The 72,089-nt window shown below is 40.3% G+C and overlaps 2 protein-coding genes across 2 annotated transcripts; both read right to left on the reverse strand.

Annotated features, from left to right (window-relative positions):
• Positions 1-2,773: 2,773 nt before the first annotated feature.
• On the reverse strand, positions 2,774-13,146 carry LOC307269620 (unconventional myosin-Vc-like; the record flags this gene model as incomplete). Its single annotated transcript, XM_080052618.1, has 24 exons — positions 13,069-13,146; positions 12,568-12,663; positions 12,302-12,473; positions 12,042-12,180; positions 11,801-11,957; positions 11,567-11,710; positions 11,401-11,482; positions 11,137-11,244; positions 10,915-11,024; positions 10,579-10,797; positions 10,171-10,311; positions 9,918-10,040; positions 8,484-8,581; positions 8,304-8,390; positions 8,099-8,210; positions 7,789-8,000; positions 7,528-7,693; positions 7,283-7,429; positions 7,040-7,204; positions 6,832-6,925; positions 6,690-6,753; positions 6,333-6,590; positions 5,746-5,826; positions 2,774-2,945 (listed from the first exon to the last, which is right to left on the reverse strand). The coding sequence occupies exons 1-24, from the start codon at positions 13,093-13,095 to the stop codon at positions 2,774-2,776; spliced, it is 3,174 nt and encodes a 1,057-aa protein (XP_079908744.1). The 5' UTR covers positions 13,096-13,146.
• A 1,240-nt stretch (positions 13,147-14,386) lies between these two features.
• Positions 14,387-34,934, reverse strand: LOC307269656 (unconventional myosin-Va-like; the record flags this gene model as incomplete). Its single annotated transcript, XM_080052658.1, is given in 41 exon segments — positions 14,387-14,900; positions 15,020-15,100; positions 15,188-15,362; positions 16,721-17,003; positions 17,104-17,254; positions 17,347-17,436; positions 17,520-17,635; positions 17,638-17,661; positions 17,761-17,904; positions 18,006-18,084; positions 18,307-18,505; positions 18,593-18,667; positions 18,755-18,822; positions 18,917-19,144; positions 19,289-19,345; positions 19,498-19,632; positions 21,629-21,742; positions 21,909-22,051; positions 22,136-22,229; positions 22,812-23,060; positions 23,225-23,464; positions 23,849-24,005; positions 25,028-25,239; positions 25,357-25,465; positions 25,581-25,667; positions 25,782-25,879; positions 26,037-26,162; positions 27,811-27,894; positions 28,421-28,546; positions 28,672-28,812; positions 28,897-28,978; positions 29,070-29,335; positions 29,454-29,560; positions 29,688-29,795; positions 29,900-29,981; positions 30,277-30,420; positions 30,504-30,660; positions 30,791-30,935; positions 31,201-31,372; positions 33,505-33,615; positions 34,908-34,934. Coding segments are annotated over 41 exon segments (5,439 nt in total). The 3' UTR covers positions 14,387-14,747.
• Between the last annotated feature and the right edge of the window lie 37,155 nt (positions 34,935-72,089).

Genomic DNA, 72,089 nt, shown 5'->3' on the forward strand with positions numbered 1-72,089 from the left:
CTAGACTACTGGTTGATCATTTCGCCCAACTCAGGAGCAGGCGGTCAGGGACACAGCCACGCTCCTTAGCCAGCCGGGAACAGGCTTGGCCTTACGATCAATCTTACAAAGGGCAACCTTACACCATGTGTTGGGTTGTGATTTATTTGGGGCTGGTGCTCGACTCGGCGGCCATATGAGCCTGCCTTTCTCCAGAGCGCGTAGCTACCATTCGGCAGCTACTACAGCACTTCATGCAGGGGAGGCTGCTGGAATACAGCCTCTTCCTTTGACTGATAAGTATGCTGACCTCGGCATCCAGGAGGGTCCGACTAGGCCAGGGGTGGCCAACCTGCGGCTCGCGAGCCGCATGCGGCTCTTTGCCCAGCTTCGTGCGGCTCTTCAGTTCATATCAAATTATGTGATTATAATTTTTTTTTTTTTCTTATACTTTTTTTTTGTGTGGGCCTATGTGTGTGCATGTTCGCAAACGTTTCATGCGGCTCTTACGTTCGTTTTACATGTTGTCTATTATTTCATTTTTTATTTTATTAATGTGTAGGCCCTATGTGTATGCCTGTTCGCAAATGTTTAATTGAGGACGCAACATAACGTTCACAAACGTTTGGTGCGGACGCAACATAAAACTGCCCGCTCAGCTTGGAGGGAGGTTTTCCGTGAGTAAACTATTTGTGTCAAACAGAGTGGGAGAGTTCATATTTTTTGTTGAACGTTATGGCAGGCCATTCTGCCTTATATGCCAGGTGTCATTTGCGCATTTCAAGGCTTCAAATCTTCGGCGCCTCTTCAGCTCTCTCCATGCTAAAAGTAAGTCCCACAAAGCAACATGCATAGTAAGAGAAAAACGCTATTTTAAATTGTTATATTTTTGTTTGTGGACTTGGTTGAACTGAGAGTTTGTGTGTGAGGCAGTGCACACAATGTTCATTGTTGAAAATGACTGGCCTGTCGTCTTTAGTACTGTAGGAGTCCAGTCCTGTCATTATCACAGGGGCGGCCTTAACGATCTGGGGGCCCGTTTCAAGTCCTAGTGTGGGGCCCCCTGTTTTTTTTTTTTTTTTTAATAAATAATGCTTGTGCATGCATGCCCCCCCCCCCCCCCCCAGTTCAAATGTTATTTTTTATTTTCATTTTATTTTTTTAATTACATTTTTTTCCTGATATGTATCCTAGTTCAGAGATTATATGTATTTTTTTTTCCTTTCTTAACTTTTTTTGATAGGTAGTTGCCAAGTTCATCACACAAACACTCCAATCCACTGATATGAGATCAGTTTGCAATTTTCAATTACTAAATTAATGGTAGGACTGTGGCCACTAGAACTGGTCTCTGGTCAGCAAAGGTCTTGAAAACAGCATAAGTGTGCTTGTGACATGCGTGCCACCCATGCATGTGTATAGGCACGTGTCCCAGCAGATTTTTGAAATCTGAATAAAAAAAATAAAGTTTTAGTTAGCGAGTGTAACATGTTCTTAGCAAGGGCAGACTTTCATAAATAAAGGTTTATTTTTTTAGCAAGATATTTGGTCAAAAGCTAGTGGTCATCCGTCCCTCTGTGCAGTTGTTAGGCATCTGGCTGCTAGCAAGTTATGTTGTCTCGCTAATTTTACTATTCATCTGAGCTGAAATAAATATTGACTTTTTCCTTTATTATCTTCGCCAGAATGCACCTGAATGCTTAGATTACATGTTAAAAACACAAAAAAATCTTCTGGGGGGGGATGCCCCCAGACCCCCCTTCAGGGGTTTAGTTTTCTGACAAACATTACAATGGATACTAACATGATTTGGGCATGTGGGATTATAAATCATCTTTGAATTGGTTGTACAGCATATCACATGCTATTCATTCAGGGGTGCGATGGCCACCCCACTCTAACTCTGTGGCCCACCTTGGCCACCCCCAGTCAAAATTTCCTGGAATCGCCACTGTGTGTACCCGTGTGTACGATGTGGCTCTTTGCAGTAACACAGTAAAAAATGTGGCTCTTTGTCTCTGACTGGTTGGCCACCCCTGGACTAGGCCTTCTCAAGGTGAGTTCTCTTCAGATCTGGGCGAATGGTCTCCACTTGGACCCCAAGTGGCAGAGACGCAAGATGGTCAGGGTGTCTGGGCAGTGCCTTCGGGCCCTCAGACCCTGGAGAGAGAGGGCATCCCTGATTGCAGGGTCGCCCTTAGGGAGGAATCTCCCGGTGTGAGGTTGTAGAGACAGACGCCTCCTTGTCAGACTGGGACGCAGTCTATTAGTGCAGGACTGTTGTAGGCCAGTGAGATGCCCAGCAGAGACTGGAGCACGTTAGGCTGGAACTCCTTGCAGGGTTCTTAGCACTCAGGCTTCAACCACCAGGTGGGCACCAGATCGGAGCAGGGCCTGTGGGTTACGCAAGGGCTCCTTATGGGGGTGCTCTACCATTATCTAAGCTTTCCAGGTGTCTGGTGCGATAGACCTTCTCTCTTGCCAAGGGCCACCCCCCGGGGAGTGGAGACTCCATCCGGAGGTGGTAGGCATGATTGGGACAAGTATGGCAGGGCGGTGGCATATCTCTTTGCTTCCGAAGAGATGACCCACTGTCCCCCTTGGTTCTCCTAGAGTGCAGAGGACCAGCCCCCTAAGGCAGGAGGCTCTGGCTAATGCTTGGCCAGTCAGCCTGCTTTATGCATTTCCTGTAATTCTCTTTTTACTGGTAACACTGGACGGGGTCCAGCATTGCAGTTACAGCCTACGTTTGGTGGCTCCACATGGACCAGGAAGGCCATGGTTCCCAGCTTTACTAAAACTCCTCAAAGGAGTCCCTTGGTGCCTTCCAGAGAGACAGGAACTTCTGTCTCAGGTGGGCATACGACATGTAGGGCACCCGAACTCGGGGCGCCTGCAGCTGGGCGTGTGGCTCCTGATAGCCAGGACCCACTGTTGACGTATTGCGACCAGTCAGAGGTCCAGACCTGTTTTAAGTTCAGGGGCACTCTCCGCTATATGGCTCTATACAGACAGGTGGAAGTTGTTGGCACAGTAGTGCATGGCACATGGCGAAGTCCAAGGGACTTGCTCATTGAGAGTGATACTACACTTTCTGCAGTCTGTGTGGGCAACAGGAGAGCTGCTTCCACCCTGCGCGTTTATGTGGCTGCGATATCGGCCGCACATGCAAGGGTGGATAACCAGACGGTAGGGTCCCACTACCTAGTCAGGCAGTTACTGAAGGGAGGCCAGAGGCTCTGTAAAGAGTTTTATTAAGTTTGAATATCAAATATTCAATGGACTTTAGCTAACAACTGCTGTCTAATTACAGAAAATAAAAAATGTACAGCAGTCTGAATGAAGACAATGTCCCCCGCATTTACCATCAAATAAATATAAGATCCTTGTAAAGGCAACGTGAAAACCCATCATTACCACCTTTTCAACCTATTATAGAGCTGTATCAATTGATTTACATTTTCTGATAAACCAGTCACAAGAACAGTTTAATCAATAAAAAAAATGTATTAGCTGCAGCATGCAGTATTAGAATGAAATACAAAAATCTGGTAATTTATGGGGAAGAATGTCCTTCGAATTTTAATTAGCCTACTCATTCAATAAACAACAAACTTAGACTATTAACTTTATTTTTCAGAACTTGTGGCAGAAACTATTTAAAAATTGGTTCCACAGGTGAATGATTTTGCACTTTCAAAATCGGGAAATAGGTTACTGTAAAGTAGGCATAGCATACTGTATATACAGGTTTGCATGACTGGGGGATGCCCACGGGACCTGCGGTAATTTGCAAAATGTTTTATTTTCTTCATATTGTTGCAGGCGGCCAGGTTAATAAACTGCGGGTATTAGGGTTGTACCGATTGGTGATGGAAATGTAGGCTACTGTCTGCGATTGACGGGACGATTGGCAATAGTTCTTAACTAGCCGTCAGAGAGCGAGGGCAGAGTGGAGAGAAAGAAAGCGACAGACAGAGAAGCAGAGACTCGCGTCTCACTCTGTGAGCTCACTGCAACGTGACCCGAATGACCGTCTGATGAGCAGCTATTAATTAATAAATATAGATAAATAAACATTTTTACTAAACACAATGAATCAGTTTGTTTCTGTGTGATCTGCGTTTGGGTCAGTAGCCTACCTACATCGCCAGCGGGCGGGTGGTTGCACACCTACGGAGTAGCGGCAGTGTGTGGTCGCGGGGTGAATAAAGCCAGCCATGATATTTGTCGTCCACCCTCCACCTCTCACTGAATGTATAATAGCAGGGCATGTATTTCGCTGGGTCGTTCTCCCCTTTCTTGCTTTCACGCGACCGACTTCAAATTCGCAGGCAGGGGACACACATTCTTCTTCTATGCTACGTTTATATGCGGATCACAGCCACACACGGCCGTACTGCCTCTAGCGTAGTGTCGGACTTTTATATGAGCAGTTAGTTAGAAAGTAGCCTCTCTACATCTCCTTCTCGGAAAGTCGCGGAAGAAAAAAAAATATATAACATTGAATAGTCCTGCCCCGACAAATGTAAGACCTTTGAGTAATGGATTTAAGACCAGCATATCAAATTTTTAATGAATTTAAGACTTTTTAAGGCCTTAATTTTAGATACATGAATTTAAGACTTTTTAAGACTTTTAAGACTTCTGCGGACACCCTGTGCAAGTAGTCCTGAGGGCCTTGGGTCTATCCCCATTTGAGCCGCTGAGTCAGGCAGACCTGACGCGGCTGTCTATGAAGACGGCATTTGTCCTTGCCATTGCGACTGCAAACGGTCGGTGAACTCCATGCCTTGTCAGTGAGCCAGGCGCGCTTGCGCTGGCATGTAGAAGGGTCAGGAGTGGTGCTCTCGCCAAATCCATCCTTCCTATCCAAACGATTGTCTCCCCACTATGTAAACCAATCGATCGAGTTGGCTGCTTTTAATCTCCTGGGCTCACCAGGGGGTGCAGGAAGAATGTCAGACCCACTGTGCCCGGTGCGGGCGCTTGGGGCATAGGTTGTGGCAATAACCAGCTTGCGTAAGACAAATAACCTCTTTGTCTGCTATGGGAGCTGCAGGAAGGGGGCTGCCCTGTCCAAACAGAGACACTCCCACTGGCTTGTGGATGTGGTCTGTGAGTGCAAATAGAGCACAGGGGCTCCCCAGGCCTTGGCCGTTGAGTGCCACTCTACCAGGAGCTGCCTTGAAGCGGGTTCAACGTCAGGACATTTGCGCCTCGGCTACATGGTTTTCATCATGTACGTTTGCGCGGCTCTACAGAGTAAATGTTTCTGCTCCTCATCCTGTGGGATGGCGGCTGTCTTGTTGACGGCTGTAAGCCCTTAATTGATGAGTACTCTTCGTGACCTTTCTGGTATAAGTCATCCAGTGCTGAAAGCACCGCCTCTGGCGGTCAGTAGGAACGAAATAGAATGATAGTTACGTATGTAACTACGGTTCTATGAGTTCCGGATGACCGCCAGAGTTCTCTGTCACTCAGACTTCTCAGATACCACGAGAAGATCCAGTTGGAATAGATCCTAGAGTGACTTCCGGAATATATACATATTCTCGGGTCACCCAAGGGTCACGGGTGACTATTTTGGTATAAGATCTCGACCTGCGCATGCGCGCGATGGAACATCCAGTGCTGAAAGCACCGCCTCTCGGTCATCCGGAACTCATAGAACCGTAGTTACATACGTAACTATCGTTTTGTCGCACAGGTTAAAAAAAAATGAACAACAAATGATATTAATTGAATGGAATCGCTATGACAGACCTGGAAGCTTTCTGTAGGCCGTCGAAGGCCACCAGCACATCTTCAACCTCATAGATCTTCTCGTTGCCGTCTGGAGTAAGCCTTCGTGGAGAAACAAATTGTGTGAGATGATCAAATGCCTAAAAACAAGTTTAAAACTAGAATTGGGGAAAGGTTCAAATATTTGGATTTTACCCCAGAAGAACCTCCTCTTCGACAACGCCGCCGAGAAGTTGTCTCGTGATATCTTTCATCTTAGCTGCGGAAAAAAAATCGTGAAGATGCAGTCTTAATTTATATACTAGGGAATATCATTTTCTTAAAGGAATAGTTCAACATTTTTTTATTTTTAGCTTTTTGCCACACTCTCCGGCTCAAGAAAAGGCGACAGAAACCGTTCCTGTAGCTGTGTGTGCATTTTTGATAAAGAAACGGGCAAAGGTCTCTCATCCAGGTTAACTTAGCTCAAACACTGGTAGTCAAGGGGAGCGGTTCAAAAGATTGAGCCGGAGAGAGTGAGGCAAAAAAAGCTAAAAATGTAATATGTTGAACCTTTCCTTTAACTGAAGGTAAATAAGTAGAAGTCTGCACTTCTTGCTCGTTCCGACTGTTCTTTCATATTTCGCTCCATGTTGTTTTTCTGATTTTGCAGGCTGCTGAGGTGTCTGCGTAGCTCGGGGATGGCCTTGACGTGCTTGGTGAGCTGGACGACCTGGTCCTGCAGGTCAGCATTCACCTGTCCCTCCTCCTCTATCTTTCTCTGGAGGCTGACTCTGTTCTCCTTCAGCCTCTTTATTTCATCTTTCAGACTTTCAACCTCCTTCTCGTGGTCCTGCCTCTGGATATCGGTGTTGTTCTCTGCAATTCTGCCAAGGAATTAATCGAGTCAAAATTAGTTTTGACTGAAAACAGTACTTGCCCTGTGCTGTAGACTTGCAACAGACTTGCACATTTCCTTGACTTACTTTCTAAGTCTTTCTTCATACTCTTTCTCTTCTACAAGAGTCCTCTTTATTCGATCAAAGCTCTCTGTAAAAGTGGAAAAACAAATTGTTGACCTGTGTGAAAGGTAGCAAACGGTCTACATGGAATGTTAATTCCTTTTACCTTTGGCCTCTCTGGTCGTAGTTTCAAACTTTTTCTCCAAGTTCTGCTGTTCAAGCTTTAGTGCATCTTTTTCCGATTGAAGCTGTGAAATAGTCTGGAGCAAGAATGAAAATATATCTTTTAAAAGGGCTGGTCAAGTCTGCTCTATGAGTACACAAAGACACAAACAACTTCATTAAATCATCAAGCATCATCTTCAAAAACTGACCAGCTCAGCATCTTCTTTCCCTTTCTTCACTCTGGCCTCCACAGATGCCTTCTGATTGGTGGATTTTTCCAGCTGTGCCTCCACCCCATGAAGCCTGTCCACGGTTTGAGAGTGGGAGGCGGCCAAGCTCGTCAGCCTCTCCATCAACCCGCGGTTCTCTTTGTTCTGTAAGGACACAGGGATTCAGTTACGTTCTCTACACGAAAGCCACTGCCAAGGTAACTCTGGAAGCATCTTTTTTACCTGTTCATCAATTTTTTTCCTGAGCTTCTGCACCCTGAAGGACAGCTGGACATTCATAACCAGCCGACGGGTGGTTCGAAAACGCCGCCGTGCCACCCACGTTCTGGCATACTTCTGTATCACCACGGCTTTGTGCTCCTTCATCATCTAAGAATTGACAAAGAGATTGCAGGGCATCAGGGCATTTTTTTTTCATCTTACAAAATGACTCGAATGAAAAAAAAAAGAACCCAGCAGTTACAGACCATCTTGTAGCGTTCCTGGGCCATCCAGCCTCGTGTGAAGGCCTGGATGGTGATGGTGGCCAGGCGGACCACATGGTAGATCTGCCTCATACGGTAGCCCCTCCAGTGTCTCTGGATGACCATCGCTGCCCAGCCCTGCTTCAGCATCGCAGCACTCACTGTTTTACTGCAGGAATACAAACAGACGTGTGTCAAAATCCTATCAGACACCAAACAAGAGGGATGCAGGACAACAAAACCACAAGTGAACCCCCATCTTACCGAATTGTCCTGGTTCCGCGGATGTACTGCTGGAGGATAATGGCCGCCTCTCTCATGCGCTGGTACTTCCTCCTCACCCTCCATCCCCGGAAGTGTTTCTGGATGGTCACACACGCCCCTCTCAGACGGTCCAGGCGTAGCTTCTCCAGATACGCCACCTGACCGGCTCGGAAGAAGATCTTTGTGCGACCGAACTTGTATTGGTTTGGGTCCTGCAGGGATAAAACACATGAAATGAATGACGCTGTATGGTATATTTGTGTATACTTTTTGTTGTGTTTAAAAGGCAGCAGAAGATCCTAATTCTGACCTGAATCAACCTCTGCAGCACGTTCCTGCAGGTCTGTTTCTTGTCACCGAGGCCGGCCTCCTGATGAGACATGAGGATACAGTACCGGCTGTAAAACTCATTGTATGTCCACCTGCAAACCAAAAAGCCATTACAATATGAGCCTATGATGGACATGAGAATATTGTGATTTTTTTGATGTCCTAAAGAATCAACAGAGCATCACCTGGACGGATAGCTCTGTGCACTGATACGAATAGTTTCAAGGACTCCGCAGGCTCGCAGCTGCTGCACCACCCTCCTTGAGTCATATCTAAAAAGTGAACAAACATGCAAACACTCACTTAAAACCAAACAGTTAATGCAGACTGGATTGTGTTGAAATGCACTTTAAATCGGCATTCACTCAAATGGGAGCTTCTCATCGTTGGGCTTAATGCAGCGTACGTAGTGAGGTATGGTAGCGTTCAGTGTTTCCATCAGTAAAGAGAGGGAGCTGCAAAACTACGTTCAACCACAAAGTTCACAAGAAATGATAAAAAATACAAGATATAAATGTTTGCGCACACTGGTAAATACAGAATATTATGGGGAATGCTGAAGTTCATTCTCCAGTGAGTAAACATTGACACCTTATCTCACACAGAGGTTCTCAGCTGTTTATTGGCTGGTTTCACTCCAGGCCTGGCAGGCCTTACTTGGACACCTCTCCTGTTCACAGTGCTTAGCTCCTCCTCTTGGAAAAAGTTGGCCAGAAAAGGGAACTGATAACAGTTTGAAGCAGGAGAAATGTGATAAAAAAAGAGAGAAAAGGCAATGTTGCAAGGGTTAGGCATTAATAATCCAGACACTTTCAATTGTTATCTTTCATTTCTAGCCACAGTGATACGTGGAAAAATTGAAAAACAAAGATGGAAGGGCTTTTAAATACCTCACTGACTCTAATAACGTCAACCAGTTCTTCATAGAGAGTGTCTGTTCTTTTCAAGGAACCCTCTGCATTGATATTCCACCTGTTAATGAACGCACATAGTTTAAAAAGAGTTGTCTTTCTTTCTTTCTTTCTTTCTTTCTTTCTTTCTTTCTTTCTTTCTTTCTTTCTTTCTTTCTTTCTTTCTTTCTTTCTTTAACCCATTGATGACTATGGCAATCTAGGATGCATGTCCTTAATGCCTGAGGGTTTTCTGAAAAAATAGTACGAATTGTCAAGTCTACCAAAACCTTAATATCTAAGCCTGTGTAGCACATGGAAACATGAAATAAAATACATTTAAAAGTTAAGGTTCACAGGTTTTATTTAAACATGCTCCCTTAGCGCTTACAAATCAACAAATATTTCTAAAAATCGTCAAAATTAGATGAATTAGAAAATTATTAAATATTGTTAATAAATAGATGCAATGTGTTGTGTGATTTTCGTCAGTAGTCTATAGTAGACCTTGATTCTGCGCACCAAACGCCACTAACTGTTCTGTCGCCGACATAGCTGGCGTATTTTTATTATTATTTTGTTTTATTTTTTACTTTTTTGATTGACATGATTTTCGGCAAACCACACAACTTTTGGGTGGTCACGTGGTCTTCAAAAAATCAACAAAACCCACCTCATGTGTATTTGAACCAATGACAGTGCATTCTATGCTGGGAATGCCATGAAAATTAGATAAAGTAATAATGCTGCGCGACGCAGCATCAGGCAGGAGAGCCAATGTGGCATCGCGCAGCAGCCGTCATCAATGGGTTAAGGGGTTCCAAAAGCATTCATGGTCAATAGTAGCAGGAGTCAGTTTTGTGCTACACTACGCTGGACATGTGTTTCTATGGGTCACAGGAACGTCACCTTGTCTGCAAAATGTTGTATCACAAATGCCTCATTGGATAACCGGGGCTTCTCAAACAGAGGATTGGAAGCGAGGTAGTTAAACAGCTTCTGCAGCCAGCTTTGATCAGTGCCCTGAGGAAACTGTGAAGTAGAGAGACATACAGTATGTACTGAACTGTATAGGACATGCAGCAACCATAAAAACACAATGGAGAGTTAATGGAAAACAGAAGAGTAAAGGTTCACGTGAAGTCTAGTCTGTTTAAGTTACCAAACATTCTTCATTCAGCAAGTCCAGGATCCCCAGCTTTGCTTCGATCAGGTCAATGACCGGCTGATTGTCATAAAAATCTATCAACGTCCACGGGATGTCCTCCTTCATGTACTCCTCTTGCTCCAGCTTAAACACATGCTGATTAACGAAATAAGAAAGACAAGAGAATAACCCCTGTGAGCTCATAGACAGGGATGTTGAAGCTTCTCATTTGCATAGTTGATACAAAACTGTTCAAAGCTGTTGACGTCAAACGTTTCGAAGCTGGGGACAAAAGGATATCAAAGACCACATAAAAAAGGGCGGCCGAGAATCAAGAAGCACCTGAAGAAAAAAAAAATCTCTGTATCTGCTTTACCCATAAATGTCCAGAACGCCTATGAAAGCGTGTTTCTTTCCTGGGACCTGTAATGCTGTGTTGATGCTTTTAATAACACAGTCAAAGAGATGGGCGTAGATTTGCTTGGCGAGGGCATCCCTGGAATTGACCGCCCCATCCTTGGGCACCGGTTTCACCACTGTCTCAGCCACCAGAACGATCCTCCTATGGCACAGCCAACGCACCAACTCCTTTGCACTCACGCCCAGCAACTCACAGAAGATTACCAGGTGTGGATCCCTGAGCTGCAAAATGTCAGAAGATAGATATGTAATCATGTTTCGTATTGAACAAAGCAGGTAAAAACTTTTAAGATCAAGCAAGAAAAAAAGCTATTTAAGGTTTGGAGAGTTGAGGCTCACAGGAACTGACGATTTGTCACGTCCAGAGTTATTAACGATTTCCACATTTCCCAGATGCAGAATGGCTGCCAAAACTTTGAACACATCTGACAGAAAGTCTTCCTTCAACCCTGGGGAAGCAGACAGAGAGGGAGAGAGAGAGGGGGGTAAAGCTAACACTTGTAAACTCTGTAAATACTAATCGATGTGTCTGACAGCAGAAGCATTTTCATTTTGTTTTACCCAGCAGTGAGAATGTCCGCCGAGTCTCTTCCATGTCTTTCTTGTCATCTACACCTTCGATTGTGATGTCACCGCCCATGCAGGTGTACCGGAATTTATCTGCACTCACTGCAGATTAAATGAACATGTCACGAGCTGTTAAAAGTTTTGAAAAAAATAATCCCACAATAAACATACGTATGATTGCCAGACCTGGGTGTGTCTTCTACGTGAATCAGAATTAAACACAGCGGCGGGTGAAACACCAGCTGTACAAAAACTCACACAGTCTTAGATTCTTGAACTCCAGCAGGTGAGCGCAGGAACACATCTGGTAGAATATGTGGTAGTTTCGCTCGTTGTCTGTCTGAATAAAACAAGAGTATCATTATTGTTGGCTCGGATACAAGAATCATAGATATATCGCTGTTGTCTTCATCTCATATATTACCTGAGAAATAACTCTGGATTTCTCTAAGAGATAGGTTCTCATGTTTGCTCCGATGATCCAGTGCCTCTTGTCAAAGCTGATCTCCGTGTATTTCCCAAAGCGGCTGCTGTTGTCATTCCTGATGGTCTTTGCATTTCCTATCGCCTATTGACATAAAGTCATAGTTCAACACCGTCACAGTACTGAATCATTTAGCTTTTTTCTTCTCAAGTTAAGTGGAGAGAGAAAACATACCTCCGTTATTGGATTGGAAGCCAGGACTTTGTCTTCAACTCGAGTCTTGCTTCCAGATTTGCTCACTACAGCAAAGTACCTCATAGTGTATCGGGCAGACACTGTTTTGCCGGCTCCGGACTCACCACTGACGATGATGGACTGGTTCTTGTGGTTTCTGTGAAAAAAATGGGAATGTACTGTACAGGTACATAATGTAATTTTTTTTCAACTTCAAGTGGTCATTTCAGGCTTTTTTTACCTGGCCATCTGTTTGTAAGCTTCCTCTGCCACGGCAAATATGTGAGGGTCCATGTCCCCCATGTTCTGGCCTGAGTAAGCATGAATGATTGCATCTCCGTGAAGCTGTTTGTATGGATTTACGGCTACCAGTATAATACCTGAAAATTAAATGGGGAAACAGCACTGGCTGAGCAAAGATCACAAACTGCCAATAACTTTCACCTCAAAGTGCTTAGTTAAAGGCTGACAGAGACAGCCAAAGGTTCGTCTCAACAATACCGCAGTAGGTGTAGATGATTCTGGACTCCACAAATCGCACTTTAAGATTGTGCAGGACGGCGGGTTCATGCAGGTAGCTGAGAGCGGTGAGGTCGTTCTCCCCCACCAAGATGTCCGGGTTACGAAGAGGAGGGAGTTGAGGTTTTGACGGGTCCACAGGATGGGAGTACTCCTGCACAGTGACAGCAGGTCATAATCAAGAGTACAGTAGCATGTACCCAATGCAGTTAAATGTGAAGGGCTTCATTAGTCAAACTTTTACTCACACTGCCATCTTCAAGTAGCAATTCAGGAGCATTGTTCCCAAAATGAAAGTCCTTAATAATCTCGGCTGATTTCCACAATTTTCTGCATCTGGTATACTGAAGTGGAAGATTTCGGTGGTTAGGTTTAAAAAAAAAGTATCAATACTTACTATAGTACAGTACAATATAGTATTACAACATACAGTAGGCCTATAACACTGTGAATGTTATACTATTCCTTGTCAGTATTTAGCCTACATAATTAACTAGGAGGAACCATTCATTTATAATGTAACCCATATCATTGATGTTAATCTATATAAAAGGTGACATTTTAAAAAGTTGAGTTAACAGTTGATCATTTATAGTTTAAAATCATTTGGCCCCAACCCTCTATACATCCATGCAACTTGTCTGAGCCTTGACAACGTTTCCATATGTCTCCATAAAACAACATATAACCTTTAAGTCTCTATACTGTAGTTTAATAAAGACGGAGCTAATAAAGAGCTTTCTTCTTACCTCAGTGTACAGTTCCAACAAAGCCATTTTTGTGCATTATCGTTATAGGCTACCTAACTTCTCCCTTCAGTATATTTGTTTATCACCTGCTGTATCACTGAACTTTCCAAGTTGCCAGCAAAGTTCTTCCCTACCCCTCACAACTATCACTAGTCAAGAGAGAAGAAGTAACATAACTTTTCCGGTTGCAATTTTCAAAATAATACTCAAATTAATAAATTAAATAAATACCCAAAACCAACCACTTAACTACCTAACCTTGTCCTTTAAATGTTTACCAAATAGTGCTTCAGTTTCATTTAAGCCTAGGCCTACTCATAGCTAATATTCACCCCTCGGGGTTAATAAAGTATTTCTGATTCTGATGTTTCACTGTGTAGCAATTTATCACTTTTAGGCCTAGTTTATATTTGTTTTTTACTCCGACTGTTAGACTGACTTGACTCTAGAGTTCAGCTCTGCTCATGTAGTCTAGGTCTATATTAAGTTACACTATAGGACTAAATAAATATATGTAAAGCATGGTAACTATAGATAAACTACTGCTGCTAAGGATCAGCAAATCCCAGTAACACATTTTATTCTGAAAACCCCATCCCTCATAGTCTCGTTTCTTCCTGGTTGAATAGTCGCTCACCTGCTGCAGACTTTGCCAGTGTGACTCCGCCTTCCCCGTCTTGTGACAACGGCTTGACTCGAGTGGGTGTGCTCGTTTGAACCAGGATTGTGACAACAGATGAAACCGGATGCAAACCTCGGGTCAGCTCAGCATGTGTGAAAGCATTTCAGCCACTGTTTTACGATGAGTTCAGTGATTTAAAAAAAAAAAGTAACTATTTCACCAACTTTTACCAATTTGACCCACAACATCACTGCACTTTCAAGATTGAGAAGACAGTGGGAATGCAGAAATACTTCTACAAGGAAACAGATTCCTTGTGTGCACAGCTGAGAAGCTTCAAGGAAACAGGTTAACCAATCTAGGAATTGTTAGGCCATTTTTATATGCAGATCATTTGCATCCACTACATGTAGGCTATGTTTCTAAATCATAAACTATGACCGACAACATTAAGACTGGTTGAATACAATACATTTTAATTATTTTCTGCCCTTTCACCTCGTCCCAACATAAATAACATCACCAATGTTAGTTACAGAAATATAAAGTTACAAGAATAAAACAGTCCTCTTGAAATTTCATCAAAACATTTAAATCATTCATATTTTAACATGTCTCATGGTTATATTAATTTTTCTTTATAAGCTTTGTTCAATAATCAGAAACCTGTCACTTGCAGATGTGTGATGTGACAAGTCACACTTTACTTACGTTTGTTTAAATATTATATTGGGAAAAATCCTCCCCATGAATGCATTAATGAACCCATGAAGTCTTAAAATACTATCAACACCTTTATCAGCATTAGATCAGGTGTGGCAAAAGATGACCTTTAGAAGACTTTTTTTTGCACATTCCCTGTTCATACATATTACTTTGATGCAGCAATGCTGAGAAACTAATACAAAGATGCATGTGAACAACAACATATGCTTATTCTGCTGCACTACTGCAACAGTCAGTGATAGTGACAACATTATGCCTGGCACAAACTTTGGTACAAAAAAAAGTCCTAGGTGTTTTTGATCTGCTGATCAGATTTAAGAGAATAAAGTGTCTAAATGCGGGTGACAAAGCCCAGCTTGAAGCTGGCAGGGATCTGGATTGTGTCCAGAGCCACAGATGAGGGCGTGAAGGGGAGGATGACGGAAAAGATCTTTTTGGAGTCCATCATCAAGGTGGTTGTCTCAATTCTGTCTTTCAAAAGGTTCTAAAATGTAAAAAGAAAAAAAAGGAAGAACATTGATTAATAGCATTACCACACACATGACTAAGTATTAAGGAGGGCTGCATTCTTGGCCACACTTACAAACATTTCCATCTACTCACTTTAATAGTTGCGATGAAACTGGTTGACACGCGCTCTTCAAATTCAATTACCGGGGTGTACAAGGTCAACACTTTCAGAATCTGCCAAGACAAGCAAACAACGATCAAAGCCCTAGCAACATATCATGTTTGCATATTAAGAAGGCTGAACATGAACTGATGATGGACCTGTGACGTGTTGAGGGCGGTACACATGCTGCAAATAGCTTGGGCGTCTGCCTCAGTCTTCTTATTGATCTGCAGAAGCTGTGCAGCCTGAACCAGAGGCTCCAGTGTCTCCTTGGCACCGCAGTCTGCCACCTCTCTCTCCGTCAGCCACTCCTCCAGCTGCCAAACATTGTACCTGCAGCCAGAAGTGTTGGACAAACAATTCAGACAGGACCAACACACTGTCTCGCAATGTCTAACCTGACAATATTTCTGTCAAACCAGAGGATGGTTGATGTTGAATGATGATACTGCTGCTTGTATGACAAAGAACGCAACTAAGTGCACTTATTCAGTTAATAAAATATAAATATGTCAGGTTGTTCTTTCACAATAGCCTCTTTCGACTGGGAGCCGTCTTGCTCAGACCTGCGCAACTATGACGCGCGTCTTGCTGAGCGCACAGCAAAAATGCTGTGTGCTCAGCAAGACGAGCGTCATAATTGCGCAGGTCTTAGCAAGACGGCAACATCTCAAGGCTAGTGAGTGTGTGTTCTCTGCATCTTTATATCCCAGTCAAATTCCCCCATGCATTATCTCCAGAGTGTTCTATTGACGCCTTTTCATATTTATACAATTTAACACACGTAAAGTACGCAGGGAGATGTGAATCCTCGTCTTTTAACTTTGGAAAATAACTTTTATCTAGCTGTCACACACAAAGCATCTTAACCTAGAAACGGACACTTATATCCGCATCAATTCACGCAAAGCATAAAAAAGAAGAAAAGGTGGGCCTACCTTAATGAACATGATTATGTCACCACACAATATTGTATGTTCAATGGAACATATTTGACCTAAATCTGGAGAAAGCTTGATATGTAAACTAAACAATTTTTTTCCCCCTGTTTATCCTTTTGTTAAAGGTGCAGTGTGTAATATGACATCATCAAGAAAGTTCTACAAAGTTCTAGAATGCAACACTCCCTGGGTAACCTCACCACTTTCGAATAATAACAGAAGCTACAGTGGCCGACAAGAACAATTCTAATTTCTAAACAATGCAACTGATGACATTCCAACCATGACACTTTCAAGATGGCAGCACTAGGCCTTGGTCCAAGATATGCAGAAATATGGACATATACGAGACCCTTTCTAAGGGAAAAAATTATAATTAATTTTTTTTTTTTCATCTATTATTAAATCTAAAATTACATCTAAATTAAATGTACTTATGGATATTATAATTAATTTCTACAAAATCTGCTAGGAAATAAAACCCCAAATTCTACACACTGCAGGTTTAAATCTAGTTTGTATTTAGGCCTTAATAACCATTGGCAGATAGCCACACACGCACATATATGAAACATCCCGGCAGGGTGCAAATGTGAATGCTCAAAACAAAAGCCCCGCTGCTATGTCTCAATCCTAGAGGAAACACTGTCTTTGAAAAGATGCAGAATTGTCCAGGTTTTTTCTAACAATCACACAGACACACCCCAATCCTCACACTTCTGCCCCTATAAATACCTTTTTATGCCTTACCTGATCTGCAGGCCTTTACTCCAGGAGCACATGTCCTTCCGCAGCAGCAGGTGGTTGAGTGTGACTGCATTGATGATATAATACTGCTGCTTGACCACCTGTTTAATGACGTCCAGGTCCATCCCATGCTGATTCATGGTGGTGTGGAAGAAGCCAAGACGCTGCAGAAGGACTTCCACTGTCACAGCCCCCTCATCCAGGAAACTGGTGCTTCTCTTCCTCAGGCCGGCCGGTTTGGACCCCAGAACACCCTGGATGGCCTCGTGCTCCAGCATGCTTGCCACTTTACATAGGACACAAGGAAAAGTGTGGTTCTGTTATGATCGAGCTTCGGGAAAAAAAAACACGATGTTAGTTAACATGTTAGCTGAGATTCTTCTCACCGATCAGTGGCTGCAGGATGTTCTCCATGCATTTGATGAGCTGCCAGTAAATCTGGATGGACACCTCACCTAAAAGCTGCTGGTGCTCTGACAGTTCAAAGTTGACCAGGCAGTGCTCATTCTGCTTGGCAGTGTTGTGCACCATGAAAGCCTACGGTGGAAAGAGGTTTAGATACAGATATAAGGGGTTAAATAAGGGACATGTTAAACTGGAAACAAACATCAAAGCCTAATCAAGCGTACCTTGTCTCCACTGTACTGCTTCAGGCAGTGCATCAATTGGCAGGTGTTGGCCAGCCAGAAAGACACCACTTCGAAGTCATGTGCTTTCCTCTATAGAAACAGTGTAGTGTGGGAATTAATTCAAACCAAACGCATCAGACACTACCTTTACACAAATCTTAGTTACACTATACCTTAATGACTCCTTTGATGCTGGTAATGGTGGTATTGAGCAGAGTACTGACTCTCTGTTCGTCATTCAAATTGTCAGCATATCGTAGGCACATGAAGATGACGTAAGCCGGAAGCTGACTGCTACACCACGAGGCTTCAGATCTGAGAAGGTTACCACATTTCAAAGCAAATTCCTCAAATACAGTACCCTCCATCCACGAAGGACTTCTGCAGAAAATGTTTTATTTTTTCGTAACATACCCATGACCACATTCTTCAGCAAACGGCTCTCGTCACTGTTCTTGTACTCCAACATGCCTCGGTACTCCTTCTCCTTGCGGGTGATATTCACCGCTCTGACGGGAGCGTTCATCAAAGAGGCATTGTTCTTCTGCTGAGCACTCGCTAAACAGGTCAGAGACAAATCATGGGAAATCACAGGATTAATGCTGTCCTAGTGACCTAGAAAAAAAACATTTGTGATAATGTGAATTTCATGGAATTACCAATTAAAACATGGAGTTTGAGTTGTTTTCTCAACTTGCGTATAGATTTGTCTCGTTTCTCTTGCAGCTCCATTAGTTCCTAAATTTATGCAAAAAGAATAGATTAGAGTGAGGACTTTCATGAACAGCTTAGAAGTCTTAATTATTATAATAATAATTATAAAAACATGTACTCTGAGATCATGATGTTTTGTCAGAGAGAACAATACATTTATAGTCATAGAGAAAACAGTCATTCTACTTGATAAAAGTCAAGAGTGACAGATCTGACAGTCTGGACAAAGGGATTGAGTGGACCCACCAGGGTCTCATTGCTGAGCCGTGTGATCTCATGGTTCAGGCTGGCGTCAATGCGTGCGTCTTCAGGCAGGAGGAGGCTCTGAGCCAGCAGCTTCTGCTGCTTCTCCTTTTCATCTTTCAGCTTCTTCACCTCCTCAAGCAGCTTCCTGTACTTGTCATTGGCAACACATTCCTGCTCCTGCAGCTGGTAATCCAGAACTCTGAAGGACGGAGGGGAAACTGTTCACTTCCGTATGACCGGGACGTGCTTGAATGCACTAACCAACTACAGAATATGGTTTCCTTACCGGTTGGTCTCTTTCAAGCCTTCATAAGCCAGCCACAGCTCTCCATCTTCATTCAGTGTATGGATTTCAATGGATCTAAGGAACAGCATCGAATAATTTAAACAAAACCTGCCTGTACCACCGGATGGTTATAAAATGGACTGAGAATCCTTATGCTCTTACCTCTCAGAATCTTGAAATGAGGGCATTTCACTAAGATCTAATCTCACACCTTCCCCAAACGCAGAGTCCTATAGAGGTTGGTTTATACGGGATAAATTATAAATTCAAAAAGTACTGAAATTAAAAGATACATGTTTTCAATGTAATTCATTTGTTTCTGACCTTATGTTTAAGAGCCTCTTGTCGGACCATGTGTGACCGCAGAAGCAGTACTTCCTCTTTTTGCATATCAAGCTCCTCATTGGAAGAACTGAGTTGCTCCAGTAGTACATTGTAGGGCGGGGAGCCCTTTACAGGGGGCATCATTTCACCGCTCTCATTGGTCAGGGACTTCCGCAGCTCATTTAGATCCTGCTTCAATCGCTTGTTCTCCGACTCCAGTTCTTGCCGCTGAATTAAGATGTCCAGAGAAACATAAACAAATGATTTATTAGAATTTCTCTTTAAGTTATATGAATTAGAATACTCTGTTGAAATCTGCTTTTTAAGATATCATAGGAGATCCAGCCTGGGCCCCAATACATGAAGTCATACCTTCAGTGTTTCCAAGTCCAGTTCTGCTCGGCGAACAGTTCTCTGCTCCTCCACCTCCTTTTTAGAGAAATATACACAATTTAAAATTAAGCCATTCAACTAAAAATGTGAAGCAAAATAACCATTACATTATTGATACAAATTCTTCTGTTTGTTTAGTGAGTTTTCATTTCACCATTAAGGAAACAGTGTGGTGTTATAGCGCATACCTTTGCCTTTTCCTGTTGGACTTCTTCTCTTGTTTCCAGCTGTTGCCATAGTGACTGTTTTTCCTGCTCCAGGTACTTCACTCTTCTCTGAAACTTCAGAAGTACTGGCAGGTCTGCGGTCGACTGGCTCTCATCCTAACAAAACACAGCAAGCATTGGTTGATGAATCTCTTCACAAACTAACTAGAACGCTGAACTAATAGGATTATAACACAGACAAGGTCAGAAATCTTCCCACAGCTGTTCCAAGGAATGAGAGTTTAGTTCCCAGCACAAAAATGTGAATTTATCACCACAAATATCAACACACATTAAAGCTACAACGAGTAAGTCGGCACGTTGGCGACACCTTTGAACAAAAGCGGTAGTATTTTTACGACGCCAGCTGTCGTGAAGCTCGTGCAGGAGGTGCAAGATTCAAATAATCAGGAAGCAATATAGTGCGTGTCCGTGTGTTGAAAGTGTGAGGGCACCGGACTCTTTTCGGCTCGGTGAGAGTGGTTAGTGACACAGCATCAACTACACCTGATTGCAATGAGGCGATCCATTGTCACCTCTCACGGAGCTGAACGAGTATGTGTCCCCACACAAAGCGAATGAACGAGAGACGGCAGTTAGTTATGGATCACGATGAGGTAATGTGTTTATGTTGTTGTAAATAATGACTATTTCAGATGAATAATGGTCATCTGATGATGCTGGTGAGGCAAAGTAAACTTTGTTTTAGTAGGCTACCGCTCATTCATTTAGGAGTAAACACTGCAGTCTAGGTTCACTCCGTGAAATTGTGTATACGTTGCTTGGCAACGCCCTCCCGCCCGCCTATCACTCTCCCTTTTACCTTTTCTTCATTGCATTTTCTTTTTTTTCTTTGATGGTTCAGCCCATGGTTCAGCCCCGTTAGTCATTATGACGACAAATAACTGTCTCAAACAAGGCTCCCGCGGGACAACGTCTCAATTTGCGGGACGTGTGAAAAGTAATGGAAATGCGATCTGGTCACCCTAGAAGTTAGAAGCATTGTTATTGAAAGTGAGCCCCCCTTTTTAAATGCGTGTTTTATAATCTGACATGTATCCGATAGCTGTGAGGCGACAGCAGTCTCCGTTTGTCTGTGTGTGTATCGGGCTGCTGGGCTCAGTGGCTCTGTGAAGGTGCTGCCTGCAGTGCTTCAGCGTTTGTCTTCCTGTTACTTCAAAATAAACGCCAACTCACGTTTGTCAAGTGAAATGCTAATGTGAAGCCAGTGAAATGCTTTTAATGTGAAGCCGCAGCCTTAATGCTCTATTTGTTTAACAGTAGCTAACTTAACTGCTGCGCGCTGATCTAAAGATAGTGTTTTTTAATATAGAAAGCCGTGTCTCTGGCATTACCGGTGGTGACACGAGTTTATTTTGCTAAAAAAAACAGCACTTTGTCCCGCATTGTCCCGCACAAACGTAGTCTTTGTCCCACATCTGGTGAATTGGGATCTGGTCTCCCTATCCCCTTCCCTCACCTGGAGTGATAGGCTTCTCAAATCACGTTCCTGCGCCACACTGAAATCTGCGACCAATACGGATATGTGACCATAGAGCATGCACGTGTGAACCGAAAATCGGACTGGGTGTACGACCAGATCAAATGCAGTAATAAAAACTATATAAAAACGTCTTTCTTTGCACTGATGGTCTCGTTTGCTGTTAAAGGTAATTTATGATTATGAGAGGAAACATGAGGCTGTTTAAAAGATATTTAAATGTTACTAGTTGCCGCTTTAAGAGATATATTTAGTTTCCTACTTTTTTTTGTGGCAACAAAAAAATATTCCCTGTAGGCTAACATACAGCCTTTTCAATAGCAACCCAACTTTTAAAAGGAATTCTGTGAATCCAAGTCATTAGGAAACTCTTGTGAACACAAAGTAGTTAGTAGAGCTGGTCAGGTTTGAAAAGAACACCACATTTTTCAAAAAAAAAGTCATCACCTTCGGTAAGTTGTCTTTGTAAATAGTTATGTTCACACCAAACAGCTGCTATTCTTTGTGAAAATAAAATCTATCAGAGTTTTACAGCCACCGTTTAAGAAGACAGATGGGCAGAGTATCACTTTCAGACTACAATTCTTATAATGCACCATGATATTGTGTTACCTCTGTTTGTACAGGGCTGTATTCCTCCTCAGTTGAGCCTAAGCTCTGACTGAACTCAGATGAGTTACTGCTGTAGTTGGAGTCTGACCTTTTGAGATCAGATTTGGTTGAACTCTGGTTAGGTGGGAAAAATAAAAACGTGTTACAGAATAAAACAAGAAGCCAGACCTAATTTTCTTTTAATGTTCCATTTCATTTGTACAGAGACACCCAGATAAGAATTAACCAGTAACCTATTGGTAGAGGTAACCGGTTTCTGACCAAATAAAATGTTCCTCACAATGCTGAGCTCCATCTCTTCCTGTAGGTCTTTATGCCGCTCCTCCAGATGCAGGTGTTCACTCAGCAGACTTTGGTAGCGAGAGTGATCCTCAGTCAAGTCCTTTACCAGCCGTTTTGTATCCTTAACGTTGCTTTTAGTCTCTGAAACAAAACATTTTCGATTATTTATGCTAGATGCAGCCATGACTTAATAACTGTGAAAGTGTGAGGCGAACTGCTCAGTACCTGTGAACTGTTGGGCTTGTTCCAGGATTAGTTTGTTCAGTTCTTCTTTCTCCGTGTTCAACAAACCGTTTTTCTTATTAAGCTCCTCTACCACCTGATTGTGAAAAGAGTAAAATTCATGTGTTATTAGTCTTTACTCCTATTCCTTATGGCTTTAAGGGTTGAAGAAAAAAGGTTTCTAAAATTTCCAAAGTTATTTTTTTTGCATTTCATTATTTCCTTTTGTAAAGAAAATGTTTACAAAAAAAATCTATCAATATACTGGGCTTCTCCAACATTTTGGGCAAGCAAACTTTAAGATCATAAAAATAATTAATCTGCAGCTGAGAGAAGCCGAACATAATGAGATTACAAAGCCAGCAGTAGAAGCAAATGCCAATCCAACATAACAAACGTATGTAAACATTGAAACACAATTTGAGCAATTAAAAAAATAAAAGTTATTGGTGACAAACACAGGGGGACTCTATCAAACCTCTGCTGAACAGCTAAGTGTTAAAGGTTAGGGGTGTATAGTAAAATAAGATTTTGACTAAATACCAAGAGGTACTTATGCGAGTCCAACAATGCCTTTTCATTTATCCCTATAGCCATCCAGATAATAAAAAGAAAGAGCACTATGTAGTGAAGATGCAAAGCAGTCAAGGTGTATTTAGCGGATTTGTCGTAGGCCTACCTGTTGTGTCTGCTCCTTGTAGATCTTTGTTTGCTCTTCTAGGTCTCCTTTCTCCCTGCAGGTTTTTTCCAGCTCATGTTGGAGGAAGCTGAGTTGTTCCATCAGTGAGGGAAGTCTCCCTGCTTTGGCCTTAGCTTCCTGCTCCGATCTATGTAGGTTTTGGATTTCTCTGTTGTGTTTCTCTCTCTCCCCAGCATGGCTCTTCTCCACGACAATCAGCCTCTCACTGAGCTCTCTGTTGTCTTTATGCTGCAGGGGGAAACACAAACACATGATGTGCATGTGATCTGAAAACTCCCAATGATCCAATTTTTCTCAAACAATTTAATTTTTTTCTTACGGTAGATTCAAGAGTTAACTATCGAACAAAACACAGACAAAACTAGATACCCAATAATCACACAATAATTAACCTGTTCATTTATCTTGTGCTGCAACTGCATAATCTTGTTCTCCATGCCAAAGTTGAGCTTCTTAAAGTGCTCCACAGAGCGCGCCTCCACTTTCAGCTTCTTCAACTCCCTCTTGGCCCTCATGCGACGTACACAGCTCTGCAGCAGGACGATGGACGCCACAGTGCGTCTGCAGCGCCGTCTAGCCAGGAAGCCCCTTACCCACTTCTGGATGACCACAGCCTTTTGTTCATACATCAACTGTGAAAAAATGAGACGCATATAAAGCGAAGTTTATAGATTAAATTACCAATAAGAATTGCAATGTGTTAGGAGATGATGTAAAAAAAATAATAAAAAATTAATCGCATTTCAACATTAAAAGTGCTTTTATGCTTTTCCTTCAATTTTACCTTTCTTGGCTATATTCATCTTATCATTTCCTCTATGGCTTGAGAAATTCCCTTTTCAACCCTTTTAATTCCAGAAAAAAATTAATAATAATACTCAGGAGGGCAAGCTCAAATCAAAGCTGCTGCTGATTTTTTCTTAATGGAATTGTGTTTAAATCTAATTTTCATTAAAGCAAAAGTTCTCAAGAGTGGAATTATAACTGATTTAATTTTTTATCAAGTATGGCATTACCTTAAAGTACTGCTTTTTAGCCATGTAACCCCTTAAGCAGCACTGAATAGCGATGGCTGCAGAGCGCTGCTGCTGGTAGCGTCTCCTGGTCGCCCACATACGCACGTTCCGCTGAATGACAACGGCTGCACTGGTTCTTCGCAGAAGCTTAACATAACTGTCAGGGGGGAAACAGTTAAGAAATATGCTAGAGCAGATATTCCTATTAAAGCCACTACGAGTAACATGGCACGTTGGCGTCCCCTTTGGACAAAAGCGGTAGTATTTTTACGACGCCCGCTGTCGCAAAGCTGTTTCCTAGCTCGTGCCACGCGCGTGAGTGTGAACTGAGAAGGGAGCAATATAGTGCATGTCCGTGTGTTGAAAGTGTGAGGACTCTTTTCGGCTCTGTGAGAGTGGTTTTGACACTGCATCAACTAATGCCAGTCACTGCCACACACACCTGATTGCAATGAGTTGATGCAGCAGTGTCACCTAACTACTCTCTCTCTCTCTCACGGAGCTGAAAGATTACGTGTCCGACTCCTCACAGAAAGCGAATGAACGAGAGACGGCAGTTAGTATGGATCACGATGAGGTAATGTGTTTATGTTGTTGTAAATAATGACTATTTCAGATAATGGTTATCTGATGATGGTGAAGCAAAGCAAACTTTGTGTTAGTACCAACCGCTCATTCATTTAGGAGTAAACACTGCAGTCTAGTTTCGCTCTCGTGAAATTGTATAAACGTTGCTTGGCAACGCCCTGGTCCCTCCCGTAGCCTATATCACTCTCCCTTTTAGCTTTTCTTCATTGCATTTTTTCTTTAATGGTTCAGCCCCGTTATCAGTCATTATGACGACAAATAACTGTATCAAACAAGGCTCCCGCTCCCCTTCCCTCACCTGGAGGGATAGGCTTCTCAATTCACGTTGCTGCGCCACACTGAAATCTGCAACCAATACGGATATGTGACCATAGAGCCTGCACGAGCGAACCGAAAATTGGACTGGGTGTGCGACCAGACCAAAAGCAGTAATAAAAACTATATAAAAACGTCTTCTTTGCACTGATGGTCTCGTTTGCTGTTAAAGGTAATTTATGATTATCAGAGGAAACATGAAGCTGTTTAAAAGATATTTAAATGTTACTCGTAGCCGCTTTAACTTCTGACCTTCTCTTTAACTTCTCCACTCACCAGCGGGCCTGGTGACCTCGTACATGTCTCTGTATGGTGATAGCCGATTCCCTCATCCTCAGGTACTTTTTGCGGGCCAGCCAGCAGCGGATAGTCTTCTGAATGCAGACACATGCCATACACAGCTTGTCAGAGCGCAGCTTCTCCAGGTAAGCCACCTGACCAGCCCTGAAGAAGATCTTGTTTTTGCCAAACTGATACTTATCCTGGTCCTAGGAGGGAAAAGAAGTACAGTAGCATATCATATGTTATATTTTAGCAGATCTGTGAAAGTAAGTTTTAGTTTGGTACTTACATCATGGGGATGCTTTTGAACAATTCTCACATACCTTTACAAGCTTTTCCAAGAGATTCTTGCAGGTTTGTTTTCCATCAGGAAGTACATCCTTGTGCTTCATGAGGACCCGATAACGGCTGAAGAATTCCTGATAAGTCCATCTAACACATTCAAATGAATAAAGACACGTTTTTATAGGTGTATTTATTAACATAAAGTTGTGTGTACAACTGTCCATGGCCCTGTGCTGTGTACCAGATGCTGCCAATATCCTACCTAGACGGGAAACCTGCCGCTGAGATCCGGATGGTTTCGAGGATGCCACACGCTCGAAGCTGCTGCACAGCCCTCGCAGGGTCCATACTATGAAAAAGATTAACATAGAAACCTATGTTACTAAAATGACTGTACTACTTGTTATTCTGTGCTCGCTGCATATTGTCATATAACACATTAGAGTGAAATCCTGCTCCTCACGTGAATGAAGTCTTGTTGTCATTTGGCTTGATGCACCGTATGTAGTGAGGAGTTGTAGCATTCAGCGTTTCCATCAGCAAATTTAGAGACTGTCGAAACTAAGCAAAAAGACAACAATACATCATTGACTATGTATGGGAATACAATTATTGTGAAAATGTGCTGGGCAATTCAGTTTAAATGTTCGGTTTCTGAAAGTAATTTCATGACCAGTTGAGGATAACTTTAAATTAGATATAACTTTCATTAACTCACCTGCAGACCTACAGTCTTCTTATTATCTTTCTGAGTCGGACCAGCCCTTCCAATGGTACTCGAAGGCTTCTTAGTAGAACTTGTTACCCCGCCATGATCCTTAAACAGCTTCAGCAGGAAATCAAACTGAAAAGATTTTTTTTTTTCAGAGTTCAAGGAAAGAACATTTCTTATCATCGAACAGCAGATGGCAGTCAGTGCGTTTCCATGGCACAACTAGATTGGATTATCACATATATCGAACAAGACACTCGAACGGACCGTGTCACTTGTCTGAGTATACATGGCCTTTAAGAAATCGGATAAATGTCCGATGCATGGCTGTCTCCACTATGCTAGGTGGCGCTGTAGCCCTTTCAACCATGCTTTCAACAAGTGGTTTTAGAGCCACGTCCGGTTCTCTTCCGTCAATAACCCATGGTGTAGCATATCACGCGCAGGCACACAAGCACAGAACGAGAAGTCCGATATGCGATGTCCGATCCCTGTATACATGCAGAGAGAAAGCCGACAATGAACGAGTTATCTAGGTGTTCTTATCCGACTTCTCTTGTCCGTTATTGTGCCGATTTGTGTCCGAAGTAGATCGGATAAAGGTGTTTACATGCAGTTTAAAAGTCCTGTTGAGGTCTTATTCGTTTAGTTATCCGATTATGAGTCTGCATGTAAACGCACTGACTGTTTACAATCGCAGATTTATAAGTGGGTGGATTTCCTCCAATAGTTCATGCGGCAACGAGTAACTTTTAAATATCTTTTAAACATGTTTCCTCTCATAATCATAAATTACCTTTAACAGCAAACGAGACCATCGGTGCAAAGAAAGACGTTTTTATATAGTTTTTATTACTGCATTTGATCTGGTCGTACACCCAGTCCGATTTTCGGTTCACGCGTGCATGCTCTATGGTCACATATCCGTATTGGTCACAGATTTCAGTGTGGCGCAGGAACGCGATTTGAGAAGCCTATCACTCCAGGTGAGGGAAGGGGAGCGGGAGCCTTGTTTGAGACAGTCGTTTGTCGTCATAATGACTGATAACGGGGCTGAACCATCAAAGAAAAAAAAGAAAATGCAATGAAGAAAAGCTAAAAGGCAGAGTGATAGTCGGGCGGGAGGGCGTTGCCAAGCAACGTATACACAATTTCACGCAGCGAACCTAGACTGCAGTGTTTACTCCTAAATGAATGAGCGGTAGCCTACTAAAACAAAGTTTACTTTGCCTCACCAGCATCATCAGATGACCATTATTCATCTGAAATAGTCATTATTTACAACATAAACACATTACCTCATCGTGATACTAACTAACTGCCATCTCTCGTTCATTGGCTTTGTGTGAGGACACGGGGACTCGTTCAGCTCCGCGAGAGGTGACAATGCATCAACTCATTGCAATCAGGTGTGTTTAGCACTTACTGGCATTAGTTGATGCTGTGTCACCCATAGACTCACGGAGCCGAAAAGAGTCCGGTGCCCTCACACTTTCAACACACGGACACGCACCATATTGCTTCCTGATTATTTGAATCTTGCACGCCCGCACGAGATAGAAAACAGCTTCACGACAGCTGGCGTCGTAATAATACTACCGCTTTTGTTCAAAGGTGTCGCCAACGTGCCGACTTACTCGTAGTAGCTTTAAGGTTGAACAGTTCAAGGGTGTGTGCCCAGGGACTTGCAAGAGAAAATATATTTGACCGTTACTTTCACAAAAACAGGGGTAAGACATGGAAGTGGAAATATGATAAAACAATATGTAAACTTTGTCACCTTGCTCTTTTTTACTACATTAATCTGCTCCTCATTGACTGTGTCCTTGTTTTTCTCCAGGAAACCCTCACACTGATATTCCACCTATAGGGCACAAAGGACCAGAATACAGACAGGGTGCTTTTACTAGAAAGAGCAAAGGTCATATCCATCATTCAGAGTCTGAAGTAGACCGATTGATTCGTTCTAATAAAATAATAATCAAACATTTGCTGTGAAGGCATAGCAGTAGAAGTAGACATGGCATACAAAGTTATTTTAATTTCACACTTGACTTTCTTGTTGCTCTTGACTGGACCACATGAGGAATCTATCCATCAACAAATTGTCAACACTGCCTTGTCTGTTCAGGATAGGGGATGGTGGGAGCTTATCCCAGTGAACATTGGGCGAGTGACAGGTTGGCTGTCTACCACAGGCTTACACATATAGAAGAGCTACACATGTGCACCTACAAGCAATTTAATTTTCAATTCACCGAACCTGTAAACCAATGCAAACACACAGAACATCTTTCGATCTGTGTTGAAATCAGGACCTTTTCGCTGTGAGGGGGGGCAGACTACTGTGACGCAAATTCCTCAGTATGAGACAAACAAGTGTGTTTTACCTTGTCTGCAAAGTGGTGGATGATGAAAGCCTCATTTGATAACCTGGGTTTATCAAAGTGAGCATTCTGCGTCAGAAGGGTGTTGTACATTTTCTGGATCCATGTTTCGTCAGAGCCTTTGGGCATCTATGGAAACAGGAAGAGCTGACTCATCAGTTAGTCATGGCCTTACTCATAGCGTCCAAAAGAAATTGTGTAGTGGGGACTCCTGTGGTGTAAAGTAGTTGAACAGACGGTTGCTGGTTTTTTACCCTGCACTCTTCATCCAGAAGGTCTAGGACACCCAGCTTGGCCTCAATCAGATGAATGCACGGCTGGTTGTCATAAAAGTCAATCAATGTCCAGGGGATCTCCTCTTTCATATACTCCTCTTGTTCCAGTTTGAAGACATGCTGGTGGGGGGAGTGAAAGCTTGAAAATTGCTTACATGTGCAATTTGTCTAAAAAATGAACTCTTTAGAGGAAAATACACATACCATGCTGAACTGTTGTTGGAGCTTCTCATTGGCGTAATTGATGCAAATCTGTTCAAAGCTGTTCACGTCAAATGTTTCAAACCTAAAGGAAAAATACATGTTTAAAGTAAAACCACATGGCATCATGGAGGGAATATAAATAGAAAAACCACATCCCAAAGAGGACAACTTACCCGTAGATGTCGAGCACACCAATGAAGGAGCGTTGTTTGGTTGCAGATTTTAAGGAACTGTTAATATTGCCCACAATCTGGCTGAAGAGTTTGGCATAGATGAGTTTGGCAAGGGCATCTCGGCCATTGATCGCACTCACTTTGGACATAGTCTTGACGTATGTTTCTGTGGTCGTCTGGAGTTTCCTGTGACATAACCAGTGGGCCATTTCTTCACAGGTCACCCCCGTCAACTCACAAAACACCACAAGGTGGACATCGTCTGGCTGGGAATGCATTCACAATAATAATCTTCTTACACAGGTACATATCTACAGAGCCTTAATACAACATCTGGACATAAAATAAATCAAATATTCTAGACAAAATACTACGGGTACTCACCAAGATGCTGCTTCTGTCTGCCGACTGAGCTTTCACCTCCACATTGCTGAGATGGAGAATGGCTGCCAGTATTTGGTAAATTGCCATTTGATCTCCTTCACTGATTCCTACAATGAAAACAGAACAAAGAAACAATAAATGTTGATCGGGCAATCCAGTAACAAAATATAAATGTACAGAACTGTCCATTCAACTTGTAAGTGCAATGCTTATTGAAATGAAACCAATACCCACCTAACAGTGAGAAAGCTGTCCTGGTATTGCACATCTCTTTGGCATCATCCACTCCATCAATGACTGGGCTCTGACCCTGGTTAGTACAGTTGAAATCATCTGCGCAACCTGTAAACATTAAATCATAAAGAAATGACATCATGTACAAAATATTTCTAGAATCTTTTAAAATCCAGCTTCAATAGCAAGCGATATTTTAGTGAGTCTCATACCTAGCTTGAAGGCTTTGAACTCTGGCAAATGTGAAGAGGCACACAGCTGGTAGAATATATGGTAGTTTCTTTCACTTCGGGCCTAAAAGTAATGCACAAACATTATGTAGAATTGCTAGCTCTTTTGACAACGGTTGCATAAAACGCAAGCACATTTATAAATCCATTATATAAATAGAATTTTGTCTTGAAAATAAGTTTACAGTTGCTTAACAAAACCCCAGATGTTTCCATCTTTTGTGGATCAAATGCCAGGCAGAGTGTTTTAAATCAATTGACTGCGAGGAGAAAGATGGAAAGATATAAAGGGCCACATTCAGACATTGATGGTAGTCACTTGAAGGAATGCGAGTTAAATCCATACCAATGAAATTTACCTGAAACACAACTCTAGACTTTTCCAGTAAGTAGGTTCTCATGTTAGCGCCGATTATACAATGCTTCTTGTCAAACCCAATCTCGATGTACTTTCCAAAGCGACTGCTGTTGTCATTCCTTGTTGTCTTGGCATTCCCAAGGGCCTGGATGGAAACATATTAAAGGGCTCTCTGTAACTAAGTTGTACTGTCATTTTGTCTTATTTTCATGCAGTGTTAAATGTTACCTCCATGATGGGGTTGGAGGCAAGGACTCTCTCCTCAACATTGGTTTCATCAGAGGAGCAGCTGACGGTGGCAAAGTAACACAAAGCGTACTTAGCAGAGACAGTTTTGCCAGCTCCTGATTCACCACTCACTATGATTGACTGGTTTCTTCCATCTCTGTGTGAAAAGATGGTACATACAGACTAAATAATCAGTTTAAATTAATTTAGAGTATCTGCATAAAAAGGAAATTAACATTTAATTTGCTTTCAAATGAAAAAGGAAATGTATTTGAAAGTTAAAGAACCTGGCCATCTGTTTGTATGCTTCCTCTGCTACTGCAAATACATGGGGGTCCAGGTCCCCCATGTTCTGCCCGCTGTAGGCATTGATGATGTCAGCTTCATAGATGGGCAAGCTCTCGTAAGGATTAATGGCAACCAGGACAATCCCTAAATACCACAAGGAGAACAATTCTCAGTTATACAGCATGAATGTATGTAATCTGACATGGATTCAAATGAAAGAAAATGTTCAAATTAAAAGAAAATTAATAATGAAATTGAATTGTGTGCATTATTTATCAAAAAGTTTTTATGCGTGTCCCTTTAAAAGCCGTCTGTGACACAGTAATCATGATGTACTGTAGATTATGTCAGAGCGTACAGTGAGAAGAGCTCCAAAGTCTACAGTGATATTGTGAAGTGAGATTATTACCACAGTATGTGTAAATCAACTTGGAGTCGATGAAGCGCACTTTAAGGTTGTGTAGCACAGCGGGCTCGTGGAGGTAGCTGAGAGTTGTGAGGTCATTTTCCCCCACCAGGATGTTTGGGTTTCTAAGTGGTGGCAGGTTGTTGCCTCCGGGGTCTATTTTGTGTTCCACCACCTACAGAGACACAGCAAGTTAGCTCAAGTACCAAAAGTATGACCTTAAATTGCTTTCATTTTAGAAGACCTACAAAACTGTTAGGGCAACCAGTGAACTAACTAGCAAACACTGAGCTTGGCTTGTTCATGTTCACTCATGATAATGCTTTGGCCTTATTTCCATAAGTGCAGTGCATGCCACAACTTGACACTAGAGCTGCAGGTAGCAACAGCGCTGAGAGAAGATTATTCAACCACACTGTTAGTGATAACACATTATTTTCATCCATCAGTCCACCTATTTAGAAACCAGGGGCCTCATTTATCAACAGTGCGTAGAAAAGGTTCTAAATTCACTCTTACGAATGAAATTTAGTATGTGCTTAAGTACAAAAAAAAAAAATCGGTATTTATCAAACGTGCGCTGGCCTATCGTACGCACACCAGTAAGTCATCAATCTTGATAAATCCCACATGTTCTTAAGTACCATGCTCGTTCACGCTCAGACCATTTGCATGCAGAAACGCCTCCAATTAACCATATATGGTCACAACACATCCCTTTATCAACCATGTGAATGTGTTTTATGCCTCTCCGCTACAATGGCAAAGAAAAGAAACTTCTCCAACACATAAATGGAAACCCTTGTAAACGAGGTTGAATCAAAGCAAAACATATTTTGTTGGCTCACTTAGTGCAGGCATTAAAACAAAAGAAAGCTTGCTGCATGGGAAAATGTGATATTTTCGAGCAAGTTGTAAGGCAACGGCATTGTTTGGGGTCCGCGATCTGACAACTTTACGTGCAGTCATTCATAAACTCTTTCAATAAATAAGAGATGAAGATAAGTTCCTAACAACATTATAGAGTTACTAAGTGAAATGAGTGATTGGCGAGTCACCGCGGCTCGTCCAGCTCACAGCTGAGTGCTCAGATGAGACGCACAGAGAGCATCGCAGGGATCCTCCGCTTCAAAATATGTAAACGTGACACATTTAATGAATAATCAATTAGAGCTTACCTAAAAATAAGTGAGCCATATAACTATTTATTGCATTTAGGATGTTAGCTCATTTGGACGCTGTTTTGACCGTCTGTTTTCATTGATGTATTGGCGATTTTATATCTACTTCAGTTTCATTACTGAGTCGTGATCAGTGTTCTTAAAGAAACTTAGATTATAAAACAAGAGGTCCAAAACACAGATGATTGAACAAACAAATGTATGACTTTATATTACCCTAGAAATGCACGGGTGGATTTGACGCATGGCGATTATAGATATAGAGAACGCTGGCGGTTCTAGTGTTAATGCAGATGTTGAAACTCTGAAATGCTTTGCTTTGTGCTTGTAATATCGCTATTCTACCACTAGATTATGTTCGTAAGCATGGTCAGAGTTGTGCTTACATTTACACACATTCATAAGGCTAAGTACATTTTGGTAAATTCCATACTTTGCGTGGCAATGTTCTTACGCCCTACTTACGCACAAGTACGGTTGATAAATGAGGCCCCTGGACACTACACTGGTGTCTTGTATCCAAAGCTGTGCAGAGTTGTGCCTACTAGAGAAGCACAAGCTGTTTGTCATGCCTGAGAATTTATTTCCACATTTTTCAAAAAACATTACAACTGCCTCCAATAATCCTACCGCACACAGATATTTATGAGGCTCTGATGCCAGTATTCTTGCAGAGAAATGTGGGCATGGCTCTGACTCAGAACATCACACACCCTTTTCCACCGCAGTGCCTCTTTCACTGTGTGTGTGTGTGTGTGTGTGTGTGTGTGTGTGTGTGTGTGTGTGTGTGTGTGTGTGTGTGTGTGTGTGTGTGTGTGTGTGTGTGTGTGTGTGTGTGTGTGTGTGTGTGTGTGTGTGTGTGTGTGTGTGTGTGTGTGTGTGTGTGTGTGTGTGTGTGTGTGTGTGTGTGTGTGTGTGTGTGTGTGTGTGTGTGTGTGTGTGTGTGTGTGTGTGTGTGTGTGTGTGTGTGTGTGTCTGAAAGTAAGAACAGTTTACTGGGGACGGCTTGTGTAACACTGATTTTTGAGTCACTGATTGAGACTAGGGTAGTCTCCAGGAAATGAATGTAAGTATATGTGAATACCCTCATAAGTAACATGATTCAATGTGTTGTTGTGTTTCTCACCGTGCCATCTTCCAGCTGCAAAATCAGTTTGAGATCGCCAGGAGTATAATCTTTGAGGAGCTCTGCTGACTTCCACACTTCTGCTGCATCTGGAAGCCATACACGGGCATACTGATGGACAAAGGGGGACACAGGGTCACATCCATTCAACCTACTGTATTTACAGCAACACAGTCAAAACAGCAGTGACATGTTTGCCTATCTCGTGAATATGGCAGGACAGCCAACTTGATGCCACATACAGCAGTCATGCGTATAATGTGAATGGATACGAGACATTTACGTGGCATACCAATGTAAAAAAGCGAAACATGAAACCCAGTCAAGCAGTTTGGTAAACATCTCTAAGTGACTAATGGGAGTTAACCACCTTTCTTGCCAGATATAATTAACGATAACTTAAGCAACGCTAGCTAGTTAGAGAAAACCGTTGGATGAGCTGGACAGACACAAACTAAGTGTATCCCCCCATCAGGTCGGCAATACGTCATCTGGACTGAACTCTCGTGACCACGCCCCCTTTGGGGGGGAAAACAATACAGCTTGCTCCATAGACAAAATAAGCCGTTATAGCTAAAATCTGCAATGTCCTGAGCTGTTGTGTGGTTTACATGGTAAAAAACAAACATCATGGTTTTATTCCTTCGCCATGCCCCCAAAAATTCCCCTAAATAAGGTCTGTATGACAGCAGGAAGCTCCCGGCTTCCCCCGTGCTCTGCATTTCAGTGGGAGTTTGCTATCGTAATGAGCCGTTAGAACAGTTGGTACAGTCTAGTCAAGGCATAGCGCTATACTATTAACATAGTAAGCATTATTACAGACAACAAAACTTAAAATAACAATTATTTCAGGTGTAATCAGCTTACATAGAGACTCAGTGAGGTGAAGGTATACATCAGGGCATGATATCTCTGGCCAATGGGTCGGATCATTGCGCCAGCTTGATGCTGAGAGACTAAAAATACATGGTTTTAGATTGACCAAATTAATCATTTATAAGTGTCTTTAACGTTATCCAGTGTTGTAAAGGATTTTGACATTGATTTTGCATTATAGTCAATGGCACGTTCGGTTTGTTTTCCCCCCAAAGGGGGCGTGGCCTGATTGCCGACCTGATGTATGGTAATGGTAAATGGACTTGTATAGCGCTATATCTCCGTTTATCACAGACTCAAAGCGCTTTACATTGTTTTTTTTTTTGTACACATTCACCCAGTCACACACACATTCATACACCGATAGCAGCAGCTACCACGCAGGGTAGCAATTCGGGGTTCAGTGTCTTGCCCAGGGACACTTCGACATGTGGCGGGGAGACGGGGGATCGAACCTCCGACCCTGCACACCAGAGGCGAACTCCCTACCCACTTCGCCACTGCCGCCCCAAATGATGTATGCCTACCTTAGTGTAAAGTTCAGACGCTGCCATGTCTTTACACTTCGCTCCTCGGGCCCTCAGAAACTTTCCGCAGAGAGAAGTTAAATAAACATTTCATGGACTTTCCAGGGCGATAAGCATACAGTGTTCCTGGGCTCCTCCAGGGCAAGGTGCGCTCAGCTGGAGGGAAGATAACTGCTGCTCCTTCAGTTGGCCAGTCAGTCAGCTGCGCGTGCCCCAACACTGTTAAGACAGAAGTAATTTGGGTTTTAGTGGTGCTTAAAACATATCAGTGGTGGCGGGTTTCCTGTGTACAAAACTCTTTTCATTTGTGATCACACCGGGCGGCACTTAGCTTGATTGCAGCACGTGAGGTGAGTGCGCACGGGTGAGTTAATTGCCTCGTTCGACTTGTCGCTGTCTTGCTCAGACCTGCGCAACTATGACGTGCGTCTTGCTGAGCGCACAACAAAAATGCTGCATAAATGCTGTGCGCTCAGCAAGCCGAGCGTCATAATTGCGCAGGTCTTAGCAAGACGCCGACATCTCAAACGAGGCTAGTAATAAGTAGTGATGGCCCGTAATGTGCCGAGGCTTCGGAGCGTGTGTCCCGGAAGTTTTTGGTGAAGCGCGTATCGGTATCGACTCTTGTATCGTTTAGGGCGAATCACGTGACTGATGACGTTCGAAGCCTCGCTGGTTCAGGAAGTGCTTCGGGTATTGGCGCAATTTATGAACACATATAAACCGCAATGGATCCACTCAAAGCTTGTGGGTTAGTGTTGGCGATTTGTTGGTTTGTGATAAACGTGCATTTTCGTATACTACACCTGCTTATTGTGATGGAGCCTGCGAGAAAGAGAAGATTTTCTCCCGTGTGGGAACATTTTGATCTCATCTCTCCCAACAAGGTAGGTACAAATTCAATAACATTATAACATTGGTATTGTATTTTTTATGCAATGTGCTATTTTTTCACTGTCTTTTCTTTTAATCCAAGGTGAAGTGTTTGTTGTGTGCTAAAGAATTAGGATACAACAATAACACCTCATCTATGTTGAGGCATTTTCGTGCTTTGCATGAAAAAAATGAGGGGGATGTAGCTGGACCAAGCCCAGGTATGTAATTTAAAAATATCCAATGTAGGAACAACATTTTCTATTCCTGACTGTAATAGCTTCACGTGTAGCAATGACTGACATAGCTATTACACTGACATAATTTAAAAATCAACTATAATGAAATTTACAAAACTAATACTATATTTAAAATACTTGTTTTTTATATCCAAGTGAGCAGAAAGAAGGAGCTGGATGAGGCCTTGGTGTCAATGATTTATAAAGACACCCAGCCATTCAGCATTGTGGACGACTCAGGATTTAGGGAGTTTGTGGCTAAACTCGATCCAACCTACGTTCTCCCAACAAGAAAGGTGATTTTGGTTACATGGATGAAGCATGACAGTACTATTGAAATTAACATTTTCATTATTGTCTTCTTTTAACATTTATTTTCTTCCTTTCCTTTAGGCTGTCAAGGCCATGGTTGCGGAGAAGTACCTGAGCGAGAAAGAAAAAGCCAAAGCTGCAGTCCAGCAGGTCGCATCTGTCAGCTTAACATCTGATATGTAGACCTCCATCAACATGGATGCCTACCTGGCTGTAACCTGCCATTATATAGATGGCAACACCCGCATGCAGTCAGCTCTTCTTGGCGCTGTTAAATTCCCACAGGCACACACAGCAGTAAATTTATCTTGTGTGATGAAATCCCTCATGGGGGAATGGGGAATAACAAATAGAATAACATGCCTAGTAACTGACGGTGCGGCCAATATGATTGCGTGTGGTAGGCAATTGCAGATACGCCATGCAATCTGCATTGCCCACACACTGAACCTCATTGTAAAAAAGTCTCTCCAGTCCTCCCCAGACCTTGCCTTAATCCGTTCAAAGGCAAGAAAGCTGGTTGGATATTTCCGGAGCAGCACAACGGCAAAAGTTAGTACACTCACGTTTTCTTTCACATCTGTTAATGTATTTGTTTTATATTTCTGCATGTCACAATAACATAATTTTATTTTTTGTCTTTAAAGGAGAAACTTGCTCTTGTTCAGGAGCAGATGGGAAGGCCAAAACTGAAACTGCTTCAGGAGGTTGAAACGAGATGGAACAGCACCTTCCACATGCTCCAGCGACTCGTGGAGCTCAGGGAGCCTGTCGGGGCAGCTCCACCAACGGACATCCCTGGGCTAACTTCAGAAGAGTTAGACAATGTTATTGCTTGCCTGTCAATCCTGTCGCCTTTTAATGATGCCACGGTGGAGTTGTCCGGGGAGAAGCGGGTCTCTGGCTCAAAGGTGATACCCCTAATGAAGATGTTGGAGCAGATGCTGCAGGAGGAGGCAACCACTGCGACACTCCCAGTGGCAAGGGAGCTGGTGGAGCACCTCATCAGGCTCCTTAGGGAGCCTGATGAGGTGCATCTGGAGCATTGATCAACTAGACAAGTTAGGTAGTTCCTAAACAAAATCCTGCAGGGTATGGGTTTATTGTGTCTCTGGTGTGTGGGTATTGTTCTAAATGCTAATGACAGATTCTGTGGATGACTACTTGCACCCATTCAGAAATATTGATGATGCTGAGTTTTTAGACAATGATAATGTTGGGGGAGACTGCGAATATAATCTTTATAGCAAGTATGAACATTTAAATTTTGCAAACTTTGACCACACGGAGCACAAAATGTATGAGGTTTGTAATGAAATTGATCCTGAAAACCACTTTTATAATAACATAAACAACAATTGTGAATACTACTCTGACGAACAATTTAAAAATGTAAGAAGGGGTACTACTTTTTCTATTATACACTTCAACAGTAGAAGTCTCTACATTTTTAACAAAATCAAGGATTACCTGTGCCAATTTAATAAATGTAATGTAATTGCTGTATCTGAGACTTGGCTTGATAATGAGAAAGGTCATAATGTGGAAATGGAGGGATACGAGCTGTTCACATCTAACAGGGCAAACAAAAAAGGAGGAGGAGTTGCACTATATGTTGACACAGCTCTAAGATGTACCATGCTTAAAAGCATGACAATAAACATAGATGATATTCTTGAATCCTTAACTATAGAAATTACAGTAGAAAAATCCAAAAATATAATTATTAGCTGTGTGTATAGAACACCTGGATCCTGTCTAGACACTTTCACTGGTAAATCAGAAGCAATGTTTGCTAACCTAAACCACAATAAGGTCCATATTATATGTGGAGATTTTAATATTGATCTGCTTAATCCCCATGGAAATAATAACACAATTGATTTTATCAACACAATGTATAGTAATAGTCTATTTCCTGTTATTACAAAACCAAGTAGAATAACAAAAGACACAGCCACATTGATAGATAATATTTTCATAAATACAATAGCAAGTCAAGTGACAGCTGGACTCCTTATAAATGACATAAGCGATCATCTTCCTGTTTTTGCAATCTTTCAAAATCTTCTTGAGGTGGAAAATATAAAAAAGAACCACACCCATCAGCTGACTCGATGTAGAACACCAGAAGCCATCGCTGCCCTTAGGATGGACTTAAGTACACAGACTTGGAATCAGGTCTATGCAACTGAAGACCCTAATCAAGCCTATGAGGCCTTTCTGTCGACTATACTTAAGCTATATGATAAACACTGTCCAATAAGAAAGACTGCTACCAGAAGAAAATATAGACATGATAAGCCATGGATTACTAAAGGTATAGAAAATGCCTGTAAAAATAAAAATTTACTTTACAGGATATTCTTAAAACAAAGAACAAAAGATGCTGAAAATAAATATAAGTCATACAAAAATAAATTAATACGAATTATTAGATTTCATAGGAAGGAATATTACCATAGGCTACTGGAACAGCAAAGGAGTAACATCCAAGGGACATGGAACATTTTAAATAGCATAATCAAAAAAGGCACTGGCAAAAATGATTATCTAACGTACTTTACTAAAGAGAATATAACCATGGATAAATCAAAGGAAATTGCAAATGAATTCAATAATTTCTTTGTAAAAGTTGGATCTAACCTAGCCACAGAGATTGTAGAGCAGAGAGACAAGGAAGGATTGGATGTAAACATTATCAGAAGGAATCCAAATTCCATTTTTATCTGCAATGTAAATGAAAATGAAATTCTTGATATTGTAAATAAATTTAAAAACAAAAAGTCTACTGACTTTGCTAATTTAGATATGATGCTAGTAAAAAACATAGTTGATTGCATAGTAACACCATTCACTTATATCTGCAACCAATCTTTCCTCACAGGAATTTTCCCAAATTCAATGAAAACTGCTAAAGTAATTCCAATCTTCAAAAGTGGAGACAGACATCAATTCACAAACTATAGACCAATCTCTCTGCTCTCACAATTCTCAAAAATAATTGAAAAATTGTTTGTTACAAGATTAGATCATTTTATAGAGAAGCATCATCTATTGAGCGACCACCAGTACGGTTTCAGAAGCAATATGTCCACCTCAATGGCAGTGATGGAGCTGGTTGAAGGGATATCTACTGCAATAGACAACAGGGAATATACAGTTGGGGTTTTTATCGACCTAAAGAAGGCTTTCGACACAATTGACCATGGTATACTCTTGGAAAAAATGGAAAGATATGGTGTAAGAGGCATTGCTCATAACTGGCTTAAAAGTTACCTTGATGATAGAGACCAATATGTGCATATGTATAATGTAGACTCTGACTTGCAAAAAGTAACACATGGGGTCCCACAGGGCTCTGTGCTGGGTCCTAAACTTTTTATTATGTACATTAATGATTTATGTGACGTCTCGAAATTACTAAAGTGTGTTTTGTTTGCGGATGACACCAGTTTGCACTGCTCTGGAAAAGACCTTGAGCAGCTCCTGGATGCAGTGGAAAACGAATTAACAATTCTAAAGAAGTGGTTTGACATTAATAAGCTGTCTTTGAACCTAAAAAAAACAAAATTTATTATCTTTGGCAATAAGAAAATTAATGAACAGGCTAAACTTATGATTAATGATGTTGAAATTGAGCGTGTAAATGAAAATATTTTTTTGGGAACCATAATCGATAATAAACTTAACTGGAAACCACAGATAAATAATATAAAATCAAAAATATCAAAAACCATTGCAATATTGTATAAAATGAAAAATATTTTAAATCAGAACTCACTATATATATTGTATTGCTCCCTCATTCTTCCTTACATCACTTACTGTGTTGAGGTATGGGGTAACGCATATAAAACAAACATCAACCAAATTTTTTTACTGCAGAAAAAAGCCATAAGAATTGTAAATCATGCTAACTATTATGCATCAACAAATCCTCTTTTCATTAAACTCCACGCCTTGAAATTAGAAGATCTAGCTGTCCTTAGAACGGCAGTTGTAATGTACAAGGCACATCACAGAACACTTCCGCACTGCATCCAGGAGATGTTTGGGGCTAGAGATGGTCACTACCAATTAAGAGGCGCACATATGTTTAGAAGTGCAGGGGCAAGAACGGACACTAAGAGTAGGTGCATTTCCGTTAAAGGTATCAACCTATGGAACCAATTGGACTGTGAACTAAAAACGTGCAACTCTATTAAAAAATTCAAAAGGAATTTCAAAACCAAGGTAATAGAAAGATATAAAGCGTCATTATGACTTTGTTTTTGCTTTGTTTTAGTTTTTTTTGTTGTTTTTCTTTTTTTCGAATCATTATATTGTATTATGTGTTGTGTTATATTATGTTATCTTATCTTATGTTGTATTCATGGTAAATAATGTTTATAGTATATTATATTCATATTTATGGTATATTTATAATATTGTGTCATCTTATGTTAGATTGTATTATGTTATATTGTATCTTATTATATTATATTATGTTCTGTTATGTTATGCTATGTTGTGTAAGCGTAGAAAATGATATATTTTAGAGGTTAAAATATGAATATATATATTATATTTTTAGTGTATTATATTTATAGTATTATATTATATTATGTTATATTGTATTATGTCATATTGTATCTTGTTGTATTGTATTATATTATATTATGTATTTGCAGAGAGTTATATATTTGTAAACGTTAAAAAAAAATATATATATATAGTATATATACAGTATATGTATTTTTCTTTTATATATATAATTAATAATGGTAAATGAAGGTGTTAATAATGAACTTACTATTATTGTAAAAAGGGTCGGCATAATAAGCCTCGGCTTCAGCCTAGACCTTTTCGGCCATTATTTATTTTTTATTTTTTTATTTTTTTTATTGATCGCATGTGATGTGCTTTGATGGACCGAAATAAATATTTTTACTACTACTACTAACATCCCAAGGACAGAGGACCCTCTTCAATATTGGGAGAAGCAACACAGAATTTATCCCAACCTGTATAAACTTGCTGTCAATTACTTGTGCACCCCAGCATCATCTGTTCCCTGTGAGAGAGTGTTCTCAAAAGCAGGAGAAGTTGTTTCCAAGAGGAGAAACCGTTTGAACCCCAGCACAGTGGAACACATATTATTTCTGAATAAAAATGAATCAAATCCTTAAGTTGCACAAGCATTCACTGCCTTCTTCATGTTCACAAGCACACTGATTGCCTTCTTCATGTTCACAAGCACACTGATTGCCTTCTTCATGTTCACAAGCACATGCACTGCCCCTTACCTTGTTATAACACTGCAACAGTAGAAAACAATTGTTCCTGTCATTATGACTTATTCTAAGTTTGAAAAAAAAGAAAAACGATACATAAAAGGCATTTATTTATTATATTTTAATATTTATTTTACTTCTTTCACACTCCCAAGGCTGCACTGTTGCAAGACTATTGAATGTATTACAAACTGATAGAAAGACCTTTAATATATCTGGGCATTTAACACAGTTTGACCAGCAGAGGGGGGGGGCGCGGACACTCTACCGGGGGGGCGCGAGGGGGATGAAGAAAAAAAAAATAATAAAATCTTAATTTTTTTTTTTTTTTATTTGATTTTTTTTCTTGATATGTAGCCTAGTTCAGAGATGATATGTATTTTTTGTCTTTCTTAACTTTTTTTGATAGGTAGTTGCGAAGTTCATCACACAAACACTCCAATCCACTGATATGAGATCAGTTTGCAATTTTCAACTACTAAATTAATGGTAGGACTGTCGCCACTAGAACTGGTCTCTGTTCAGCAAAGGTCTTGAAAACAGCATAAGTGTGCTTGTGACATGCGTGCCACCCATGCACATGTATAGGCACGTGTCCCAGCAGATTTGAAATCTGAATAAAAAAATTTAAGTTTGTAGTTAGCAAGTGTAACATGTTCTTAGGGCAGAATTTCATGAATAAAGGTTTATTTTTTAGCAAGATATTTGGTCAAAAGCTAGTTGTCATCCGTCCCTCTGTCCAGTTGTTAGGCATCTGGCTGCTAGCAAGTTATGTTGTCTTGCTAATTTTACTATTCATCTGAACTGAAATAATATTTATTATCTTCGCCAAAATGCACCAGAATGCACCAGAATGCTTAGATTACATGTTAAAAACACAAAAAAATCTTCTGGGGGGGATGCCCCCAGACCCCCCTTCAGGGGTTTAGTTTTCTGACAAACATTACAATGGATACTAACATGATTTGGGCATTTGGGATTATAAATCATCTTTGAATTGGCTGTACAGCATATCACATGCTATTCATTCAGGGGTGTGATGGCCACCCCACTCTAGCTCTGTGGCCCACCTTGGCCACCCCCAGTCAAAATTTCCTGGAATCGCCACTGAGACACACACAACTCCGCGTTCAGGCTGCACAGCACATTAATCGCAGGTAGCATTTTGAGCTAAAGATGGCCACTTTCCAAATATTAAAGACAACCTTCTTCCCAAAACGGACAAAAATGAAAGTGTAAGGGCTGGGAAGATTTCTTATCTGAAACTATAGGCTATATTTCCCAACTATTTCAGACTCAAGAGTTTGATGGTAAAAAAAAAAAATCTGTGAGAGGACAGTGCTTAATGTGTTCTCAATGTTAAATGTAAATGGTCCCTTTTTTAAAGTTAATATCTTGATTGACTCAATAGTTGAAACATTCTCTGAACTGGGTTGTCAGACAGCAGTGTTTCCCATTAATCATAGACTTTGTTTTGTGAAGCTTTTTCATAACAGGTATACCTATTGTAGAATTTATTCTGTGTATTTTCTATTTAGGCTACTATTTTCTTCTCTTCTAAGGAGATTTAAAAAAAAAACATTTCCTCAGTGTCTCATTGATACGATCTCATAATTAGCTTTTAAAGTGCACCAGAATGATGCATTTAACGTTAAAATATAAGAAATTTCCGGACCCCAACCCTAAACCCAATGTTCAACTCAAAGGTGCGCCACTGGCCTAGCCCTTGTGATAATAACAATAATAGATTATCTATCTATCTATCTATCTATCTATCTATCTATCTATCTATCTATCTATCTATCTATCTGTGTAGGGTGGTGTGTGTGTGTGTGTGGGGGGGGGGGGGGGGTGTTGTCAGGGGCGGTGGGGGGGCCCAACTGCAATGACCCAGCTTTGGGGGGGCCCAGCTTGCAGAAGGTTGAGAACCCCTGGGCTACACCAAATGATTTATTCTGCTAGGATGGAACAGCTTCACTTTAACACACTGAATTCTACGGAGCCCCTCTGGTGACATCCGAAAAAAGAAAAAAAAAACTGTTTGCCCGACTTAGTGATCCGTTTGCATGACTTAATCATCTGTGGCCACAATTTATTAAATTGTGGTAACGAGATAATTAATTTGTGGCCACAGTTTAATAATTCGTGGGAACGAGTTACTTATGTTGTGGCCACGAATTAACAATTATAAAAGGAGTGTGTGCTGTCTATCGTTGCAGCAGGGGTTAGACCATGTCGGCTATGGACAAGCTAGAAGAAATATCGTTCTATTTTAACCTCGGAATGATTTACAATGATAGCCTATTTAATGCCATTTTATTTCATGACTAAATAAAATGCTGATCTAACATAAAACCGCGCTGAAAAAGGCATGAAATGAGGCAGCCAGTAAGTATGCTTCCTCTGCCTCACTGAAGGGGGCGTATGCGTTAGCCAACAGGGTTTACAGGATAGCCTACTTCCGTTACCTTCAAAACCTGTAGCCCACATAGACTTTGGTTGCGTTCCGAATCGCATACTTTCTACTATATAGTATGTAGAAAGAAGATTTAGGATGTCCCGATTCTTGTGGCCAGATTTAGGATGGTTAGAATACCCGGATGGTCTACTTCATGCGGCCAAGATTGTTAGTGTTGAAAAGTGCATCCTATTTGGGCGATTCTGACCCACAATCCAGTGCGCACGTGAAGTGACGTAACATCGACGAAGCCTATAGAGACAGTGCATGAAATAGGCCACGCCCATGGCCACGCCCATCGTGGGGAAAAACATTGAACAGCGTTCCATTCACTTTGTATTGAAGGAGACCTGTCTTCTGCAAACACACGTAATTAAAACTTAATCAAACATCCATTTAACAAAAAAAACTTTACTTTCTTGAAAGCCACGACTCTTGTCTGTCCATACGAGCTGTTTTTGTGAAAAATAATTGAGTAATTTTCAATATTGAGGTGTTTTTGTCCGGTCGGACCCATCGTGGGGGAAACCGTTGAACACCGTTACATTCACTTTGTATTGAAGGAGACCCGTCTTCTGCAAACAAACTTAATTAAAACTTATTCAAACATCCATTTTACAAAAAACTTTACTTTCTTTAAAGCCACGACTCTTGTCTGTCCATACGAGCTGTTTTGTGAAAAATAATTGAGTAATTTTCAATATTGAGGTGTTTTTTCCCGTCCGTGAGGGTTAGCCGACAGCAGAAGGCTAACATTAGCCTAGCATACAGCATACATTAGTTAAGAGTTTTGTCTCGATATTGAAAATTACTCAATACTTTTTCACAAAAACAGCTCGTATAGACAGACAAGAGTCGTGGCTTTAAAGAAAGTAACGTGTATTTGTGAAAGGCATGTCGTATTACGTTTTTATTAAGTTTGTTTGCCGAATACGGGTGTCATTCAATATAAAGTGGATGGAGCGCTGTGTATTGTTTTCCCCCACGATGGGCGTGGCCTCAGATTATGACGCGTTATGCACTGTCTCTATAGGTCCATGTTATGAAAACAAACGGGGATGCGACGGATATAAAAGCAAGAGGCAAGATCAAGGCGCAATGTTATGATGAAATAAGAGAGAAAAGTATGTCCCAATAGTATGTCTACTGCATCCTAACTAGATTCTTTTTATCGTCGGATGTAGTATGTAGAATAGAAAAAAGAAAGAGTATGCGATTCGGAACGCAACCATTATAAAGGATAGACGCCGCATTGGGCGTTGAGCGCGAGAAATGCGGGCGCCATCTTGGACCGGTCACACGTTCCACTCAGTGTAGTCTGTTTGGCAGGTGGAATGAACTGTCAGCGCATGTAATTAATCATATCTCATTAAATACCAAACTGATTTTCACGCGGTTTTCTTTGCTGCAAAGATCATACATGTAGCTAAGATACAGGGCACAAGTTTCGACGTGTTTTAATATTCATAGTGGGCTTAACAGTCATAGAAGATTCTGATATGATATAAGTAACCAGACGTCCGAGTCACACACTTCGTCCGGGAGGAGATTGAAACGGAGGATGTGTTTCTGCTTGGGGAACATATTGAGGAGACACAGTTTGGCATCGACAACCACCATTCCGACTTGTTGGCTGTGTCTTGATTCAGAGACCACGCACTTGGTAGGACGCAGTCTCGCGGTCTATGAAGGCTATAGCCTATGAAGGCCGATTTTAAGGCCGGTTTTAAGGCCAACGAGCCTTGTTAAACGAGACGGTCTCCGCAGGTCTCCGTTTACGAGCATTTCCGGTTTACGTAACAAGCCGTTACCTTGCGTGACGACTCGCCGCTCCTGTGCTGCCTAGCAACCCTGATTGCTGCCAACGGAGACAGCCCTGTCAGCGGAGGAAAAAAGAAAAATAAGTTGTCTACCAGACGAAAAGAAAAAAAATACAAGAAAAAAAGAAAGGAAGATAAAAGTTAAGAAGATGGAGCAACATGTTGCTGTTTTGTTATTTTTTATTTTATTTTATGCAATCTCTGAAAAAAACGCAATGAATCATGGGATATGTTGGGCCACGAAGGATACATCTGATGCAGCCTTCAAAACTGCTTCAAAACCGTGAAACGAAGGCTGCATTTCACGACCGCATATGAGGAGCCTTGCAAATGGGACAGCCTTTGCGCGCCGCTATGACGCAATCGGTCTTCAAATGCAGCCTACGAGGCCGGTTCCAAGACCGCAACCCCTGAATCAAGACACAGCCATTGTCATTGGTTGTGTCTGTCTTTCACAAATTAAGGCTGCACCACATTGCCAAACTCGCCTCGCTTGAATTTCTCTTCGGAGTAAAATGCGATTGCAAGGATGGTTAACTTTATTTTATGCATTTGAGTATTATTGTTTGCTGTTGTTGTTTGATTTTCCCTTAATTTAATACTTTTGATTGCTGTGGTTTTGTATTGAATGTGTTTTTAAATGTACCGCGCTGCAAGGCACGCATTGATTTCCTGTCTGTGTCAGAGGAACCAACTCGAGACTAGACTGAATTTGGTATTCCCCCCTAGTATAGAACATTGGACAACCAAGAAGACTTTGCTTTTAAATAATCCCGTCCTCTTTTAAGAGGCAATTGCCTAACAAGCTTGTGTTTTAAATTAGAGAAATAAAACATATTTTTACATGAACACTCATGTTGTCCTTCTCTTTTAATGAGATATTAGGCCTATATACACTGGTTTTTATTTATAGGCTATTTAATGCCTTCATGGGAAACATCCACCCTTCATATGTACCATGCTTGACTACTCCTCCTAAATTGCCCCGAGCTAACTCCAGTTTAGGAATAACTTCCTTTTCATGTAGTGCCCCTAATTCATGGAATGCTCTGCAGAGCAACTTAAAAATGACTGCTCTTCCTACTCTTGGTTTATTTGAATCTAGGATTTCTGAATTTTACACATCTGACTGTAACTGTTTTAGCTGAATTCATTGTTCATTTAGTATTTTATTTTTGCTCTTGTTTTGTATAGGCCTACTTTATTTAAATTAATATATTTTATCCTATTTTATTTCTGTTCTCTGTTTATGTTATCCCTGTGATTGTCTTTATTGTGTATGCTCGTCACTGTAAATGAATAAATATATTTATATATAGCCTAATCATATATTGTTAACTTATTAAAATAGCTGACTTTACTGCCCCTATCTGTTTCTGCTTCCCTTTTCGGGGGATGTTCCTCGTTTTGATCTCGGACGTCTGGTTATTATATCATATCAGAATCGTCTATGACTGTTAAGCCCACTATGAATATTAAAACACGTCGAAACTTGTGCCCTGTATCTTAGCTACATGTATGATCTTTGCAGCAAAGAAAACCGCGTGAAAATCAGTTTGGTATTTAATGAGATATGATTAATTACATGCGCTGACAGTTCATTGCACCTGCCAAACAGACTACACTGAGTGGAACGTGTGACCGGTTCAAGATGTCTATGGGCTACCATAGACATTATAAAGGATAGACGCCGCGTTGGCCGCTACTGCCTATTGGCGCTGACGAGAAATGCGGCCGCCATCTTGAACCGGTCAAATGTTCCACTGAGTGTAGTCTGTTTGGCAGGTGCAATGAGCGCATGTAATTAATCATATCTCATTAAATACCAAACTGATTTTCACGCGGTTTTCTTTGCTGCAAAGATCATACATGTAGCTAAGATACAGGGCACAAGTTTCGACGTGTTTTAATATTCATAGTGGGCTTAACAGTCATAGAAGATTCTGATATGATATAAGTAACCAGACGTCCGAGATCAAAACGAGGAACATCCCACGAAAAGGGGGAAAACGGAGACATTTCCAGTTTGACTAGCAATCTGATTGAAAAACCTAATGAGGTGTCAACAAAACGGGAACAGGTAGGCTAGTTGTTTCTGTTTAGCCAGGGACAGGCAACCAACAATGGGGACGTCTGGTCACCTTTATGATATGTGATGTAGGCTATGATAGGTATTTTGCAAATCACACGCTTTAGACTAAATATGATAGAGAAGCAGAAACAGATAGGGGCAGTAAAGTCAGCTATTTTAATAAGTTAACAATACAGTCATATGAAAAAGTTTGGGAACCCCTCTCAGCCGGCATTATAATTGACTCTGCTTTCACAAAAAAAAGATAAAAGTGGTATGTCTTTAATTTACCAGGAACAGCTAACTACTGGGATGTTTTCCAAACAAAGATTTTTTGAAAAGCAGTATTTGGTTGTGTGAAATAAAATAAAATGTGAAAAACTGGCTGTGCAAAAATATGGGTACCCTTGTGGTTTTGTTGATTTTAATGCCTGTAACAGCATGTAAAACTGATGACTTTAAACACAAAGTTGGTTGGATTATGTTGTTAAGCCTTGAACCTCATAGAAATGTCTGTTTAATCATGAGAAAATGTATTTTAGGTGCCTAAATGCAAGTTGCACTTCTCTTTGACTCTCTGCTGAAGTGAGACAGAATGGGACCATCAAAACTGCTCCCAAAATATCTTAAAAACAAAGATTATTCATTATCATGGTTTAGGGGAAGGCTACAAGAAGCTTTCCCAAAGGTTTCAATTGTCAATTTCTACTGTAAGGAACGTTGTCAGGGAATGGAAGGACACAGGCACAGTTGCAGTTAAACCCAGGTCTAGCAGACCAAGAAAAGTACAAGAGCGGCATATGCGGCGGATTGTGAGAATGGTTGCACACAACCCAAAGATCACCTCCAAAGACCTGCAAGAACATCTGGCTGCAGATTGTGTATCTGTACATGGTTCAACAAATCAGTGCAATGTTGCCGGCTGAGAGGGGTTCCCAAACTTTTTCATATGACTGTATATGATTAGGCTATATATAAATATATTTATTCATTTACAGTGACGAGCATACACAATAAAGACAATCACAGGGATAACATAAACAGAGAACAGAAATAAAATAGGATAAAATATATTAATTTAAATAAAGTAGGCCTATACAAAATACAAAACAAGAGCAAAAATAAAATACTAAATGAACAATGAATTCAGCTAAAACAGTTACAGTCAGATGTGTAAAATATTCCTAAACTGGATAGCTCGGGGCAATTTAGGAGGAGTAGTCGAGCATGGTACATATGAAGGGTGGATGTTTCCCATGAAGGCATTAAATATAAATAAAAAGAGAAGGACAACATGAGTGTTCATGTAAAAATATGTTTTATTTCTCTAATTTAAAACACAAGCTTGTTAGGCAATTGCTTCTTAAAAGAGGACGGGATTATTTAAAAGCAAAGTATTCTTGGTTGTCCAATGTTCTATACTAGGGGGGGAATACCAAGTTCAGTCTAGTCTCGAGTTGGTTCCTCAGACACAGACAGGACATCAATGCGTGCCTTGCAGCGCGGTACATTTAAAAACACATTTAATAGGCTACAAAACCACAGCAATCAAAAGTATTAAATTAAGGGAAAATCAAACAACAACAGCAAACAATAATACTCAAATGCATAAAATAAAGTTAACCATCCTTACAATCGCATTTTACTCCGAAGAGAAATTCAAGCGAGGCGAGTTTGGCAATGTGGTGCAGCCTTAATTTGTGAAAGACAGACACAACCAATGACAACAAGTCGGAATGGTGGTTGTCGATGCCAAACTGTGTCTCCTCAATATGTTCCCCAAGCAGAAACACATCCTCCGTTTCAATCTCCTCCCGGACGAAGTGTGTGACTCGGACGTCTGGTTACTTATATCATATCAGAATCTTCTATGACTGTTAAGCCCACTATGAATATTAAAACACGTCGAAACTTGTGCCCTGTATCTTAGCTACATGTATGATCTTTGCAGCAAAGAAAACCGCGTGAAAATCAGTTTGGTATTTAATGAGATTGAGATATGATTAATTACATGCGCTGACAGTTCATTCCACCTGCCAAACAGACTACACTGAGTGGAACGTGTGACCGGTCCAAGATGGCGCCCGCATTTCTCGTGCTCAACGGCCAATGGGGCGTCTACCCTTTATAATGTCTATGCTGTAGCCTACCTAGTTGAGCTGGCTTTATTTATCCATTATTCCGTTTGGCTATTTTTCGTATTTATTTGTGTAGGGTAATGAAAGGCAGATGTTGCAACTGAAATTTGAATTAGCCTTAAAATACGATCAGCTGGTTCAGTAGACAGCTGTCACTTCGGCCGCGGCGCAATGACTGAATACAGATCGTCAACACGTAGGAAGAATAAAAACATTTATTTGGAGAGATATGCCTGAAGTTACTACTTTGCAACCTCGTTGATGACCAACGAATGCGCATGCATCCGGTGCAGGCGGAAGCACACACACTACAACGATAGACAACACAGCACACACTCCTTTTATAATTGTTAATTCGTGGCCACAACATAAGTATCTCGTTCCCACGAATTATTAAACCGTGGCCACAAAATAATTATCTCGTTCCCACGAATTATTAAACTGTGGCCACAGATTATTAAGTCATGCAAACAGATCACTAAGTCGGGCAAACATTTTTTTTTTTTTCGGATGTCACCAGAGGGGCTCCGTAGAATTCACAAGACAGTTTACGTAAGGTGTGGAAACTATTGTTGACATTGTTGGTCTGCTACTGGTTGTATTTGTACTTTATTGTATTCTGTATAGACTGCTTTAGGCTACCTGTACTGATGTTAGGGCAATCCACCTTCAATGTATGCTCTTTTTTGTTGTTTGTGTGTATGTGTCTTGGTTTTATTGTAAAAAAGCTTAAAATAAAATAAACAAAATAAAAAAGATATAAACCAGCCTATGCCTATACCAGTTCACGTTAAAGCTCAGTGTGGGTTTGAAATACGGGAAAGACACTGCAGGTGAAAAGGGAATTTTTTTTAAATTAAAGATATCATCATGACACTTTGCCATTCATTACTTAATTTAAAACAATACATTTTTGTTTTACAATTTGTTCAGAAATTATATGAATAAATATGCAAATCTATAAACACATTTTCATTTAAGTAAATAAATTGATATAATTGGCAACAGTATCCCCTATTTATGTAATGGCACTTCTTACGTTGCTTTTAAGTGAACCGTTTTAGAGTCAATGGGAAATTAATAAATTACATCTTTATAGCTAGTATTATTCCGATTATTTCCCATGTTTATGTTGCACTTTGAATTAATGTTATCAAGTACTTTTAGTCAAATGCTGTTTGTTATAGACTTTGGATTTACTTTTTGGTAAATCAATTTTCGTGGGGTATTTTAGTTGGATGCTATATTCTCAGGTGTATGAGAATTGTATGTGACTGTAGCCTATGTGTTGGTTTCGCTTATTTCTACAATGAATAATAACCAACGAATAATGAAAAACCAGCTATGTCCACATAAAGTGAGACGTAAACTGCATCAATAATTCAAGCTGTGGACAAGCTGAAAATCAAGTGGCAACTTATAGACTAGAATTTTTTTTTCTTTTTTCAAATCAGTTTTAATTATTGATCGAGCAGATAATTAAAACTGTCCCCTGGCAGCATGAAATACAATTAAATCAATCAGTCGATCGTGAGAGGCCAAACCAAGGGTCTGAGCTTCAGTCAGAGAAGAGGTGAAACAGACATGTTTCCTCAGTCAGACACACTTCACATTAGAACAGACCCAAAAGCATTAAACCAACCAATACAAAATATATAAAAACATAATTACTAAAGTAGTCCTTGTATTTTCCCATTAGATTAAGATGACATCAGTTCTTCCAGCAGGTGGTGCAAACACAAAGTAGATATTTGACCCTTTCTATTACTTAAACCAGAGACTGTATATTCACCTAAACTTGATACAAATCACGAGTGTAATAGTCAAGGTCATATCATATGAATGGATGTTCTCATTTAAAATTTTCTTTGCAAAAGCGATGCAGTATTAGTATGAGTTGAAGCAGGTACCTGGATGTTTCCGTCTGAAAAAGCCTCTTCTGGAGAATCATCAGGGGCCTCATTTATAAAGGTGTGCGTAGAAACCTTCCCAAAACATTGCGTTCGCACAAAGCCAAGAATGTGCTGCGCAAAAAAAAAGTTGAGATTTATAAAACTGTGCGGCGCACTGTTGCACGCAATCTTCCCTTTATAATTATCCACCTGCGGTGAATTGTGCGCAGACGATCTCCGCCCGTGTCATCCCACTTCACCTCCCAGTTTCATCCCACTATCTACCATACATGGCGAATGCTAAATAGTTCCTGAATATGATGACGCTCTTAATAAGCACGACATTTTGACTGACATGGGAAAAAAAGGGAGGCAACCAGCCGCTAAGAAAGCGACTGGGAAGGAAGCAAGCCCGTGCCATGCGTCGCTGTAACTGCCACTAAAACACAAACACACGCGCGCGCTGATCACATATCATGATTGGTACAGTCGTTATAGTCTTTGGTAAACTGTTTTGCCCAACTTTGTACTGTATGAAATATCACGTATTAGCGAACCTGTAGGACTATATGTAGGCCTATATCAAATGTGTTGTGAGAAGTGAAATAATGCATTAGCCTATAGTCTATTCCAAAGCATTGTTCCGTGAGATCCACACATTTCCAACAACAACGTCAGATTATAGTTTAAACTTCCAGGGTTAGTTGTTATGGGAAAGAGATGCATAAAATAATTTGCTAAATTCATAACATGATTTTATCTAACGAAATATTTAGTTTTAATATGTTTGGCCTTAACTTTGTACAAAACTACTTTTTACACACAGCCTAAAATATTGACTTTGCTCTCCCGCTGGCCACTCACGGACACACCTCCCGACGTATATGATATTATTATAGAAGAGAACTATAAGATTACATGTAAAAATATAACCAAAACATGTATAGACCTACTTGATAAGTAAACAACCTACATCATTACTGCATGCCATAGACAACAGTAGCCTATATTCGCAACAATAGGTACGCACATGTAATTGATTAAATACATTGGGTGCCACAAGGATATGTGTGTTTTTCCGATGACAGAGCTTTATTTCGTGGTGTTGCCATTGAGTGTCGCTGATTCCCCGAGTCAGGAAAACCTTGCGGTAGCTCTACGCATGGTCAAAAGTTTGCGTGGGGGACTTCCGGTAGCGCTATGGAGGGATAGGACGCACTTTTAGGTTGCTCTGCACTCTTCCGAACAAATAATACCAAAAACTGAACAGAATTCGCTTATAACTACTACAGTAATATACCCGAGAGACCGAAAAATTAACGATACAATCGTTAACGGGAAAGAGTTCACTATGCCAAACAAAAAGAAATCAAAGAAAGACGGAGATGAAGGCCGCGCAGAAGCCCCGAGCTCCCCTGAGCCGGAGAGCCCCGCAGACGAGGAACAAACGGACCAAACGGACCAAACGCCGGTTCTGCAAGCTATTAAAACCCTCCGCCGAGAACTCTCCACAATGAAGCAGGATATATGTGCTAAAATAGACTCTCGCATTGAAGACGTAACCACGACCCTGAGAGGGGAAATATTACGACTGGAGTCGGATTTCAACGGTAAGCTAGGAGCCATTCAAGCTACCTCCCTCTCTAACAGCAAGACGATACAAGAGCTAGAGCTAGCGGCTACTACTAGCTCCGACGCTACAGACAGCTTAAACGCCGAAGTGGAACGCCTTTCTAGATTGGTGTCAAAACTGTCGGAAAAGTGTCTGGACTTAGAGGGACGCTCAAAACGTCTAAAATTTGAGAATAGCCGGGGTAAAGGAGGGAGCGGAACATGGACAAAGTGTGCGTGATTTCACTGCGCAGCTACTCAAAGATACTCTCGCTCTGGACGAAAAGCCCACACTTGACCGAGCGCACAGGGCGCTTAGGACCCGACCGGACGACCACGGACCACCACGCCACCTGATCCTGCGGGTACACCACTGCCATGTACTGGAGGAAATACTGCGTAAAGTGGCGAAGGATAGGAACCTATCATACCAGGGACAGCAGATAAGGATCTTCCAGGATTTCCCCGCCGAGGTCGTCAAACAGAGAGCTCTTTTCTCCAAGACGAGGGCGATCCTAAGAGATGTACAAGGAGTTCGTTTTGGGCTCCTATACCCGGCCAAGCTCCGTGTCACATACGATGGCACTGACACCGTCTTCACCGACCCAAATGAAGCACACCGATATGCTCAGAGAATAGCCTCAGCCGACAGGGGATAGGGGATAAGTATCATAATGCCTGGCTCACTGACTGTGTTTGATCATTTGACTCAATGCCTCATATTGCACAAACACGTTTGACTGAAATACAGCCTAACTGTCATGAGGCCTATGCCTGTTAAATTCACATAGCCTACATTTAACCTCAATGGCCTTGTTGTGACTGGTGCTGAGGGGTTTCTGTCTCATGCCAGGCTTATTTTTATTTATCTTTCTGATCCTGTGTTGTTGGAATCTTAAGAGGATAAGTTTTGAATGATTACTGCTCCTAAATGGAAAAAGTCCTTGGAGCCATAACAAGTGTGGCAAGCTGAACCTGTACATTGCTCATTGTGTGTTCTGTTCAGTTCATGAGTATGTTTAAGCTGCAGGGTTACCTAATTGATATTAGAAGTTAATTGTACATTGTGAGACTAGTAAGGGTCTTTTGGGGTTTGCTGTTCAGAGCAATACATGGGGTGGGTTCTGGGAGGGATGGGTTGGTGTTAACTGGGGGTTTAGCTGTTTTTTGTGTGTTCTCTTCTCCTCTGTATATTTTGCTACTCTTTTTCTTATCGGAGCAACTCTTTTTATTCTCACTACAACTGAGCTAGAGGGCAATCTTAATTTAATTAGTTGGAATGTCAAGGGGCTAAATCACCAAGTGAAAAGGGGTAAGGTCTTAACCCACCTAAAACGGCTCAGGGCTGGAATAGTTTTCCTTCAAGAAACCCATTTACATGACTCTGACCATGGGCGACTAAGTAAATGCTGGCGTGGACAATTTTTTCATTCTAATTTCAGGGCTAAGGCCAGGGGCACAGCTATCCTTATTGATAGTAATATTCCTTTTGAGTCCTCAAACATTATATCAGATAAAAATGGACGTTTTATTATTGTTTCAGGCAAACTTTACAATAAGTCAGTCATCTTGGCCAACGTCTACGCGCCTAACGTTGATGATGTAGAATTCTTTAAGAGATTTTTTTCTCAACTCCCTGATCTCAATTCCCATTCTCTTATTCTTGGTGGGGATTTTAATTGTTATCTAGATCCAGTCTTAGATCGCTCTTCCCCCAAACCTGCCACTCTTAGCAGATCTGCAGGTTATATCAAATAATTTCTTGCTGATTATAGCCTCTCTGATCCATACAGGTTTTTATACCCCACAGGAAGAGAATATTCATTCTTTTCACATGTCCACCACACTTACACCCGAATTGATTATTTTTTTGTCGATAACTCATTGATGCCAGACCTAAAGTCATGCAGTTATGAAAGTATTGTGATCTCAGATCATGCTCCTCTGCTCCTTCAACTGGCTTTCTCTGACGTTGAGTATACAAGAAGGCAGTGGAGACTGGATCCATTGTTGCTCAGAGATGAGAGTTTTCTTTCACACATCTCAACACATATTAAAACTTTTTTGAGTATAAATAAAACACCAGATGTGTCCAATGCAACAATTTGGGAAGCCCTGAAAGCCTATTTGAGAGGTGAAATTATATCTTTTGCAGCATACAAAAATAAGTGTACAAAACAGAAACAAACTGAAATAGCTGATCAGATTCTGAACATAGACAGACAATATGCTAATTCACCTTCACCTGAACTTTACAAAGAACGTTTAAAACTTCAGACAGAATTCAACCTTCTTTCCTCTCGTCAAGTTGCTGACCAGTTGCTTAGGAGCAGAAGTACTTTTTACGAGCATGGTGACAAGATTGGTAAACTCCTGGCCAATCAACTGCGCGGATTTAGAGCGAAGCAACTCATCCCTGGAATACGGACAGACAGTGGGTGTACAACATCAGATCAGAAATTGATAAACGAAAAGTTCAAAACATTCTATTCAAATTTGTATAGTTCTGATTGTACAGTAGACGTAACGGTGATGGAAACCTTTTTCAGTAACCTAAACATGCCTTCCCTCTCTCAAGACCGGAGACATAGCCTTGAGGCACCTATTACTCAGAAGGAAATTATTGCAGCAATAACATCTATGCAATCAGGCAAATCTCCTGGTCCAGACGGACTTCCATCTGACTTTTTTAAGAAATTTTCAGCCGAATTGTCGCCTTTTTTATGTTCAGTATTCTCAGACTCATTTGACTCAGGTAAACTCCCGCCTTCGTTCTACCAGGCCTGTATTTCCCTGTTGTTAAAAAAGGATAAAGATCTTCTAGATTGTGCATCATACCGACCAATTTCACTATTAAATACGGATGTGAAGATACTTGCTAAAATTCTCGCCCACAGATTGGAGGATGCTCTCCCCTCTATCATATCCCCCGACCAAACTGGGTTTATAAAGGGACGCCAATCATTTTATAATATCCGCCGGCTAATGAACATTTTATATTCCCCCAGAAATATTGAATCAGAATGCCTCGCTTCTATGGATGCTGAAAAAGCATTTGATAGAGTAGAATGGAATTATTTGTTTTTCACCCTTGAAAAATTCGGTTTGGGTCCTGTTTTCACTTCTTGGGTTAAATGGGTTCCGGCAAGATGGCGGACTAAGCGGTTGTGACTATTTAGAGCACATGTGGGAAAGTTCCTCAAAGTGAGTTTTTTGATCATATACCCCGGCTAAAAAATCTTAATTGACTGTCTGACCATGTCCAAACAACCGAAGAAGCTAGAAATTAACCGAAAATCGCATGAAGACGATGCAAATAGCGCAGAAGCTACATCTTCTCAGAGAGAACATGACTATGCCATGGATGTGGAGCTAACAGCTAGCGGTGAGAAACGAAGCCTTGACGAGATGAGCGACTCCCCACCACTGACTCCATCCAAAGGTGCTCACACCAGAAAAATCTCTAAACAAAATCCATCTGCCACTGATGTGATGGAGGCAATTCTAGCACTTCATTCTAGATTCGACACCCAAGAAATTAAAATGGCGGAGATTAATACCAAGATGACCCAAAATGCAGTGATGATTGCTAACATAACAAGATCAATCGAGTTCAACGCTGAAGAGGTAAAGGAGTGCAAGGAAAAGGTCGCTGTTTTGGAAACCAAGGTATCCGTCCTACGAAAAGAAGTTGACGAGCTCACGGAACGGTCCAGAGAACAAGACCGATACAAAAGACGATGGAACCTGAGAATAAAGGGAATGCGAGAGAAGATGGAGGAAAACATCAGGCAAGATGTGATTTGTCTGCTCGGAGACATCGCTCCAGAATGGTCCCGGAACATGGACGACTACGTTGACACTGTACACCGCCTGGGGAGGATGGAGGAGAACAGGACGCGCCAGGTGATTGTACAGTTTACCAAGCGCCAGCACAGAGACGGCATTTGGAGAATGACTAAGAAGTCGCAGGTCTGTGAGGCTGCAAAAATACGGTTCACCGAGGATCTGACCAGAGAAGACAAGTTGGAAAGGGAAAAACTTTGGCCGCAGATTCTGCAAGCAAGAAAGGCTGGTGAGAAAGCATATTTCCGCGGTCCATTTGCTTTCATAAATGGTCGCCGCATCTATGCTAAAGAGTAAATAATATGACGTGACATGGACAGGCTTTTGAATATATAATTTAAAAGGTAGGGGTATATATATATTTTTTTGAATGTAAGAGGATTACCCACTTCTTCTTTTTTCTACTTCTAAAGCTAATTTAGAGAGCACTTTAACAGTATATTTGCATACACTGCTGAACTATTATTTACTTTTTTACAGCAGTATTTTACTTTATTTATGGTAAAAACAAGTTTATCTTTTATTTCTTTGAACACAAGGGGTCTAAGGGACAATGTGAAGAGGAAAGCAGTATTTTTATTTTGTAAGGGACAAAAAGCCCACTGCACTTTTTTACAAGAGACTCATGCCTGCAACGATGATGCCACCTTCTGGTCAAACCAGTGGGGTGAAAAAATCCTATTCAGTCACGGTTCTAATCGTTCTGGCGGTGTAGCCATATGTTTCAATAGATGCCCTGGGAAGGTAATCACCTTTAAAGCTGACGAGTTCGGTCATTGGCTAGCTGTTGTGTTAAATGTTGAAGGGGAATTTGTTATTTTGATAAATATCTATGGTTTTAATAACGGTAATCAAAACAAATTGTTGTTATCAGAAGTGACTGATGTTATTATTGAATATAAACAAATGTATCATTCTGAGCTTATTTTGATCGGTGGGGATCTAAACTTGACACCCGATGAATGGCAAGATAGATGGCCTTCTAAATATAGTACTAACCAATGGAACCCTATTTTATTTGATTTTTGTAACTCCAACAGCTTAACGGATATTTGGAGGGATAGAAATCCAGATGTCAGTCAATTTTCATGGAACAAACCAAATGGTAACTGTAAATCTAGGATAGATTTGTGGTTGGCAACTCCTGAAATTACAAAATATGTTTCAAATGTGTCTATTAGTAGTGCTCCTCTAACAGATCACTGTGTGATTCATCTCACATTAAACCCAGAGAATAGGACTAAGTATAAAAAAGATTATTGGAAATTTAATGCTGATCTTTTAAAAGATGAGGAGTTTATTAGAGTTGTTAGAAACTTAATAGGAGAAATAAAAAATGACATGAGTATACAAAGTTGTAGCAGCAGATGGGAGTATTTTAAATTTAAGGTAAGAGAGTTCTCGATACAATATAGTAAAGCAAAAAATAGACAACAAAAACAATATGAAGTTCAATTGGTGCAGGACATAAGTGATTGTTGTAACAAGACTGTAATATCTGATGCTGATAAAAGTAACTTCATAAGCCTACAAAACAAGTTAGATAATTTATATATCAAAAAGGCCCAAGGTGCTTATGTTAGATCTCGTGCTAAATGGGTAGAGGAAGGGGAAAAAAATACTTCTTATTTTAGTGGTTTAGAGAAAAGGAGACAGGAGAGAAAGGTGATAAATACATTAATGGTCAATGATATTGAATGTACAGATCAAAGAAAGATATCTGAAGAAATTTATAAATTCTACTCCAAACTTTATTCTTCAGAGTTTTCCACCTTTGACTCAGATATTTTTCTAGAAAATATAAAGTCACATGTCCCCCAGATAGATTTAGCTTTTAAAGCAATGTGTGAGTCCGAGATCAGAATATCAGAATTAGATGAAGCAGTCAAGAGAATAGCAGTAGGAAAGGCACCAGGTCAAGACGGTTTGACTTCTAATTTTTATAAACATTTTTGGGAGGAAATTAAAAGCTTCTTATTTGATGCCATAAATGACATTTTGAGAAATGGGACACTTACACCTACGATGAAACAGGGACTTATAACTCTCATCCCCAAACCAGGTAAAGATAAGAGATACATTGACAATCTTCGCCCTATCACCTTATTGAATACTGACTATAAATTGTTTACACATGTGATTGCTGAGAGATTAAAGGATGGTTTGACGCATATTATATCTGACACCCAATCTGGTTTTCTCAGGGATAGATCCATACATAATAATATAAGATTGGTATTAGATTTATTGGACTATAGACATCTTATTGAAGATGATGGAGTGATTCTTTTTTTGGACTTTTACAAAGCTTTTGATTCAGTTGAACATTCTTTTATTATAAAAACACTGGAGTATTTTGGTTTTGGAGAAAAGTTCATTAATATAGTTAACCTACTATATAATGGCATTAATAGTTCAGTTTCCCTGCCATTTGGAACAACAGGGCGTTTTGACATAAAAAGAGGTATTCGTCAAGGTTGTCCAACCTCGCCTTTATTGTTTATCCTTGTTGTTGAGTTATTGGCAATTCATGTAAAAAATTGTCAAAATGTCCAACCATTAAATGTAATGGGAAATTCATTGGTTATAAGTCAACTGGCAGATGACACCACTTTATTTTTGAAAAATACCGCACAAATTCCAGCAGCATTAAAAGAAATATCCTTATTTTCCAAAGCATCTGGCTTGAAATTAAATATGAAGAAATGTGAAATGTTAAGCATCCATGATCATCCTTTAAGTACTGTATATAATATCCCATTTAAAAGTGAAGTCAAATATTTAGGTATTATAGTCACAAAAGATAAAAAAGTAAGAGAGACATTGAATATAGAAAGTAATATTAAAAACAATAAAACTATTCTCAACAGTTGGCTTCAGAGAGATTTATCAATTTTTGGACGCATTTTACTTACTAAAATGCAAAGTTTATCCAGATTAATTTACCCTGCATTCTCTTTGGAAATACCTGACAAACTAATCAAGAAAATTAATCAAGATAACTTCAATTTTGTATGGAAGAATAAATATCATTATATAAGAAAAAGCGATATAGTTAAATCTGCTGAAGATGGTGGTCTAAATGTCATTGACTTTGATCCTATGAATGGTACCATCAAATTAAAATGGTTACAAAATTTTATTAGAAAAGGTCATAGTTTTTGGTTTGATTTCCCATCTAAGATCTTCGGGAATTTTGGTAACATTGATTTCTTATTAAGATGCGACTTTGATATTTCCAAATTACCAGTCAAGTTATCAGCTTTTCATCGTCAGGCTCTCCTTTACTGGAAACTCATATACAAGCATAATTTTACTCCACATACTGTCCCAATATGGAATAACAGATGTATTCTAATTAGGAGAAAATCTTTTTTTTACAAGGAATGGATGGAGAAAGGTATCTGGTCAATTTGTCATTTGTTGGATAGTAATGGTGATATCTTAACATATAATTCTTTCATTGTGAAATATAATTTGGTTTGTACTGAAAAGCAATACAAAGTGGTAATTAAGGCAATACCACAAGCTATGATCCTTTTAACCAAAGGCATGCTAACCTACTCTGTGATCATTCCACAAGAGCCTTCATTATTCATAGAGGGAGAAAATTTTCCAGATAAAAAATGTAACAATAAATTTATAAGAACTGCCCTTAACTCAATCTGCTTCCCTTCACCACTTAAGAGAAAACATATATTCCAGAAATTTACTAAAAATGATATAAAAAAGATAAGAACCAATTACCTGTCCTTTCCAGTTCCTCCCAAAGTGAAAGAAGTCCATTTTAAAATGTTGTATGAGATTTATCCATGTAATGACTTCTTGAATCAAAGATTTAATCTTGATTTGAATGTATGTACTTTCTGTAATTCCGATATTGAAACTGTAGAACATCTCTTTTTTCTTTGTAATGCAACCCAAACTTTCTGGAATAGGTTTCAGTACTGGATAAGTTATAATGAGAAAGATATCCCTATTTTGACGTATGAAAAAATAAGATTTGGTCTAAAAATGGAAAACAAAGAAACTCAATTTGGAAATAATAATTTAATTTTATTGGCAAACTATTTTATTCATAAATGTCGATTTCAAAAAACTTCCCCCGTTTTTGTTGCATTTTATAACGAATTAATATTATATAAAAAAACAATTAAACTGTGTAAAATGAAAGGAGCCCAACTTTTTAGTGAATATTTGTGTGCCCTGATTCCTGACTGATCACTTGTGTTGATGTTTTGTTTTGTTTTTTGTTTTATTTTGTTTTGTATGCTATTTTCTTTTATGTAAAGTGTGTTGATCTCGCTTGGTTTGTTTGTATGATAGGAATACGAATGTGATATGCCTTTTTGAATTGTGTAAATGTTGTTCTTTATAATAATAAAGAATTAAAAAAAAAAAAAAAAAAAAAAAAAAAAAAAAAAAACTTCTTGGGTTAAATTATTATATGCATGCCCTTCTGCCTCAGTATTAACAAACAGCCGTTACTCAAGTAGTTTTGATCTGCACCGTGGGACCCGGCAGGGTTGTCCTTTGAGCCCGCTCCTTTTTGCTATTGCAATCGAACCACTTGCGATTGCCATTCGCGGTAACAAACAGATTCAGGGGATATGGAGAGGAGGAAGTGAACATAAGGTATCATTATACGCCGATGACTTACTTTTGTTTGTCGCCAAGCCAGCCACCTCTTTACCGGAGGCACTTTCTGTGTTGGAGGTCTTTAGTCAGTTTTCTGGCTATAAACTTAACTTGAGTAAGAGCGAACTCTTTCCGATTAATAAAGAAGCTCTTAAACTTGATTATACAGCTCTCCCACTCAAAGTGGTGACAGATCATCTGAGTTACCTTGGGGTATGTTTTACCAGAAATTTTAAAAACCTATTTAAATCGAACTTCCTCAAATTATTGGATCAGGCGAAGCAAATATTATCGAAGTGGTCTCCTCTGGCCTTCTCTCTCATAGGTAGAATAAACTCAATTAAAATGACATTACTCCCAAAGTTCCTATATCTATTCCAATGTCTCCCCATCTTTCTCCCCAAATCCTTTTTTCAGGCCCTTGACTCTTTAATGATAAATTATATTTGGAATGGTAAACACCCTCGGTTACGGAAAGCTTTTCTTCAAAGACCCAAACAAACAGGTGGAATGGCCCTCCCTAATTTCCAATACTATTACTGGGCTGCTAATATCCGTTCTTTAGTGTACTGGGTGCATTTTCACCTTGACGACTCAGCCCCAGTCTGGGTAACAATGGAGTCGAGCGCTGTTAGCCCATTGTCTCTATCTGCCCTCTTAAGTGCCGCACTTCCACTCTCTTCGGCTATTCCCAACAGTAGTCCAGTGATTAAGCACTCCCTTCGAATCTGGACCCAATTTAGGAAGAATTTTGGAATGCAGAATTTTTAACTTTTCAGCCCAATTGCAGCTAATCACTTGTTTACTCCCTCGACGGTGGATGGTGCATTCAAGATCTGGCATAAAAAAGGCTTAAAATGCATCAGTGATTTATTTATTAATGATCTATTTGCTAGTTTTTCTCAATTGACAAAAAACTTTGGTATCAAAAAGACTAATTTTTTCCGTTTTCTGCAAATCAGGCATTTTACGCAGAAGTTAATTCCCCAATTCCCTTATAAACCGCCAGCCAATCATGTCGATTTGTTTCTTTCTGTAAACCCCACATTAAAAGGCTCAATTTCTGTGTTTTTCAACCTTATTTCGAAGTTGCATAGCCCCTCATTAGCAGCTATAAGAACCCTGTGGGAGCAAGACCTAGGTTCTGCCTTCACAGATCACATGTGGGATTCAGTCCTGGATCGGATACACTCTACCTCCATGTGCGCCCGACATGCTCTTGTGCAATTTAAAGTAGTACATCGTATCCACATATCTAAAACTAAATTAGCCCGTATGTTCCCCGATGTAGACCCGACCTGTGATAGCTGTAAGAGCGCACCGGCATCACTCTTTCACATGTACTGGTTGTGTCCCACCTTGACTGAGTTCTGGACATCAGTTTTTCAAACAATTTCTGAAGTACTTCAGCATCAAATTAAGCCGAACCCTTTCACTGCAATTTTTGGCATTGCACCAAATCCGGGCTTACCTAAAGTGAAGCTGAGAGTACTGGCCTTCACCTCACTACTTGCTCGCAGAGCTATCCTACTCAAGTGGAAAGATCCTGCTCCTCCTTCCCACTCACATTGGATTCGAGACATTATGGCATGTATGAATTTAGAGAAAATACGTTACACTACCCAGGGATCCGAGAATAAATTTGACCGAATTTGGCGCCCCTTCCTAAATTATTTAAAAAAAACAATAACTATAGAAGAGTAGCTCTCCCCCCCCCCCCTTTTTATTTGATTTAATTTGATTTCTTTGTGTTTTTTTTTTTTTTTTTTTTTTTTTTCATATTGATTGTTTATTTCTGTTTCTCGAAGTGTATATTTCGTGTTGTTGGGTGTGAGGGTGGGATGTTGGTGGGGTATGTTCGGGAAAAAAAGGGGGAAAAAATTTGTACTAATTGTGCTACAATTTCTGTTACGAACATTTAATAAAAAAACCTTTGAAAAAAAAAAAAAAAAGTTTGCGTGGGAATACGCACACTTCTCCGCAAAGAATTCTTTTATAAATACCACCGTTTTGCCACCGCACATTTGACCGCACATTCTGCCTGTCTACGCAAGGTTTTTGTGCGTAGAAAGCTTTATAAATGAGGCCCCTGGTGCCTTCACCTGAGAGAAACACAGGAGGTTATTTATTTCAACTGTGTACAGTAGGGACTAGGAAGCTCTTCCGTTGGAAGCTCGTTGTCATTTAAATGGTAACTGATAAACCTTTGCAGTTCAAGTATGTCTAAAATAAAGTGTGTGAAAAGTTCTGTATAGATCAAAGTTCTGCTAATTATTAAACTCAGACTGACAGAAGATTATTGATGAAGGTAAAGAATAAAAGCAAACGTCAAGATCAAATGTTTTTATATCTCACTGTCACACAGAAGAAACTCAACCAGACCCTATCAGTGAGTACTGGCCACATGTTTCATTTACCATCATCATGATGTTTCATTAGTAGTTTATTTAACCTAAACCGTGTGTTTTTGTGCATGACTACGTAAGTGTGTGTGTGTATGTGCAAAGTGTTAATGAATGCAGTTACATTTGAATGTTAATAAAAGCTTACCTCAGAAGGAATCTTCATTACATATCAGGGTGTTCGGAAAGTACACTTGACCTAGCAGAGAAAAGAGAGAACAACCTTTATGGCGGAAATTAGATTATAAGACTTTCAGCAACTGCTGGATACACTGGAACTTTTACATGAATTATTGTTATTTAATTGTTATGGGATAAAATGAATAATATCAGAGATAATTTGCAGTGATTTTGATTTCACAGAGAAATAAAGTGCTGCTTGAAAGTATGTGAACCCCTTGAGCCTTTTGGAATTGTATTTATTTTAACCATTATTAATTCATTTTTATCAATACCACTATTTTTTATATGAAATTACAGATGGTTGTTTATCAATTCAACATTTTTCTTTTCCGGAAATTAATTGTTAAAACAGATAAAACAAATTATTTGCCAACTTTTGTATGTGCAAAAGTTTGTGAAGGTAAAAATGTTGATGGTAGTGAAAACTTACATCCGCACCTGGCCGATACTGCCCCCATATCCTCTGAAAAAGAAAGATCACACACACACACACACACACACACACACACACACACACACACACACACACACACACACACACACACACACACACACACACACACACACACACACACACACACACACACACACACACACACACACACACACACACACACACACACACACACACACACACACACACACACACACACACTTTAACTTTGGCATGAATTATTGTACATTATCATGAGATAAAAGGAATAATATCAGATATAATTTGCAGATATTTTGATCTTACAGAAAAATATGTTGATGTGACAGATTTAGGGCCACATCAACTAAAGGATTGCGCAGCTTTTGCAGCCGCTAAACTGGTGCAAATGACAGAAAAAAATAGCACCCTGTCCACGTAGCTCACGCAAAGGGGGAAGAAATTATGATTTTGAGTTATATTATGGGGGAAATCTACAGGGAGTGGGTTGTGTAGTCCTACCACTTATATAGGATTTCCAAAAAGAAAAAGGAAAAAAACAGTTATGATGGAGCTCAAGTTTATTTAATAAGGGCTGCTTTAGTAAAAACAATGTCACCGTATAAACCTATGATCAGTGTGTAACAGCCGTCCTGTGTGGAGCCTCCACACAGGACGTAGAGGTGCACAGTGCTGTCTTTAACGGTCCCGCCTGGGAAGAGACACGCTCACTCACATCAACGAGAAACGAGGGCAAACTGCACACAGCTGACAAACTTTGTTTGCGTGGGAAGATTACGGGCGCTATTTCGCCGCAAATGATGGAGTTGATTCTGTTAACACTGAAGGATTTCTCTCCTCAAGTAGTTTATTATGAGGCTGATATTTACAGTCATTGTGATCTCCAAGAAAATAAGTTAAATTCACTGACTTCAGTGTCAGTGAGTCAACAATAATCACTGTTATGAAGCTCCTCTATCAATTTGGAAATAAACAGGATTCCAGATATGATAACAGTGTGTGGAATAAGGAGGTTAAACATGGAATGTGAGAGTGAACAAAATGTTCATTTATGAAGTAAAAATGTTGATGGTAGTGAAAGCTTACAGGCCTAAGAGACTCCCCGATGCGGTGACAGATGCCGCCACCCCCCCTGTCCACCAGCCTCCAGCAACTCCAACTCCAACTTGTCTCCGCTGCTGTTCAGGTGTTTCATCAGGTTTAGATGCTTGACCCTCCATCTCGTTCTCACTGGGGGGTTCTGCTCTGTAACAAACACACAGAGGTTAAACTAAAGATGGCGCACACTTCTGTCTCAACAGAAGAAATTAGAAAAAAATAATAAAACCAATAATAAAACCAACAACTAAATAAACAGACTACACACTTAAATAAAATGCAATAAATAGATGGATAAATAAATAAATTGTTCAATCAAAAGCCTGACTATAAAGGTTGGTTTTGAGATTCTCTGCAGCCCTGGGGAACTTAGAATAGTTATCCTATCATTAGATTTTAATTACGGTTGCCAACCAGTAAATGGTGTACATACACAAAAGTTGAAATATTCTCTGGGAATAGTTTTACATTTGTGTGAAGGAACATTAATAAACTTAAATGAATACATTAAAAGAAATCGCCTCGAATAACAGTAGGCCTACTGATATGTTTCTAAAAGCTTTTACCTTTTACTTTAAATGTATTCTGTTTTAAGTATAGCCTAATTTGAGTGAGTGTTATTGTCGGGATAGTACAGGTCTTTAGGCCACTGCATGACGGACGGAAATATAGGCCTATTGTACCGTTTACTTCATGATTATTTTCTGACCGTTTTTATATGAAATAACTGAACATACAGAAAATACACAATCAGGTTTAATAAAGTATAAAAAGAAAACATGTTGATACAATACCTTCAAAGGGTGAGAAAAACAACTGCGTCAAACTTTAAGGAAACAAAATAGAAACTAAACTTTCACGCCAGGCCTATCCGAAAAGTATTTTTTGCAGAGGAAATTTCCTTTCCTATCGAGATTAACCGGAAGTACTCGGCGGATAGGTGATCCGAATTCTCAAAATGCTTAGGAAAGGAGCCTCGATTCATCCTTTAACCCTCCTTTAGAATAGGTTACTCCGGACCAACCTATGCTAAAGGAAAGGAGATAGTGGTATCCCATAATCCTTTACGGCGGCAAGATTTAAAGCAACAGGCCACCGCCGGAGTTTACCGACTCTACACGAATACGAACGAGAGGTAAAACAGAAGAGAGGAGAGGAGAAGAGAGGAAGATTTAACTAGGCTAAAACAAAATACCCCCCCCCCCACACACACACACACACAGGCTAAAGATAATAAAGAACTCATAAAAGACCAACATCATAATAGTTATTTTCGTAGCACATAATTTACACCATAAGAAAATAAAATACCAACTTCACATTTAATGAAGTTACTGGGGGCAGTTAATTTCAACATCAACACAAGTGTAGCCTCTTTTTATTCCACATGTGAATTGGGATATATGGGAGTGATTCTCTCTGTTGGCGACAACCTGATTAAAATCAATATGAAAAGAACGCATGGATCAAACGAGCGCTTGTTGTAGTCAATTTTCGGAGAATAGGCTATAGTGTAGTTTCACGCTAGTGACTCACGTCAGCAATACTCGCCGTCGCGCAATGACGTCGGTTAGGAAAAGTGGAGTCGAATTCATTTGAAACAGCGCTGTCCTTTCCTATGTTCGATAGGAAGCACCTTTCATCTCTCCTTAACCCCGATGACGTTTAGGGGTTAAGGTATAGGAAAGGAGGCTTATAGGTTAGGGGCCTATCCGAAAAGTCCAATCTCCTAACCTATATGCCTCCTTTCCTATGCCTTAACCCCTAAACGTCATCGGGGTTAAGGAGAGATGAAAGGTGCTTCCTATCGAACATAGGAAAGGACAGCGCTGTTTCAAATGAATTCGACTCCACTTTTCCTAACCGACGTCATTGCGCGACGGCGAGTATTGCTGACGTGAGTCACTAGCGTGAAACTACACTATTCTCCGAAAATTGACTACAACAAGCGCTCGTTTGATCCATGCTTTCTTTTCATATTTTTTAATCAGGTGGTCGCCAACAGAGTGAGAATCACTGGCATATATCCCAATTCACATGTGGAATAAAAAGAGGCTACACTAATGTTGATGAACTGCCCCCAGTAACTTCATTAAATGTGAAGTTGGTATTTTATTTTCTTATGGTGTAAATTATGTGCTACGAAAATAACTATTATGATGTTGGTCTTTTATGAGTTCTTTATTATCTTTATAGGGGAGGGGGGGTATTTTGTTTTAGCCGAGTTAAATCTTCCTCTCTTCTCCTCTCCTCTCCTCTGTTTTACCTCTCGCTCGTATTTGTGTAAAGTCGGTAAACTCCGGCGGTGGCCTGTTGCTTTAAATCTTGCCGCCGTAAAGGATTATGGGATACCACTATCTCCTTTCCTTTAGCATAGGTTGGTCAGGAGTAACCTATGCTAAAGGAGGGTTAAAGGATGAATCGAGGCTACTTTCCTATGCCTTTCCTAAGCATTTTGAGAATTCGGATCACCTATCTGCCGAGTACTTCCGGTTCATCTCGATAGGAAAGGAAATTTCCTATGCAAAAAAAAGTTTTCGGATAGGCCCTAGGAGATTGGACTTTTCGGATAGGCGGCCAGAACTAGCCTGGCTCCGCCCGCCCGCCCACCTACTTCCGGCCAAATTTAATTTTCCCTAAGTAGTCACACCCATAGATGGGCCTATAGCTTAGCGAGACCGTGATGCAAAGCGCGCACGAAAATTGTGATATTTCCGACAGTATTTAAAGGCGACTTAAAATCGGGCACCTGTTGAGTGGAGTAAAAAAATCAAACTTTTCTTATAGCTGCTGGTATAACTTTTAACTTTACAGTTCAAGCTGTCAAACAAGTTTAAAACTAGAGGCGGGGGTCAGTTGGCGAGGCCGCTGTGCGTTCGCGTGCCAGAACTAAAAAAAGGCCAGATTGTGATGATTCGCTTCTAAACGAAGTTGTCCTTTACGTTGAGAGGGGTCTGGCTGCAGACCTCCACCCACAGAAACCTCCACCAGCAGACCGGAAATTGCTGCCGAAAGTACCGTTAGCCTATATGACAAAATAAAATAAAAATCGGTAGCTTGGCATTCTTAACCCGTTTATACCTTTCTTTATAGGTCCATGGTTTATACCATGGTCACTTACTTACTAAATAAAATAATAATTAGACTAATTTATATTTTCACTTAACATCGACAGAATGTGGCTTTAATGGTGCGTTCAAGCTGTACTGGGAAGTCCGACAAAGGATACGAGCAACGGGAGACTGCGGCAGCTGTTAGCCACAGAGCTACTGTTATGCTAGCAAGATACAAAGCCAAAACATTGCGCACGCTGTACAAACAGTAAATGTTATCGGGCAATATGTTTAACAACAGCTCCACCTAGCTAACAAAGCATTATCCCCAATCAATAATTTCACGGATAATATGACTGGCGATCATGTGTATTATGTGCTGCAGCCTGAAGTTACGTGAGGCAGTGACTGACGGCAGTAAGCTCAGAGACAGTGATTTTTTTGGTGGCTAAACACAATGTTTACTCAGTTACAAACCTTTTTTAATTGAACAGGGGTCTAACTCCCCTTTTAAACGAGATAACCATTGACGTTTAGCCAGAGGACATTTAGTTTAGCCACTTTATTTCGCTCTTAGATCGTAAAGATTTTACTACTATCGTTATTACAGCTCTTGTGTTACGATCGCCATCCTGTGGTGCACGGCAATATATTATAGAGACAGCTATGTATGGACAGGAATAGTTATAACAATTCCTCTAGCTTGTCCTTTTCTGACATCATTTTTATATTAGGTCTACATTCTGTTGTCTTAATATCATAAGGTTCCACTGCACTCCAGCATATGTATGTTATTTTACATTCCTTCTCTGAACCATCATTCATTTAATATCTGGCTCTAATTGTCTATAATATTGTCTTACCTTGTGCTGCTGGACCACTTTATTTGCCAATTTTAAAATACGACAAACTCATTCTGGCACCATTATTATTCCTCATATATATTAATGATTTGTCTAATGTCTCCAATATCCTTTCTCCAATAATGTTTGCAGATGATACAACTTTAGTTCTCTCTCATTCAAACTTCAGTTCACTGATTAAGGATGCTAATGTTGGTTTAACTGCCTACGCTACATGGTTTAGATTAAATAAATTATCTTTGAATATAAAAAAATCTAACTTTATCATTTTCAGTGGCAAAAAAACATATTCTAAGGATTTATCTAAAATTACAATTGAGTCTGTTGAGATGCCTCAAGTATCATCTACAAGATTCCTGGGAGTTATTGTTGATGAAGATTTGAGGTGGAGAGAACCAACTGACTGGGTTAGTAGAAAAATAAATAAATCTATTGGTATAATAAGGAGGGTCAGTCATCTTGTCACTACACACTGTCTACTTACTCTGTATTATAGTCTAATTTATCCCTATCTTTCATATTGTAACATAGTTTGGGCAAGTACTTTTCCTACTACTCTCTACAAAATCTTGGTCCTCCAGAAACGTTTTGTTAGAATTGCAACTCGATCAGAGTCACACATCTCTTCTGCTCCTCTATTTCAAAAACTACAAATTCTTACTATTTACGATATCAATATTTCTCAAATATGTGTTTTTATTTATAAAATACATTCAAGTGAAGGGAATATTCCTGAACATTTCAAGACTTACTTTAAAACAAATTCACAGGTCCACTCCTATTCAACTCGTCAATCTTCAGATCTTCATCCTCCTAAATTTCTTACTTGTAGAGGTCAATTTTCAATAAGATTTAGGGGTACCAAATTATGGAATGGCTTTTCCCATCTGGCAAAAAACTGTTCCTCTATAAAATGCTACAAAAGAAACTTAAAAGATCATTTAACTGTTGTTTTGTAATTGCTTTTTTCTTATTTTATTTTTTTATATTTATTTATTTATTTTTTGTATTGTTGTCTATGTCCCCATGTTTTATTTTGATTTACCTATGCTCTAGGAATTAATAAATTATGTGTATAAACCAATATTCCCTTCACGGACTTACATACACACTCATACACTTACACACACATTTTCTGCTTTTATATTGATGTTATTATTATGTTGTTATTATATATAATTTGTTATTATTAGTTGTTTATCACTTTATGTAGTCATATGATTTTTTGTATGTTTATTTTGTGTTTCCTTATAACTTTGTGAAATTTTAACATTATTTAGGTGGAGGCTTCAAATAAGCCCATTGGGTTTTCTGCCTCTCCCTGCACTGTATGTTATTTGTATTCTTTGCCACTCTTTGTGTATGTTTCTTTTTTTAATTGTGCAAATAAATAAAAATAAAAATAAAAATAAAGTAGGCCCAGGGTTCAACATAACTTTTTTTTCCTACTGGCCCGCCGGGCCAATGGATCCGAGTTTTACTGGCCCCTTGTAGGGGAAGGTGGGGTGATTTGTGCAACTTTTTACTCAAAGTGATTTTAAAGTGAGGCCTTGACAGTTATGTCTCCAACTCAAATATGTACATATATTTCAGGATGTTGTGCATCCCTGGCAATAAAAACTTTGGATCTGGAATAAACTGTTTAAGAAATATAGCTTTCGGAAAAAAAGTTGTCTTGTCGCACAAATCACCCCACGTAGTGGGGTGATTTGTGCGTCATTGTGTCACAATGACAAAGTCACCATCATCATCTTTCTGGCCATCTGAACTCTCATCAGTGGTGTCGTTAAGTGGAATTGAGATGTCACTCTCTCCTGAGCTACTGTAGACTATCACTTTCTTTTGGTGACCAGCGTATACAGCCATGCCACTGGCACAACTCTCAGAAATGTACTTTGCACTAGTTGCTCCGTGCTTGTGGAACCAACTGCCACCTGACAAATGTGATTCCCCCTACATTTCTGCCTTTAAATCAA

The sequence above is a fragment of the Ammodytes marinus genome (genome assembly GCF_949987685.1).
Source record: "Ammodytes marinus genome assembly, chromosome: 24".
Classification (NCBI taxonomy): domain Eukaryota; kingdom Metazoa; phylum Chordata; class Actinopteri; order Uranoscopiformes; family Ammodytidae; genus Ammodytes; species Ammodytes marinus.